The sequence below is a fragment of the Malus domestica genome, chromosome 08 (genome assembly GCF_042453785.1).
Source record: "Malus domestica chromosome 08, GDT2T_hap1".
Classification (NCBI taxonomy): Eukaryota; Viridiplantae; Streptophyta; class Magnoliopsida; order Rosales; family Rosaceae; genus Malus; species Malus domestica.
The window spans coordinates 8,736,424-8,808,512 of record NC_091668.1 but is presented as its reverse complement, the minus strand read 5'-3'; the positions used below and the strand labels follow the sequence as shown (position 1 = coordinate 8,808,512).

The window sequence follows — 72,089 nt, the reverse complement described above, 5'->3', positions numbered from 1 at the left end:
GAACGAGAACTTAACTGTAAGGTAGGAACTGCATAACAACTGGATAGTCCTCAGCTTATGAGGTGGTGCCCGTCGAGCTGTTTGAGTCTTCAGGCTTTGATGTAGCAGGAGGTCACACATGGTACTTCCTCAGATTGTAGGCGTTCCACTGCTTTTCGATCTTTTTGTCGTTTCATGGTGGCGAAGGTGTAATTACTCTTGCCGCCTACTTTGTTGATCTTGTACCGGCCTTCCCATATGGGATCCATCTTTTTTGAGTCCTTTCCGCGGGCAGTGATGAAGACTTTTCTTAGGACTAGATCTCCGGGCTAGAACTGCCGAATCTTAGCTCTTTTGTTGTAACTGGAGAAAAGCTGCTGCTGGTAGGCTGCAATGCGGGTATTTGTATGCTCGCGTTTCTCCTCTGCCAGATCTTGTGGCTATCTTTTTACTGTTCTGCTCAATGCTTGGTAGTAGATCGGTGATACTTGGCTTGATGACATTGGGATGAATGATTGCTTCTTAGCCAAATGCCAAAGAGAAATGAGTCTCACCGGTTGCTCGTCTTTTGGTGGTGCGATATGCCCATAGACATCCGGGGAGTTTGTCTGGCCATTTTCCCTTCTTGTTGGTGAAGGATTTCTTGAGGCAGTTGAGGATCATCTTTTTGGATGTTTCGGCCCGCCTATTGCCTTTAGGATATCTCGGCGTGGACATATGCTGCTTTATGCCATATTTTTGGAAGAACTTCACCAAATCTTTGCCCATGAATTGCGGGCCGTCGTTGGTGACGATGGATTAAGGGATGCCAAATCAGTAAATGATGTTCCTCCATATGAAGCGCTCTATGTCCGTCTGAATCGTGGTCGTCATGGGCTCTACTTCTACCGCCAAGTCTCTTTTCATTCGAAGGCATGCTAGTGGAGCTTCGTATTCTGCTTCGTTGTTAGATGCTTTGAAACTTAGAGTGATCGCCTGCTCGAGCATTGAACCATGCGAGCCTTTGTAGTTGGATGCGCCGTTGACATGCAAATGCCAGAAATCTCCATTGAGGGAGTAGGTACGGCTAAAGTGTGCTCGACTGCCTTCGGGGCGTCATTAGGCTGCTCTGTTGCGTTGTCAAGGCTAGGCGTGAAGGCTCGGCAGGGAGCCGTGGAGCTAGGGCCATGCTACATGTAGCAGGAGATGCTTAACTTTCGATATTGGGCCACTCTAGAGCTGAATAATGGAGTAAGGGTCGGCTAGGGCCGTGTGACGCACGGCAGAAGGTAGTGCTCAACTGCTGGTACATGTTGCTCTTATGTAGAATCTTCTGGGACGACGAGGACAAAACTTGCTTCTAAGTGTTCCTTCCAATGTTCTTCTGCCCTTGGCGTGTCTTTTAAGTTGAGTTGTTGTGTTCGTCAGAAAGCTTTGCATCCACTAAGGTCTACTCATTTATCGTCGCACGTCTGGATTCAGCTGAATGGTGCATCATGATGGTGACTGCGTGCGTTTGAAGGTAAAACTTGAGCTTTTAGGTTACAACAACTATTGCCAAAGTTAGCTTTTGAATTTCTGATAACATCAATAAGAGCTTTTAAACTGTGGAATACAACTAATAACATCGATGAGAGCTTTTAAATTGTGGAATATATGTAGTCGGGCCCCTAGCTCTTCTCGTATGATGGTAGAGCTTATTTCTGCTTCAGATGTGACTACTCGTCCAGTCAGATTTTGAATCTCTTTCAGAGTAGTGGGGAACTTCATATTCAAGATCGTCGAACACTACCTGAACGGGAGTGCACACTACCTGAACGCTCGGTTCGTGGCTGGTCGAGTGGCTGCTTACCGAGACGCTGCTAAAGAGGTTCTTTGTCTGTCCTTGTCCTACTTCGGGACACCTCGTTTGGGGCACGTTGCATCTCGGTGCGCTGCAAGAGTCGATTCACCAAGGTCGTCTGCTGTGCGAGGACGCTTGTCAACTCTATGACTTGTCGAGACAAGTGTTGTTCTCCATTTGGGTTGGAAGAGCTTGGAATGAATGTGCTTTCTTGGGCAATGGAAGAGTGGTACACTCCGGGCACGAGATTTGAGTTGGGAAATGTCAAATTCGAGAAACAATGTGGTGAGAATGCCCCCGGCTTGATGGTAGGTCTGGATGGTTGAGATAGTCTTGGGCCGACTTGGGCTGCTTGGAAAGCCATGGGAGCAGACTGGGCCACATGAGCAGGCTGGGCCTCGAGAGCAAGCTGGGCTGCGAGAGTAGGCTGCTCGGCAGGAGCAGGCTGGGCCACGGGAGTGGGCTGCTCGGCTGGAACAGGCTGGACCACTGGAGTAGGCTGCTCGGCGGGAGCAGGATGGGCTGTGAGAGCAGGTTGGGCCACGAGAGTGGGCTGCTCGATTGGAGCAAGCTGCTTGGAGTATGATGCACATGGGTGCGAGGTTTGAGTTTGGCTTGGCAACACGTTAAATTCACGTTGGGCTTGGAGTGACATGGCTTGGGTCGTGGCCTTGGTGCCGTGAGCCTTGGATGGCACGGCTCGGGCCGTGGTGAAAGCACCATGGACCTCGCCACGAGTGACTACCGAGGTAGCCACCACGGTGGTTCCCGTGGTGGAAACTCGTAGTGGTGGTGCCGCTCCACTTATTGTCGCATTTAGCCTCACGGATCTCCGCAATCCCATTTCTTGAATATTAGAATTTTCACTTGTGGAATTTTCTAAATTTCTAGCCATTATATTTTTCTTATACGTTTTATCAAAGAAACTTTGCAAGTAAAAAATTCTAATAATAAGAACGTATGAAAAATATTCAAATGGACTAGAAAATAAAGAAAAAACCTTTTTATGCGAGAGTCTTCTACGAGTATGGATTTCAACTCTCAATGAAAGCACTAATTTGTGGATGCAAATTTTCTCCTCCTCGATCTTGGACGATTTTGCACCTACAAAACAACTAGCACCTTAGGTTAAGGCCAAAAGCCTCACGCGCCCACGATGAATGGGGGGGGCTTTGGCCGAAGAACCTCCGATGCCAAAGTTAGAATTTTAGAGAGAAATAGTGTTTAGAGTATTTGGGATTTTTTTGCAAGAGGTTTGGAATGAGTGTTTGGTGAAAATGGGTCCCTATTTATAGGACTAGGTTGGTCCACTTTTCAAAGGAAGTGGCCGGCCACTTTGTCCATTTTTTGGTAAATTTGTGGTTTAATTAGCCACTTTATTGGCTAATAAAATATGATAGAAATAAATGGGGGGTTATCAAATTGAATGATTAGCTTTATTTGGGTAATAAAGTGGGAAAAGATAGGGAAGGTAGAAAGCTAAGGGGATGGCCGGCCATGTAGTGTTTTAGGGTTGAATTGGATGTATTTTGTGGTTATTTGGATATAATGGATGGTTTAATTGACAATTAATGGGTTAATTAGGCAATTAACCCGTTAATTAGCCAATTAACATAATTTTAAAAGGAATGTGTTTGGGAATTACCTTGTAGAAAGGATTTGATGAGATGGACTTTGAATTGTTACCTATTTTGGGCACTTCTGTCTTGGTTGAAAGAGGGTTGCCCGCTGCTTGCGCGTAGGAACCTCGTTGTACTGCAAGGGTATTTTTGTCTTTTTTGTCCAAAAATCCACGTGTCGCCTTGTGAATATTTTTGGCTCCACAAGTACTCACTAAATGAGAGCTTGAACCTATGTACTTGTGTAAACCCTTCACAATTAATGAGAACTCCTTTCCTCCGTGGACGTAGCCAATCTGGGTGAACCACGTACATCTTGTGTTTGCTTCCCTCTCTCTATCCATTTGCATACTTATCCGCACTAGTGACCGGAACAATCTAGCGAAGGTCATAAACTTAACATTTTCTGTTGTACTAAAGTCCTCGCTGATTTTGTGCATCAACATTTGGCGTCGTCTATGGGAAACGACACTTATTCCCACTCTCTTAAGCTTTGTTAAGCTGGTTTCCACCATTCGTACACTCTCGTTTGACCAGGCATCCCTTTCCAACATGGGGAGCAAAGGAAGCCACAACACACAGAATGACACCCTTCTTGCACCTGGTGCGAAACAACAAAGGAAGGAACTCATCTTCATGCCACCAACCAGGTGATGAAATGTACAACCCGTACTTTCATTCATGCCACCAACCAGGTGATGAAATGTGATGAAAGGTGATGAAGGAACTCACATTTGTACCACCAACCAAGTGATGAAAGCAACTTACCATTCATTCCGCCTACCAGAAGACGAGTGGTACAACTTTTACATGTGAACTCCTAGCATTCACAAATAATAAAAAACCCTCAAGCTTAACAACTCAACTAGGGGAGCACTTATGCCCAACAAAAGTTATAGTCACCAACAAAGTTTTATTGCAAGCCAACAACAACTTCAGTGCATGGTATACGAAGATCAAGCTATTCAGCCCTCTTACATCTGCTTCAGACATTTCTCCTCTATACCAATGTAAACATCACAATTCTCAAAAGCTTCACACACTCTTGATCAAGACAGTGTGAAGCAAAACCAATTTATGGTGCCAACAAGAGCTTCATCAATGGAAGGCAACCACAATTCTCAAAAGCTTCACACACTCTTGATCAAGACAGTGTGAAGCAAAACCAATTTATGGTGCCAACAAGAGCTTCATCAATGGAAGGCAACCACAATTCTCAAAAGCTTCACACACTCTTGATCAAGACAGTGTGACGCAAAACCAATTCATGGTGCCAACAAAAGCTTCATCAATGGAGTTTAACCACAATTCTCAAAAGCTTCATGCACTCTTAATCAAGACAGTGTGAAGCAAAACCAATTTATGGTGCCAACAAGAGCTTCATCAATGGAGTTTAAACATAATTCTCAAAAGCTTCACACACTCTTGATCAAGACAGTGTGAAGCAAACCCAATTTATGGTGCCAACAAGAGCTTCATTAATGGAGAGCAACCACAATTCTCAAAAGCTTCACACATTCTTGATTAAGACATTGTGAAGCAAAACCAATTTATGGTGCCAACAAGAGCTTCATCAAAGGAGTTCAACCACAATCCTCAAAAGCTTCACACACTCTTGATCAAGACAGTTCGAAGCAAATTCAATGTATATGGTTCATCCAAACCTTCGACTACTACAAGGTGTGGCTTGTATCACAATCTCTTGCTCAACAGTGTGGAAGCAAAATTTGTATATGTTGTCTCTCCCACATTTTCAAATTTCTAGTTTCCCAACAAAAAAAAAGGAAATTGGGAAATTCAACAAATTTCTAGTTTTCCAAAAAAAAAAAAAAAGGGAAATTCAACAAAGCTTCATCAATGGAGGACAACTACAAATTCTCAAAAGCTTCACACTATCTTGATCAAGATAGGGAGAATGTGAACAATCAGCCGGAACTCGAAATCAAACTTCTGATCTGGGACTGATTGCTTGGAGCTCTAATTGCTTACCTTGTCTGTCACCTCTTTCGGCAGATCTCCTAGCTCGGCGACTTGGGGGACTCCTACTACATGATTTGTATCGCGCTTGATCAAGCCTGAAACTACAAGTAAGCTTCAAGTGAAATTGATACATTACCTTATGCATCTCCACCGGTTAAAGATACCACATCTGGATGGAGAAACAGTACTTCCATAGAAGATGCCACATCTACCTATAAGACAGATAAGGCAAGTGAAAACGATACCACACTTTGGTACTTAGAAGTTTCGTGATTACTCAGCAGCTTGGATCTTGCAAGTCCCCAACCGAGGAGCTTCTCTCACTCGGGAACTTAGGGGAGCACTGTTTGTACCATACTTGACCAATCCCGAAACTACCGAGCACCAGTCAACGTTATACCATCAAAGACCCATAAGAGTTTCCCTCCAACCAGGAGGTCAATCACGGCACGACACGTTTCGACATCAGAAGCCAATCATAGCGCAACACGTGTCAACATCAGAAGCCAATCACAACACGACACTTGTCAATGTCAGAATGAAACTAGAAACTCTCTTCTATAAATAGAGATCATTCTCTCACAATATTTCCTAATGTTATTTGTACTAAATCATTCACTAGTACTCACTAAAGGAGAGCTTGAACCTATGTACTTATGTAAACCCTTCACAATTAATGAGAACTCCTCTACTCCGTGGACGTAGCCCATCTGGGTGAACCACGTACATCTTGTGTTTGTTTTCCTATCTCTATCCACTTGCATACTTATCCACACTAATGACCCGAGCAATCTAGTGAAGGTCACAAACTTTACACTTTCTGTTGTACCAAAGTCCTCGCTGATTTTGTGCATAAACATATTGTAAATTTTGGCTATATAAGATAAATTCTCCATGTTGAGCCCCACACAAAATTTTCTTGTGAGTAAGAGATTTCCTTAGGGGGGGTTTTGATACAGATGCCTAGGTTTTAAAATTTTGAGATTAAACATTTGTGCCTTTTAGAGTTTTGATTAAACATCTTCCTACAATTTAGGTGCCACATGGATTAGAAGTAGCCTTTTCTATAATTTAAATTACCCAACTTGCCATGATATAAATATACCTTTTAATTCCTAAATAATACATCAAAACTCCTAAATTCTTGTTGATAAATATTGTAGAATTTAATTCCAATAAAAAGTCTTTCAAAATACACATAAATGTGACTTGCCATTATATTTAATATACCTTTCAATTTTCTTAGATAATATCTCAAAACTCCTTAGATCTTGTTGATAAATATTGTAGTATTCAATTTTAATAAAAAGTCTTTCAAATTACACATGAAACGTTGATTTTTTCTTGGTATATATTTGATACGTTACTTAATATATCTTCTTGGTACATATTTGGTATGTTTGTTTTCTTTTTTGTATGTATTTGGTACGTTTATAGTTATTTAAAAAAAAAACATATTTGGTACATATATTTCCTCTTGATTAAACATATATTTCTCCTTGGTACATATTTGGTACGTTACTTTATATATCTTATTGGTACGTATTTGGTACATTCATATTTCTTTTTTGTATGTATTTGGTACATTTATATATTATTTTGGTACGTTTATATTTATTTAAAGAAACATATTTGGTACGTTACTTTATATATCTTCTTGGCACGTATTCGGTACATTTAAATATATTATCTGAACGTACCAGCTTAAAGCCTTCGAAAATAGAGAATACGTCTAATTATCTCACATGATATCAATATAAAATAGCAAAAACAACCACTAATTGAAATGGATAAGTCCATTCAAAATTCAAAAACGAGGATCATAAAATTCTAACGTGGGAGAAGAAACTGGCTTCCTAAAAAAAAAGGCCACGTATAGAAATATATCAACCTAAAAGGATATATATTGAATTTAATAATTAACATTTTAAATTAAAAAAAACACAATAATTACATGTAATCTAAATAAATATAAAAATGCTGACATGGATATTGTTTAGGCGTCCTAATCAAATTTCAAAAGGAAAACTAATGAAAAGGGCTTTAAAACTTTGAGTTTTAACCAAAAACCACCTACTAACTTTATTTAATGATAAGGACAAGAAAATAAAAAATTAAAAAATACATAACAAAAGTTTGGTGCTTCAGCCTCCTCTATTCGAAGCTCACTTCCTCCACACCAACTCTTTCACTGCCGGCATCCCAACGCTCCCCGATCTCTACCTCCGATTACCGGCCAGCAACCACCATGGCAACAAGGAACGAGAGGATCAAAGCCAGCGACGTCGTCAGAAACAGGTCCTGAACGAGCTCCATGGTGATTAATTACTATAGTCCAAAATTTTTCAAACATTGAATTGAAATCGAAGGATGAAAACAAAGGGAGATTAAAAGTGATTGGGAGATGAGTTTAAAAAAGTTAATTAATAGTAATAAGTCATAGGTGAGCAAAGGGAAAGGGATATATGCAGAGCAGAGCAAAGCATATTCTGATGTTTTATTATTGCTTTTTTCGCTACTTTGCCCCTGCGTCACTTTTTCTGACGGACAAGGTGAGCCCTTGAAGTCTTCAATGGTGCCCTCTTCTCCATTGGGCATGAATTCGCTGCAGCCATCTGTAGCAATCCCTCCTATGGCTGCTACATGGTTCTTGAGGCACTCATTGTATGTCGTAAGTTTCATAAACAGTGTCGTAAGTTTTCATAAACAATTTAGTAAGTTTCATAAATAGTGTCCTAAATTTCATAAATAGTGTAGTAAGTTTCATAAACAATGTACCGTGAGTCCGCGCGTCAGATTTTTGGTCATTTTTATTAAAATTATGCTTTTTTCATTAAAATTTAAGTTCTTTTGTCCTTTTTCTTAAAATTTAAGGGTTTTTCATTAAATTTTAAGTCTTTTTAATTAAATAAAGTTATAACATGATTTTTTTTTATTAAAATAAACTTAGTCCAAACCCTTCTCATAAAAGTTCCCAATTTCAAAATAGAACCAATGTTTAATCTAAAGAGTATTAGAAAAGTGCAGGGGATTCTAATTTTCTTTTCCTTATTATAGTTATTATTGTAATTTCTTTATTAGTTGAGATTTCCTTGTTGTTAGGGATTCCTTGTAACCCTAGTCAACTAATATGTAATTCGTGTATATACACACACACACACACACAACAATTCAAACCCTAATATAGTACAATTTTATCTTGGCATCAAAGTAGGTTTCGGCCTGTCTGAATCCACAGAAAACCTATCTCCAGCAACTGCTATTTGCCTGCACCAATTCTTGCACGATTTCAGTATTTTGAGATCCTCATCAAACCGAAACCTTATCTTGCTACTATACTAGCCAGCCCTAATCCTTGTCGTGTAATTTGTTCTCGGTTGCCAAACCCGATTTTTGTTGGTTGTCTTGTGTTTTAGACAATCAATCCTACCCAAATCCTAAACCATAATCTATATATCAACCCGATGCGACTATAGGAGAAGAACAGAAACATGAGGCCATGATTCTAGTCTCTACCTCAAGTGATTCACCCGATGTTAATATCCTGCCGACGCTGCCGTTTGGGTAAACTCTCTGTACCAATTTTTAAATTTGGTTCAGATGATGGAAGACCATGCAGCAGCGTTGGGAAAGCTTGCCTATTTGACTGGAGAATCAACTCAGCCGGATAAAACAGATCTCGGATTCTCAAAGAGGAGAATTGAAGATGCAATTGTGAAGGGGTGATTGCTGAAAACCACGGAGCTCCACCTACTTGGGTTGTTCATTGGTCTTCCAACTGCTAAGAATATTTGTCTCATATGTTCTATTATGGATCTAATGCGGCTAAGTTGGCTCTTGATAAGGAGTCAATCTTGCCCCTTAATAATCAAATATCTCTCTCGGATGATTGGGATGATTCAGAAAAGTCAATAAAAGGCTTAATTACCTTTGAAAATTGTGACTCCCGTTGGATTATTGATTATGGTGCTACTAATCACATGATGTATGACAAGTCTCTCTTTCAGTCCATGACTCGTCCTGCAAAAGAGAACTTTCGTCACTGCAAATGAAGAGGTTATTCTAGTAACAGATGCTGGTTCTATTTCTCTCATACCATCTTTATCGATACATAACACTCTACTTATTCCGATTTTATCAAACAATCTTTTATCTGTTGGTCAAGTTACTGAACAGTTGGATGGTATTGTATAAATGTTTCATATGTTTTTCCTCCTTGAGGATATTCAGATTCATGCAATTTTGGGCGTGATACTAAGAGAAGAGAGTTGTACTACGTTGACAACGTAACACCAGGCAAAGTTAATCATGCTCGTATTAGAACAATGACCAACTAAGAAAATTATGTTGTGGCATCGGCAGCTTGGACATGCATCTTTTGGGTATTTGAGGAAATTGCTTTGTCCTTTCAGTGGTGTTTTGGACTGATTTAAAGTATAATGTTTGTACTCGAGCAAAAAGCATCTTGCTTCCTATCCAATAAGCTTTACTAAAAGAACTATTCCATTTGAGTTAATACATTTTGATGTGTGGGGTTCTTCCCCTATTTCAACTCAACATGAAATTCATTGGTTTGTGTTATTCATGGAATATTGTACTCGAATGACTTGGCTCTTGTTAATATAAGGTCATTTTCGGCCCACAAAATAATGCGGACCAAGAAAAAGACCACAAAAGGCCTAATTAAAGGTGAAGCCCATAGAAGATTAAGAAGCCCAAAGTCCAATGGAGTTAAAAGAGGATATGTTCGAGTGCTAAGGCCGACTGCCAATCAACTTAATATGAGTAGGCTACGCAAAGTACCTTTCGACTGCTAGGGACACATGGGAAGGCTGACAACTTTATGACACAAGGTTTTAGGAGCATGCCTACTCAAATACTAATCAAGCCATGTGTCAATCAATAATCAAAAGTAAGAGTCTAGGATGAGACATAAAGGTGTTCGGGCCGATGCTTGCAGTGACATGGTTAATTAATTAAGGTCGAGGAGGTTGCTTGTCACACATTGACCTAAAGGGGCATGCAATCTCGACTGAGCAAACACCACTTCACCACCTAATATTGACCGATGGTTAAAAACTTTGTTAGCATGTTGGTTGATGGAAATGGTGCATTAAATGCTAGAAATGTAAGAAAAAAGCTTTATGGGTTTATTGAAGGTCTATATAAAGGGGTAGGAACCTCTGAAATCAATATAATCCAAGCAACACAATGGATGTAGCCCAGTTTTGAGTGGAGTTCATTTCATTTCAGTTTTGAGTCCAAGCCCACCAAGGGCTAATTATTTCAAGTTTGACAACTTACAAATTTGATCGTTAATAGCTATATACCATGAAACACAAGTCTGATGTTGCTAAGATTGTCAAAAATTTCCACCAAGTGGTTTTGGAATTAATTTTCACTCCCTATTAAGGTGTTTTGCTTGGATAATGGAGGTGAGTATGTCAATGCCAAATTGTCTCAATACTTTCTAGAGCAAGACATCCTGCATGAGACCATGTGTCCCCAAACACCAGCAAAAAAGAAGGTGGCTGAACGAAAAAAACTGTCATTTTCTTGAGATCGCAATGACACTTCTTTTGGAAGCATCGGCACCATAATCTTATACGGTTATTGCATTTACTATGCGATTGACTTGATTAATTCGATGCTTCCAAGGTGCTCAATTTTTGTACTCATATGGCTGCACTTGCCGATCATGTGTCATTGCATCAGTTTGTATGTTATCACATCATTTTCCGGTGCTGATGCCGTCGCATGGAGCTATTCAGTCGGTCAAATAGTTGCAGTCTTAAATTAGATAGGAATGTGATTGTGTAAATCCTGATGGGATTCTGTAGTATCTTTTAGATAGTTTCCTAAATGTAATGTATTACTTAAAAGGCAAGGATTCTCCCTTTCTTACCACCATAAATAAAGACACAATGGGATGAGAAATCATCACCACAGAATTTACTAAATTCTCACTCTTCTCTCTCTTGCCGCTGACCTCCCTCTCTCTATAATCCATTAGTAAAATAGGCCTACCTTATCAGCATGCTCTTATCGGTGCACTAAAGAGTTTGATCTTCTTCAATTTAGGGGAGTATTATGTTTTAATAATTCTTATTATGATTCACTTATTAATTTATTGAATTAACCGACTTGCTATTAGTTCAGTTGCTCTTTATTTCAATGTCTATGTTAGACGTGATACAACGCATTCAGAGATGAAAATTCAGATTTTGGAGAAGGTTCTTTCTACAACCAACATTCAAAGGCTTTCTTCATTTGCATCAAATCCAGATTCTTCTAAAACAGGGAATCCATATTTTATAAGCCATGAAACAAACATTCATCACGATGCATGAACCCCCAATTTATCTATTCTTTATAAACATTCACCATGATGCATGAATTCCCAAACTAGGTTCTCAAGGGCAAATGTTGCAGTCCAAAATTAGTTAGGAAATGATAGTGTAAATCCTTATGGGATTCCGTCAGTGGTGAAGCCAAGACTTATTGAGGGGAGGGGTGAAATTTGAAAAGGCAAATATTGTTGCCGGCAAGGTTTCTTGTCATGAAAACATTCGATAATATGCTTATTCATTGCATAACGAAACGTTATTAGCAAGGATAAAATGGTGTTAGAAAAGGAAAACATTCTGGAGGGAAAAAGTTCGTCATTGGTCGTCACAAGTTCTTCCATTGGAAATATTTTTTTCTTACTAGTCGTCAAAAAAACACATTTTCGATAACAATCACCCTTCAGTTTCAATTAAATCCTCGTCGAAGTCGAATTTTAAAAAGGTTTAGTTATCCATTAAATTAAAGAGGTTTTTTTTTGTCAATTCGGTGCAAATATAGTTTACAAGTATAAGGGTCTCAAGCTTACAATGTCATCAATGTACAATTAGGCCAAAGATAAAAATTAATACACTTTATAATATATTTTATGATGCATTATAAGAATTTTAAAACTTTGTGGCCCATTTTAAAAATCATTCCAAATGTCAAGAGTGTAAATTGTAGTTGAGCTTTTTTTTAAGGTAAACTCCAAATATATACGTTCTTCATTTTATTACTCATTAAAAAATTATCTAATATTTATATATAAGTAAGACACTGAATTATGTGCTTCATATTAATCTATATTAAGTGATTGCAAACTAAAATTTATATTCATATATACAAAATTAAATACATTGCCAATATATAATTTAACATTCAAAACTAGAGGGTATGGTGAATTGTGAGTTTTTTGGGGCATACTTTGCTGCTCTCTTAAAAGGGATGGGGTGTGACCGTGTGAGTGTGAAGAGGAAACAGGGGACCAAAGGTCCCCCCTGCAATCATTTATTTTAACTCAATAAAGCAAAACAACGTCGTTCCGTCTAGGAATTTTTCAAAAAAAAAATATAACTCTTCACAGTTGTTGTGTGCAGCAGCAAAGAAACCAGAGCAGCAACCCGTACTTTATTACTTCCGACAAGACTAGAGGGGTTGAACCACCACTCATGGGCTTGATTTTCTAGGAGGGGAGGGCGGCCGCCCCTCCTTGCGCCTTTGTAGCATCGCCCTTGGATTCTATAGTATCTTTTAGATAGTTACTTAGTTGTATTGTATTACTTGACAAGTAAGGATTTTCCCTTCCACACTACTATAAATAAATACACAATGAGGTGAGAAATCATTTTCACTAAATTCTCTCCCCTTTCTCTCTCTTACAGCCAGCCTCCCTCTCTTTATAATCCCTCAGTAAAATAGGCCTACAATAGACTTAGAATCTAGTGATATTAATTTTACTTTTCCGGAGTTCTAGGTTTCACATGCTTTATGGATACATGGCAGTTTCTTGTGTCTTTCATTTAGAAAATAATACAAGCTAGCTTCATACTTTTACTCCATAATATGAAGTTGATTGTGTTCTATATTTTTATTACTGAATCATATTGAAAGTTAAAAAACAATTAGAAGAGGGGTTGAAGAGAAGAGCAATATGTTAACTTCACATATGTATCTACGTGGAATAGAAGGTAATGATTTTCGTACACTATTTTTTTCATTGTATATTATTATTTATTTTTTGTCATTTGGTTCTTCTTTGATTTATTTTTTGTTCTTTGATTATTTTTTAATTTTTTTTTCTGTTGTATATTAAACAACTTTTCCAATATGATTGTCACACCATCATGAGCTATTATCAATATACTCATATTATAACATTTTGATATATTTATTAATTGTTGGGGAACTTTTAGGCCAAGATGGACTTTGGGCTTTGAGAACCTCCTCTTGTCTCCCTTCGTTCAGATTCATACCAAGTCCTAGAATATCTCGAAAGAATTAGCACGTCTTAGGAAATATCACAGTTGGATCAATGACTCGAAGATAGAATGATTAAGCAAATAATGTCTTCCTCAAGTGAAGCATGATGTGGAAGCTAAAGGTTCATCAGTTTGGCATGAGAGAGAAAAAAAGTTGGCATGGTTGCATGGTGTTCTAGGTTGGATAATCTGAGCTTTCTGGGTTCTAAAGGGGCTTTCCCTGACTGAAAGGGTTGAAGGAAGTCTAGGGGAAAACTCTAAGTTGCAGAAAGATGGTTCTGTGTTTCTCTCCCTAATGTTTGAATTATCCTTCCTATGTTATGTTCTCTAATGGCTTATGATACCTCTTTTGTAGGTAAATGATTCCTTTCTAGGGTTCCTACAGAATCTCTAATTGTTGCTTGGCCTTTTCTCCCCTTTCTCCCTAGTTCTTCTACCACTTTCATTTTGGTGCAAGGTACTACCTCGTGAAACCTGAATCACTCATTCTTCCCAAGGTGCGGCATTCCCGGGTCAGTCTTCCATAGGCGTTACTATAAGTAATGCGTCTTCTGGCCTTCAGGCTTTGATCTTCTGTGTGAGCTAGGAAAGGAAGTCCGCATCTTTCTTCATTAAATGCATGCCTTGCTGGGCTTTCACGTGACTCTAAGGCTTAGGATTTGGTTCATTCCAAGCTAAGTTGGTTAGCTTACTAGGGAAATGAGGAAACTACGTTGGTTCTCTCTCAAACTTACCTACGCGGAATAAAAGGGTTATTGGCTTGGATTTTTAGGCTCCCAAACAACCCAAAATCTTCCACAATCTTGACTGCCCAATGAACTTCCATAACCATGCAAACCACAATTCACTTGACAAGCCCCGAGCATGTTTATCATGACCCGGGCATGTTTATCATGATTAACATGATAAAGCTTGGTGTGACGAATATGCATGAGTTTGCACAAGCATGGCTTGATTTACACGAATGTGTGGCTTGATTAACGTAGCATGGCATAATTATGAACATAACTCCTTCTCGATTATGCACTTTTGCATGTATTTGGGCTCGACTTGAGGCTTGTATAACAATTGGGCTCTAAGACTTGATTGGGCTTGCATGTGTCATTTTTTAGCCTCAACATTAATATTATAATCTTGGAACGATGACATATAAACCTTGTCGCTCATCTATATTACAACACATAAGATAATAGACCAAATGACTATGTAACAGTCACAGTAAAAATTTATCCTTATATTGTCAGTTTTAATTAATAGAAACATCCAAACTTGCTAAACTAATTATCCAATCAAGGGACTGGAATCTGCGGCATTCAAAGCACAAGTACCCTTGTTCTAGGAAATTTTAATAATTGGACACGAAAATCGTAGCTTAGAATCTTTAGATGTGGCATATTAATTAGGGAACTATTATTAGTACTTCAAAAATCTCATTATACACTTCTCACACGTGTTATTTTCTTTCTAATTATAGAAAGTGTGGAGTGTGAAATGAGATTTTTAAAGTGCCAATAACAATTCTCACTAATTAATATGAATTAAAAATGAATGAACAACTGTGTTCTCATTTCGCACAAACAAATAAGAATCTAACTAGCGAGTGATTTTGGAGGTGAGAGGGTGCGTAGTACCGATACACGATATAACAAATTAAATTCATCTATCTTATAACATATAAATTAGTAATACTATCACGCAGTGACGAAGTCAAGATTTTATAATAATAGGGTCATAATAAATAAGCTTTCAATAAGAACAAAAAGAAAACTAATTGAATGAATTAACCTTATAAGTATAAATACGTGGTCAGTGTATGAATCTTAGAAGATGAAGAAGATAGCCTTACTAGAAGCCTAGATGAATTTCACAAGGTTAACACTATAGAATTTACATTACCTATGTCCAATTACCAGTTCAATTCAATAAATTGAAAAGAACACTAAAACTTCATCATTAATGGAGAAAAAAATGTATGGTTTTATAAATTGTCACGAAAGTACCAAGACACAAACGCATTTTTGATAAGAAGATAGTTGCCTAAAACTATTTATAAGAGAGGTAATTAAGATACAAATTCTGAAATATTATATCATTGGGCAAGTGAGAGATGTTTGTAGTGCACAAAGGGACCAAACAAATACCAACCCACATGAAACAAATGCCAACCAACGTGAATGAGAAAGTAAAATTTGTAAGCCCAGTCCAAATGAAAATTGATAAAGCCAAAATTTCAATTGGATGATCTCAAATATATGCAAAACTATCTGCCACCGCTCCAACTACACCATCAAATTATATATATACTAAAAGAGAAAAATGCCTGAATCACTATTTATAGTACAGTAGATTTCCGATTTTGCCCTTGCTTATTTGTCTATTATTACAACCTTACCCCTATTGCTTTGCTGTCAAATGCTTAACAGTTTCGCGAAGCGTGGAAATTCTGGAGACTTCTTTGTTATTCTTCCCTCACCATTTGGTTGTTTCCTCCCCCACCGCATAATTCTTCTTCTGCTGCCAATCCATAAACCACAACACGAATCCGACCGCCTCTTCTTTCCCCTTCACTTTCATGGTTCCACCCCAACATCATCGATAAGCTTTGAAACGTTTTTATGGGTGTGAATTTCTGAATGCATGTCTAAACTTTGATTGGAATTTGGTTGTTTCCTCAATTCCCATCAACCCTTCTCACAACTTCATCTAAAATGCTCTGCATGTAAGATCTGTGTTCGTGTAGGTCATTTCAAAGGGATTTCAAGCTGGGTTGCAAAGATTTGATTCAAGTTTGTGGATTTGGGTAAGAAATTAAGAACCCCTAATCTTTTCTTAAGGTTTTAAATGCCACATGCATCACAGTAATCCATTCAAAATCACAATTTTCCTCCGTGCTTCCTCCGTTATTTCTTCACCATCAACCTTGCGGCAACTTCCTTGCCGATTCGAGCTGCTCGACCATGACATGAACGCCGCCTCCACACGTTTGACTCGCTGTACGTCCTTGGCTTGCCGCTCTCCTTATCTCCCGGTGATTCATTCTCCTCATTGGATTCTATTTGGGTGAGTTCTTAGTTGATACTCACCTCCATGATTTTTCAATTTGGTTTTTTTGGGTGTCTTTAGTCGTTGTGTTGATAAATTTTTTCTGTGTTTTTTTTGCTTTTTGTTTGTGGTTTTTTTTTAAAATTTTTTTGGCGGTTTGATGAATGAATTTGTGTGGGAGTTTTTGAAGTTTTATTAATTATGTTGTATTTGGGCCCCTGGGTAAGCTTAGAAACCTTTGTAGATGTCGCATGCATGTAGATTTTTCTTCAAACATATGAAGAATTGTTAGTCTGCCATACAATTTCCTCTGCCACCCTTGGAAAATCAACATGCACAGACATTTTAGAATTCGTCATTTAAATTTGCAGGGTTCAGGACAGTTTTTCTTTTAAAGTTATGGGTTCTTTTGATATGATTTTTTTTATTTGAATTATTCATTTAATTTTTGAGATCTTTTAGCAAATCTCCAAATTGACTCATAATGATTAGGGTTGAAACAGATGCTACAAATCAGTTTTGGTGGAGGAGTTGTTCCGCAGCCTCAGGAAAAACAGAGGAATGTTTTTGAAATAAGGTCTGATCGAAACTTTTGTATAAAATTTCACAATTTTTGAGTTTTAAGCCATTCATATTCACATTTGCCTACATTAATATATTAAGTAGGTTACTTATTGATTTTTTATTTGGGATTTTCTGTTTTTCATGGTTTCCTAATCCTTTGTCCGACTTGAATGTGTAGCTAAGCATACCAGCAAATCAAAAGGTTTTTTGAGACCGAGGGGTGCTCTGGCTATTCCAATAGTTTCGGTACTGCTAGCATGGGTATTAATCATTGTGTTTGCCTACTAGCGGCATAAGAAAAAGAGTAAAACAAAAGGTATGAGAAGTAGTCATCCCCTCTGAATTGTTTAACGGTTTGATCTAAATAAAAGCAATGCAATTTCATCTTAATGAATGTCTACAATTGGTTCATGTGATAGCACAGACTATACGGAGAGAGATGAACTTGAAGAAGCGAGGAGACACCCCGAGTTGCAATATTTCGATCTGAGCACCATAATAGCAGCCACAAATAACTTCTCACCCATTAACAAACTCGGCCAAGGGGGTTTTGGCATTGTTTATTACGTGAATCCCAATTCAGAAGTCATACACATTTTACAATTGAATGATTTCTTCTAAGCATTATACAGTAATTTTGTTCTGTTTCTTCAAGTCTACTGTTTTTTTTTTTTTTTTTTTTTTGGTTTTAAAGCATGAAAGCCTAATAGTAATACTGATTCATTACTTCAGGGCCACTTGCCAAATGGTCAGATTATTGCTGTAAAATATGTAGATTGCACTTGAACAAGGTTTCTTTCTCAAATCACATTCATTAGATAGATTATTAATGTGCTTCGATAGGGGTTTTCAATATGATTTTGTAATTTCCCTTGAGAACTGTTTACACATTTCCATATGGGTTTTTTGAACTACAGAAAATTTTGTCATTCCTAAGATTTAATTGTTGTTATTGTATAGTTTAATTATTTTCCCCTAATATGATTGAATGGTAATTAGTTGTATAAATTTGGCCTTGACCGTTCTTTCTCCTCCTTGGGTTCTATTTCCGTCTCTGACCCCATTGAGCTTCAGTTGAGCTCAAGTAAGCAGTCCTAGTGGCCAACCTTCTTTTAGGTCACTCAAGGATAATTGGGATCAAATATTCGCATTTTCATTGTTTGAAGTAGGAAGCACCACTTTTTCCTCTAATTTTGTTTCGTCTGAAATTTAATGGTTCTGATTTGAATCTTCTGCAGAAACAGAAGGTTGGAGGACTAGATGATCAAGCACTGACTTATTTTTAAAGAAAATGTAAACCACGAAAATCCCAAAGTGATATCCCATGACCTACAACTATTTTTGTATTTGATTAATTTAATTCTTAATATTTTTCCGCGTTGATTTATGTTGAACTATGTCTGAAGGGTGGCCTTTGTTCAGATTGAAATACAAAATTAAATCACATTTGATCAGTTAAATCACATCTATATTAATGTGCAAATTTGCAGGATATTGACTATAATATTTACTTAGTCAGTTCTCTGTATTATCCTTTCTTCAACAGGGGTTGAGAACAATATTTAATATGTAGGTTGAATTGATTGAATATTTGGTTTTGTTGGTTGAAAAGTTTAATATCGTTTATTTGTATGCTCCGATATTTGGTTGACGCTGTTATGTGGAAAAGACCCCTTATAAAAGATTTGAGATGTAATTGGTACTTTGTCTATATTCCTGTAATTTGATTGTATATTGTTTTATTTATTTTTGTAGGTTAGAGTTTTTAATTTTTATGGGTTTATTGAATGAGTAATTCTCTAAGCATTTGACAAAGTAAGATTTGGGAGAGTGAGAATTTGTAATTACCTTGAGAGGAATTCTTTTTATTGCATCTACAAAATATTTAACATCATCTACTAACAACGCTTGGCTTTCCCGTAGACAAATAACAGAAGGACCTCCATACATTCCTGAGCATCACTTTTATTTAGTGGATTACAGTGAATTGTTATCCCGTGTAGATAAAGTTGAAATTCTCATAGGTAATTAAACACATTTATAAACCTACATCTATATGCCATTTTTGTTTGCCAACATTTTTTCATCCTATAATCTTATGATATTGGATTGCCAAATTGCAAGATGTTGTGGGACGCATCAAAGCAGTGCAACCAGACAGTTTTGAATCCCGCAGCATCGCGCGGGCTTCACTGCTTGTTAGGTACTATTTGCATTGGTTAAGGGGTCAATAAAAAAAATACAAAAGAAAAAACACTAGGTTATTGGGATCGTGAACACCCATTGCCCCAGTGTAGCTCCGCTACTACCATCACATGACAGTGTTGAGTATTATGCCACACAATGACTCTTAAACACCCTTTTTCTCCAATTCTAAGCTAGATGCATATGGTTTCGATCCGCGTATATATGTCCGAAGAAAAAGCCTTCTAGAATCTTTTGACAATGATAGGATTTGGATGGCCACAGGTCATGGTATATATGCTGTATGTTGTCCCAAAGATAAGGCCTTAGTATTCTCCTCCCGAACTTTCAGTTCTTGACTTTATTCCTATAAATACTAAAAGCTAGCGTTTGATACTCTACTAGTCCACCAGCATATTCAAGTAACCAAAATACTGGATAATCATGAATCTTTCACTCCTTACATGTTTGCTTCTCCTCTCCAGCTACCAGTTAACCTTTCTCCTCATATCATGCAACGCGAACCAAATCGACAACCTCAACAAGTTGATTAAGTCTCGCAAATCTGCGAATCCTCCTCGGGCAGACTTATGGGATGGCTCAAATGTTGCAGATGACCAATTTTCACCAGTTTATGTTGGATTCCAAAATGGTTTGAAGGAAGCTGATAAGATTGGTTCTTTGCCAGGACAACCTCAAGGCGTAAACTTTGACCAATATGCAGGGTATGTTACTGTGGACCAGAAAGCCGGGAGAGCATTGTTCTACTACTTTGTAGAGTCGCCCCAGGATTCATCAACTAAACCTTTGGTGCTATGGTTAAATGGAGGTAAATATTGCTTAGAAGTCTTACTATACAATTATTCTATCCTTGAAGTGTTAGAGAATAGGATCTCACATTAGTCATACGACAATTAATGTACATTTAATATGTGGGAGTTCCCACCCCTAATATCACCGACACATTTTGTAATAAAACTCAACACCTTATAATAAGTGGTAAATTAGGATATATCACTGATGTTGGTGGTGGATCATGTTTGGACTTATAAAGGTTACCATTAAGTTTCTTACCTTTTTAATTTAAAGTGACATGAGTATATAACTTAAACATATCCGGCTGACGTCTAATAAAAGATGTATGTATTACCATACTGTATCAGTTTCTATGGCACTTGTAACTTGTAAGACATCATTCCAGTAAAAAAACTAGGAACGACCATATGCCACATATCTGAAATCACAGTGAAAATCTCCTATAATATATATAATGCCAACTTCAGCAAATATATTATTAGGCTATACATAAAATATTTTATTTATACATTTATTCGTAACAAACTATAGACCCACTCTTTTTGTTCTTTGGTCAAAAGGTATATAACCACTCGGAGTAAGTTTTAGTTAATTTCAATAAGAAAACAACAAATCCATGGATAACGTGATAACATCATCATTTGTGACAGCAGTCTTATTTTAAGGGAAAAGAACATTGGAAAACAGCTAGAACCACTATAATAATGGACTTAAGACGATATCGATCGGTTTGTTGTTTAGCTATATATCATCATAAAATTTGATGTAAGCAACCACGATATATACAACTAGTGCTTAAAGTAAAAAAGAATGATATGCATATGGGGTTTACATCCCATGTATTTCCTGGCCAGCTAAGTAGCTAGCTAGGTGGACAACACTAGCTTGCAAGAATTCCCACTAATCTTGTGCTCTTGAACACCAACTGTCCCCGTATGTATGTAGTGCGTTTTCTAATACATATAAATATAACACGTATTGAGTGGTATAATTCTTGAGGAAATCATGAGGGTGTCATCTTTTCTATGATACTTCGGAGTATCGGATATTTCGAATTTTTTAATCTTTAGACCTTTGATTAGAAGTATAAAATTAAAATCTAATAGTTAAAAAATCTGATGTATTTGATATTCTAGAGGACTATTAAATAGTTTACTCGTGAAAACTGAAAAGAGTTAAGGTCCACCACTAAATGAAGATGTTTTATGCCCATGCCACTATGCTAGAAGATTCTACTGGTATGAAAATAACTGTTACCAAGTAGTTTGAATGGTTTTGAGCCATGTAATGTGTTGTATATTCTCATTCCCACTTGGTGGTGGGCATACCATTTCCTCTCTTCATGAAAGGAAAACACATGGAAGACACGCACGAAAGTACTTTTGGCAATTCACATTGTTCTTGCCACAACTACTTGGGACGGGCTAATGTAGTATGAAGTTATGAAGTCTAATTACAGTTTAACCATGAACTTGTGGTTAACTCCCATTACATGACACAAATCCCAAAATTTGGAAATTGTTTGGATTGTGACGTGAAGTTTACGTTATTCCTTGATTAATTTTAGGGATGTGATATCCACACACCTCTTTTTACTTCTCTCACACCTTTTTAATTTTCGGCCGTTGGATCGAATGAATTGAAGAAGATCAAATGATAGAAATTAACAAGGAATGTGAGATAAGTAAAAAGAGGTGTGTGGATAGCACACCCCTAATTTTATATACGTGGTATGATAACAAGCTAGCAGAGCCAAAAGTTGCTCCAATCATACATTATTTGACACTGCAAATTCTACATGCTATGAAAACCACACTGAGGAAAGAAGAAACCTTGCATGTCATACTAAAACGAATTTCATGCTACAACACTGCCACCTCCAACTGTTCACAGTTCTTGGATAGCTTAAAAATCAGAGCTAACAAACTTCCTTTAGCTCCAAGTAATCACTATAACCACCAGCCAGCTACACCATCTTCTAACAACTTTTTCTAAGAACTCAATGCTTTTTCTCGAAAGAAAAAAAAAAAAAAAAAGGAGCTCAATGCTGACATGGCAATTTCTCATTTGTCATAGACACAATATTTATGTTAATCCACGTAAGATTGACATATCAATTGAAGCATCTATCTACCTTCAAATTTTATTACGGGACAATCCACTTAAAATTTAAAATTTCCTTGGTGATACACGACCTCAATGCTAACTTGTCATTTAATATCAGCCAACAGTTTCATGCTACACCGATGCCACGCACCTCCAATATTCTTGTGCATGATTTCTGTTGTGTACATGCAGGACCAGGATGCTCATCTTTTGGATATGGAGCCATGGAAGAACTTGGACCCTTCAGAGTCAACAATGATAGAAAAACACTATTCAGAAATGACTATGCTTGGAACAACGGTAATTACTAATTAATCAAGCAACTAAATAATGATCACTACATGTCCATTCTCTACCCAAATAGTTACAAAAATTCTGTCAAGTTTAGCAATTTTTTTTTTCATAGGACATAACACTGGTACGGAAAATGAAAAGCTGAGATTGAAAATAGAAAATTTAACAATTGTAGAAATCAAACAACGATTAAAACACCCGTAGTATTGAAGCAACACGCTAACTTTAGACTCATTATAATAATAAGCACCATAAAAATGTGTGGCAGTGGCAAACGTGATCTTCTTGGAGTCACCAGCAGGAGTTGGGTTCTCATATTCAAACACAACATCCGACTATGGAGACGTGGGTGACAAGAGAACAGCAGAGGACTCCTACAAATTTCTTGTAAACTGGCTGGAGAGATTTCCCCAATATAAAACCAGAGACTTCTTCATCACCGGAGAGAGCTACGCCGGTCATTACGTGCCTCAACTTGCCTCCACCATTCTCTTAAACAACAAAGTCACAAATCAAACAAAAATCAATCTCAAAGGAATTGCAGTGAGTAATTATTCATTAATTCTACTCTACGTAGAGTTTATATAATAATATCTTGTTGTTTGATTAATGTTTGTCTGCCAAATCACCATGTTGTGTTACTAATCCATTCAGGTTATGAAAAGTGTATATGTTTAATATCATATCATAACCTATTATATCAATTTCATTGTTCATCCATGTCATAACGCAAATTATTATCAGTACCGAGTGCCGATGTGATCATCACACTAAAAAATTTCACGTATTATTCATACAGATTGGAAATGCTTGGATCGATGATAGTACTGGTGAACTGGGGATTTACGATTATGTGTGGACACATTCTATGAATTCCGACGAGACGAATGCAGGGATACACAAATATTGTGATTTTTCTTCGGGCAATTTCTCCAGCGCATGTGACAAATATCGAAGTCAAGTTGGGGAGGAGCTTGGAAATGTTGATATTTACAACATTTATGCTCCCCTTTGCAAAACATCAGAACCCACTAAATCTCTCTCAAAATCTTCTGTAAGTCTATCTGTAGCTAGAGCTTAATATTAAAGGAATAGTATGCATTTGACTGAATTAAGCCTTCAAATAATGATTAATTGGGATGGTATGTTATATATCCTGATACAGATTGATGATTTTGATCCATGCTCTGACAAGTATGTGGGAACCTATCTAAATCTTAAGGAGGTTCAAGCGGCTCTTCATGCAAAACCTACAGAGTGGTCAGCTTGCGGGTATATGATATGCTTTCGGACAAACTTTCTTTATTGCTTAATTGTACATGAATTATGCACTATAACAAGGGTCGGTTTTAGGTGCTATTGGCATCCTAAAAATGTCATTCTGCATATATGTAATAAAAGAGTGCAGAATGACTTTAGTGATGATGCTTAATTTGCTAAAATGCTTCATAAATTGGTAATGAAAAAAAAATGAAGGGAATACCTCGGTCCTGAGTTGCTTTCCCACTAATAAATTATGTTATATTGTTAGACCGTTATTTTTTTGGTTTTTTTTTTTTTTTTTTTTTGGTTTGTTTGTTAACGATATTGTTAGACGGTTTTACGAGAGAAACGTGTTTTATATAACTAACACTCATTTTTTATCGTTGCCTCTAGTGGAGTTGGATGGACAGACAGCCCAACCACCATTCTACCCACCATAAAGCAGCTTATAGCAAGCGGGATAAGTTTATGGATATACAGGTGAAACCCTTGATCATTGATGTAAGATAGTGTAGTGATCCCAATGTTCCCCTTCTTCTTCAGAAGATTAATTTCATTAAACAATTGATTAAGGATAATTAATTATATCAGCATGTTACATAGATATAAACATATGCATATGTACTGCAATTACATTTTACTAATCTATATATAGCAGCTGAGATTTCATGTTAAATGCAACCTGCAGTGGAGATACTGATGGGAGAGTACCAGTCACATCTTCAAGATACGCCATAAAGACTTTCAAATTGCCTCTACAAACTCCATGGCGAGCCTGGTATTCAAATGGACAGGTACTCAACATCCACATCCTTGTGAATATACTTTACCACAATCATTCGGAAATAAATAAGTAATTGGGAGGTGGATGTTATTAGTGAAGAAAGTTAAAAGTTTCACTGTAAAACTAAATGACAATATGTGGGGAGTTTTCATTCTCAACACACCTCCTCATGCAATGTCCCTCTTCCCATTAATGTGAGATTCATTCTCAACACACCCCCTCATGTGTGGGGAATTTTCAAGCTAAACACGTGAACAATACAAACAGGGTGATGTGTGATAACAATATAAGATGAATGGTTAGATAGGATGCCATGTGTTAATAGATTAGTATGGTTGTTATAAGGTAGTTAAAGGTTGTTGAGATTGTTGTGATTTAGTGTGCAAGCAAGCCTTATTAGTTAGAAGAATATATAACAGTTCATGTAAGCATTGTATCTCTAATAAAAAAAGTATACAAGAATTCATTCCTCTCTCTCTCTACATTTCTCTCTCTCTCTAAAACCTCCATTGTTATTCTGCATTACTGTAACACAATCTATTACTTTACATTGTATCATTCGCCTGTCAAGCTCTTCTTGCTTGAAAGGATACTTCAATCTTGGATTTCTTGCTTCTACCGCTCAAGATCTTCTTCTCTACTTCTTGATCTTGAAACTAAAGTTTATGAGTTCTTTCTTCGTCTAGGTCGTGCACTCCAGATGTTTGATCATATCTCATTCACAATTCTTCAATGAAAGGTTACAATGGTGATGGCCAATCAACAACAAATTGTTCAATCACCCATCACATCTCTTATCTCTACTGTTTCTACGTCTGTGACTGTCAAGCTCGATGATTCCAACTATCTTACTTGGAATTTTCATATTCAGTTATGGAATTATGGAGTTCTTAGATGGGTCTAACCCTTGTCCTAAAAGATTTGTTTCATCTAGTTTAGGGGAATTTGAAGTAGATTATGGGGATTCATCATCAAGAACTGAAACTAATGCCTATAAGATTTTGGAAAATGCATGATCATGCCTTGATGCAACTCATTACTGTTACACTATCTCCATCGGCTGTGTCATGTGCTTTTGGAAGCACAAGTTCTCAAGATGTATGGAATCGGCTCAAAGAACAGTTTTCCATTGTCACTCGTGCAACTATTTTCCAAGTGAAATATGAGTTGCAAAATATCAAGAAAGGCACTAATTCAATATCCCAGTATTTGTAGAGAATCAAGGAAGCTTGAGAATATTTGGCAGTTGCAGGAGTATACTTCGAAAATGATGATATTGCCATATTAACACTTAATGGCTTAACATGGGAGTAAAATATTGTAAGGTCTATCATTAGAGGTAGAGAAAGTGTTATCTCTATCAAAGATTTGAGATCCCAATTGCTTGTTGAAAGAAGCAATGGTTGAAAACACTATTGTTACACCATTTCTCTCTGCAATGGTTGCCAAGAATTCTGAGTCTAGTTCCAAGAACTCATCTTTTTCATCCCAAGAGTACTCTAATAATCACAATCAAGGGTTTTCTGGCAATTCGAATAAAGGGTATTCAAGTACTCAATCTCCTGGTTTTTATGATAGGGGCACTCAGGCTACCTACTTCAAGAATAACTATAACAAGAATAAGGGCATAGGTAAAGTCAACTACAATTCCAACTACAATTCTAATTTTCAATTTGGGAATTCAAGAAACAACTACAATAATTCTTCTTCTGGCATTCTTGGTGCACCTCTAACACATTCAGTACGTATGTCAAATCTGTGAAAAATTTGGACATCTTGCTAATACATGCAGATTCAGAAATACTGATAATGTAGTACTTGAAGGGTGTCAAATATGTGGCAAGAAGAACCATACTGCTCAATTTTGTCACTTCAGAAATGCAAATGTATTTGGAAATGCTCCTCAGATGACTGCAATGCATGTGGCTTCCTCACAACCTCCTCCAAACACTAATGCTTCTTCTCAACAATTCTGGTTTATAGACTTAGGAGCAACAAACCATTTAACTGCTGATTTTGATAATCTATCCTTAGCTACTCCTTTCCCATCCATAGAGACAATTCAAACTGCAAATGGTGCAGGTCTACTAATATCACATTATTGAATCTTCTCTCATTCATACACCTATACAACCATTAAAGTTGAATTCAATCTTATATGTTCCAAGAATTACTCAGAATTTGTTATCTGTACATAGGATTTGTCTGGATAATAATTGCTGGCTAATCTTTGATGCTTTTAATTTCTGGATTCAAGACAAAGCCACAGTGAGAAGTCTATACAAGGGGCAATGTAGTAATGGATGATATTTAATATCAATATCAAGACCAACTATAATTCAGCATCAAGCATTCAAAGCTGCATTTCTTGGACAACAAGTGACTTTCCAGTTTCTGGCATAACAAGCTAGGTCACACCTCTAATTCCATTGTTTCAACTACACTTAGAAAGTCTAATATTTCAGTACCCTCTGATGTATCACCTTCACTGTATCATTCATGTTTACTAGGAAAATTTAGCAAATTACCTTTCTCTTCTTTTGTCTCTAAGTCTGTGATTCTATTTGAAGTTGTTCATAGTGACGTAAGAGGTCTTGCTCCCTGTAATTCCTGCGATGGATATAGATACTATGTGACATTCATTGATGAATGCACTAGATATTGTTGGTTATTTCCTTTGCATAATAAAAGTGATGTGTGTTCTGTATTCATTGGCTTATATCAATTCATTTTCAATCACTTTGTAGTTTCAATTAAAACTTTACAAGTGATGGGGGAAGGGAATATATAAGTAAAACATTTCAATCTTTCTTGTTAGACAAAGGAATCACTCATCAAATATCATGTCTTCATACTTCAGAAAAAAAAAAAATAGGTTGGCAGAAAGAAAGCATAGACATATTGTTGAAACCTCAATCACACTGTTACAAAATGCATCTTTACCTGCCATTTTCTGGTCTTTTGCATGTCAAACTGCAATATACCTTATTAATAGGGTGCCATCATCAACCTTACATAATCAATCACCATTTGAGGTCTTATTTCAATCTGTTCCAGAAGTTAAACACCTTAGGATATTTGGTTGTGCATGCTCGCCATTATTGAAGCCTTATACCAGTAACAAGTTACAACCTAAAACCAAAAAAATGCACCTTTCTAGGATATGTATCTAAATCCAACAGATACATATGCTTTGAAGTTAGTTCAAAGAGGATTTACATTTCTAGACATGTCATATTTGATGAGTGTGAATTTCCATATCCTTCTTTCACAAAAATCATTTGTACTTCCAACAAGTTCCTTTTCTGAAGCTTATTTAAAACTAGTGTCTATCACAAGTGAAAACATTGTTGTTGTAGCATCACCACATCTATTTGTGTCTAGTCATAGCACAACACCTTGACCTTTGAGTGCAGTGATCTATTTCAAACACCATCTCATGCCAGCGACTTATTTCAAACACCATTTGGTAATGCCACAACAACAGAAGACACTAGACAACCTATTACTGGCACTTCACTGTAGTTTATCCCCTTTACAATCGCTATGGCTCCTGAATTCCAACCAAAAAACTTACAAGTTGTTCTGCCTATAACTCTATTAAACTTGCATCCTATGAAAACAAGGTCAAATGATGGAATTATAAAGAAGAAAGCTTTTCTAGCCATGACATCTGAGAATGCAGAAGTTGATTTATCTCAGATTGAACCAGTTTCATATAAGTCTGCTCTTAAATCTTCAGTGTGGTTCAAAGCTATGGAAGAGGAAATACAAGCTTTACACTCTCAGAACACTTGGTCTTTGGTTCCTTTACCATCAACTAGAAACCTTGTGGGGTGTAAGTGGGTATTTAAGATCAAAAGACATGCAGATGGAACCATTTCAAGATACAAGGCTAGACTTGTGGCAAAGGGATTCAATCAAGAAGCAGGTATAGACTATGGTGAAACATTCAGACCTGTGGTTAAGCCTACTACAATAAGGCTTGTTCTTCCATTAGCTGCACATTTTGGATGGTCTGTGAGACAGCTCGATGTACAAAATGCAAATTTGCATGGAATCTTGCAAGAAGAGGTGTATACAGCATAACCTTATGGCTTTGTGAATTCCCTACACCCTTACCTCAGTTTGTAAACTTGACAAGTCCTTATATGGTTTAAAATAGGCTCCAAGGGCATGGAATGAGAGATTTACAAGTTTCTTGCCTTCTCTGGGTTTTCAAAACACTTATGCAGACACATCACTGTTTGTTAAACATGGGGGTTCTGAGGTGGTGATTCTCCTACTTTATGTGGATGATATAATCATCACATGGAGTGCAATTGATGCCATAAAAGAAATTATTTCTGCATTAGCAACAGAGTTTGATATCAAGGATCTAGGACCTCTACACTACTTCCTTGGCATTCAAATTACACAGACTGCAGAAGGATTGTTTTTGTCTCAGCATAAATATGTCAATTATTTGTTACCAAAAATAGAAATGCCTCAATCAAAACTCTGTGCTACCCTTGTTTGCCTTATAACAGACTTCTTAAGGATGATGGAGTACCCTTTAACAATCCTGAGCTATACAGAAGCATAATGGGAGCTTTGCAGTATCTCACATTAACAAGACCTAACATTGCATTCTCTGTGCACCAGGTGTGTCAATTCATGCATTGCCCTATGAAGTCACATTATTTGGCTGTGAAAAGGATACTTAGATACCTTAAAGGTACACTGAATTATGGCATTCAATATGTTAAAGGAGCACTGGAGTTAAATGCATTATGTGATGTTGACTGGGCTGGGGATCACAATGGTAGAAGATCCACAACTGGATTGGTTGTTTTCATGGGATACAATCCAATATCTTGGTCTTTAAAGAAACAAAACACAGTGTCTCGTTAATCTACTGAAGCTGAGTATAAAGCAATTGCTACAACAGCTGCTAAGATTGATTAGATAAGACAGCTATTTGCCTTCTTGCAAATTTCAATCCCAACTCCATCTACAATGTTAGCTTCTTGCCAAACAACCAATTCAAATGTAGTTTGTCTCTTCTAATGAACAATTTGCTGATATTCTGACTAAAGGGTTATTTGCACCATTATTCCATACTCACTGCAGCAATCTCAGGCTTCGTGATCCTTCTCTTAAGCTTGAGGGAGGATGAAAACAATATAAGATGAATGGTTAGATAGGATGCCATGTGTCAATAGATTAGTATGGTTGTTATAAGGTAGTTAAAGGTTATTGAGATTGTTGTGACAGAGTGTGCAAGCAAGCCTTATTAGTTAGAAGAATATGTAATAGTTCATGTAAGCATTGTATCTCTAACAAGAAAATATACAAGAATTCATTCCTCTCTCTCTCTGAAACCTCCATTGTTATTCTACATTGCTGCAACACAATCTGTTGCTTTACAATGTGGAGCACGTGGGCCGTTAGGCTTTACACGCAGGACAACCTGCTCTGATACCGTGAAGAAAGTTGGGTATCACCATAAAAACAATTGACAATATGAAAAGTAGCCTAATTACTTATAAGCTCATGTAAGATCCCTCCTCTTATCAATGTGCAATTCACTGTCAACAATTAGTCCACATCTATAATATGGGTAGATGATGAGTTTGTTTATATTTTAGAATATACTTAGTATTAACAGATAAAGCATATGTTGTAACATGTAGATATGGTACAAAAGCGTAACCCCGTACATTAATTATACATGCAAGATGGGAAGACACATTTTCCTTAATTATGGTACAATTGGCTGGCAGGTTGGAGGATATGTGGCTGGGTACAAAGGATTGACATTTACCACAATAAGAGGAGCAGGTCATATGGTTCCCAGCTATCAACCACAGCGATCACTTACCTTCATCTCATCTTTTCTTCAGGGGAAACTTCCACCTTCCTCCTAATTAATCATATCAATTTCCCAACCGCACTACTGCTATTGATTAATCCTACGTTAATTATCTGAATATCCAGATATATACAATCTAAATTTAAAAGGTATTATGATTTGTAACCATATATATTTTGTTTAATAATTAAAACAATGACCAAGGTGATCGTGTAATATTATCTATTGGGTTTTTTGTTGTTTGAAGTTTTGGTTGGATGAAAATGTTTCATATATTATCAATTTTTCTGTTACAAGCACTGTTCTAAAAATCCCCGCTTAGCACCTAAGCGGCGCTAGGCAACTAGCCACCACCCGATTAATGCATAGGCGTTTGAAAATTAAGAAAGAACACCTAGACATGCTAAGGCGCCCTCCTAGACTGCCTAGGCACCCGCCAGCTTGCCCAAACTAGCCTAGGTACTCGCCTAGGTTGCTACTCACTTAAACAGAAAATAGATAATTTTCATTTTGCATCTTATTTTTTTCAATAAATTGTAAGAGACTTGTTACATACTTAAATGAACACACATTATGTTTTTATTATGTTCTAACACTTCATAATCTATATATCATTCTATTTTGTAGTTTATGATGAAATTATATATATATTTAAAGTATATGCAAACAATTATTTATACGAAATATAATAGATTTACTTAAAACCGTATGGGCTCTAGCACCAGCTCGCCGACCGACTAGCACTTAGCTTCTTTTAGAACTTATGGATAAGAGGAAGATTTGTCTCATTTAAAAGTACAGAAAAATTATAGAAAAAACATAAAACTAGCACGCGTGCAAAATTGTCTTCATCATTTGTTAAATTTCTTTTTTACTAGGTGGTGCTACATAAATCAAATTCATGTACTAAATGTGTGCACCAAATGATATGGTGCTTCAAATTCATATATAGTGTTTTTTATTATAACTATTAATTAAATTCCAACTTGAATCAATGAACAAATTTGATTGGTAGCACATCATTTGGTGCACCAATTTGGCCCAAAAATTTAGTGTGTCTAGCATTATAATGTAGGTTCTTTTTATTCAAACACTCCAAATGTACGTTCGTTGCATGCATAAATGCACTCGTCAATTATTCACAAATTCTACAGATTTTATACATTAATACTTCATAATCTAGCAATAAATCTACTCGTCAAAATTCTCATATTCTTTCAATCAGTAAATGTACTCGTCAAGTTTCAACTCAACCCACAATATAAATATTAAAAATTGTGAATGCCAATTGGTAATTTGGTATCCTTGAACTGATCATTGGTCAAGATGAAGCTTTCACTACTTGCATGTAATTTGCTGCTCCTCTCCGGCTACCAAGTCGCCTTTTTGATCATATAATACAATGCTAATCACCAAATTAAGCCTTTTTGATCATATCACGCAATGCTAATCACCAAATTAACAACCTCAAAAACTCAATTAATTCTCAAAGATCTGTGAATCCTCCTCGTTTCAAATCGTGGGTTCACTTAGATGAGTCTTCTTGATCTCCAGTTTACTGGACCTCAGCATGGATTGAAGAAAGCTAATAAAATTACAGCCTTGGCAGGACAACCTCAAGGAGTAAATTTTAATCACCATGTAGGATATGTTACTGTGGAACCCGAAGCTGGGAGAGCATTGTTCTACTACGTATACTTGTAGAGTCACCCTATGATTCTTCAACCAATCCGCTAATGTTGTGGTTAAATGGAGGTAAGTGTAGACATCGAAATTTCGGTAAATAAATGTTGACCGATAAATCAAAGTTTCAATGCTCATGTATTACATAAATTTTACACATAGCATGTGTCTAAACAAAAATCGAAATAAGTTGGAAAAGTCATCAAACAGGACACGTGTCAACACCTGGCAGAAACGACTTATTTCATCTGGAATATTATATTCAAAATTAGGCCTTGGAAATTTCTATAAATAGAAGGCTAATTCATTCATTTGGAGGAACCAAAATCATTAGGCAAAATTCTTGAAGCTCTGAAGCTCTGAAACTCCGAAGCTCTCAAGCATCCAAGTTCCCGAAGAATCAAGAAAGCGTTCTTCGTTCTTCGTTCATCATTCTTCCAAGATCAAGCCCTGACGGCCCTTGGATTAACAACCACCAATTCAAGATCAAGCCCCGACGGCCCTTGAAGAAAGTGTTCTTCGTTCTTCGTTCATCGTTCTTCCAAGATCAAGCCCCAACGGCCCTTTGGATCAACAATCAGGATACCAATTCAAGATCAAGCCCCGACGGCCCTTGAAGAAAGTGTTCTTCGTTCTTCGTTCATCGTTCTTCCAAGATCAAGCCCCAACGGCCCTTTGGATCAACAATCAGGATACCAATTCAAGATCAAGCCCCGACGGCCCTTGAAGAAAGTGTTCTTCGTTCTTCATTCATCGTTCCTCCAAGATCAAGCCCCAACGGCCCTTTGGATCAACAATCAGGATACCAATTCAAGATCAAGCCCCAACGGCCCTTTGGATCAACAATCAGGATACCAATTCAAGATCAAGCCCCGACGGCCCCTGAAGAAAGTGTTCTTCGTTCTTCGTTCTTCGTTCTTCGTTCATCGTTCTTCCAAGATCAAGCCCCAACGGCCCTTTGGATCAACAATCATCCACCAATTCAAGATCAAGCCCCGACGGCCCTTGAAGAAAGTGTTCTTCGTTCTTCGTTCATCGTTCTTCGAAGATCAAACCCCGACGGCCCTTGGATCAACAAGCCACCGTTCTTCAAGATCAAGCCCAAAAGCCCTTGAAAGATCCGTTCATTACTGTTATTCAAGATCAAGCCCAAAAGCCCTTGAAGATCCGCTCATCACCGTTATTCAAGATCAAGCCTCAACGGCCCTTGAAGAAACACTCATCCTCAAGATCAAGCCCCAACGGCTCCTTGAAGATTCGCTCAAATCCACCTTCAAAGATCAAGCCCACGGCCCTTGAAGAAACTTCCAAGAGTTCATCCAAAATCAAACCTCGACGGCCCTTGGATCAACGAAACATCCACAAATCAACACCTTACGGTGATCGAATCAGATGATCAAAACAGAGAAAGATTGTAACCCAAAATCATCAAATATAAATATTTGTTTGTGCACGTTGTTCTTGTCTCTTTCCTTTCAGGAATTTTCCGTGTTCACAATTTGGCACGCCCAGTGGGACAATCTCTACCTCTCATCTCTTTCTCCGTTCAAGAAATTCAAGCACACTTCAAAATCAATGGCATCAAGCAAAGGACAAGCCGTTCTCATAAAGGGAAGAAGCCTGAGCACTTCCGCCATGAACGGAGCATCCATTGACGCCACAACCGCTCCTCAACATGCCACTTCAAAGTTGGTGCCGCTAAAGGAGCAAGGGGAGCATCAAAGATGCGAGTTCGTCATCAACTTGACCTCGCTGAGGGCATCGAAGCATGATGCTGAGGCACACAAGATGACATCCCAAAGCAGCCAACGACGTTCTTCGTCAGCACCCTGGATGTCTAAAGGAAAGTCACGTCTATTGGTTGTACAAGTCATGACCATCGGCGTTACCTCCATCGAAGAACAACTGGCTCAAATGAATGAAGCGATTGTGAGGCTAACACAGATTGTGAAAGGAAAAGACTTGCAAATTGCTGCACTCGTCAGCCGACTGGAGCCACAGGACGACGAGAACCCTAACCCAGAAGATGATCCACTAAAAATAGGAGCTGGCGAAGAAGATGAGCCTCCGGTAGAGAGAATCAATGTGAAGCCGGAGCCAAACCAAGCAGCGGCACTCATGGGATCTCTTTCTATCCAGCAGCTGCAGGAGATGATCACCAACACCATCAAGGCACAGTATGAAAGGAGCTCAAATACCTCCGGGTTGTACTCGAAGCCGTATTCAAAGAAGATTGACGCCTTAAGGATGCCGATGGGTTATCAACCGCCAAAGTTCATGCAATTTGATGGAAAGGGAAACCCAAAACAGCATGTTGCCCACTTTGTTGAAACTTGCAACAACGCAGGAACCGAAGTGGACTACCTTGCCAAGCAGTTTGTGCGCTCGCTGAAAGGAAACGCCTTTGAGTGGTACACGGACCTAGAGCCTGAGTCCATCAACAGCTGGGAGCAATTGGAGCGGGAATTCCTCAACCGCTTCTACAGCACCCGCCGTACTGTGAGCATGCTAGAGCTAACGAGCACAAAGTAGTGGAAGGACGAGCCAGTCATTGACTACATCAACAGATAGCGCACTCTAAGCCTCGACTGTAAAGACAGGCTCTCGGAAACCTCTTCAATCGAGATATGCATCCAAGGCATGCAATGGGGTTTGCAATACATCATTCAAGGCATCAAACCACAGACCTTCGAAGAGCTAGCCACCTGCGCCCATGACATGGAGTTAAGCATCGCCCATCATGGGAAGAAGGAACCGATCGCCGACTACAAGAACGACAAAGTTCTTGAGACAAAGATGGAGAAGGCTGCGTGGAAACCCACCAAGGAAGCAATGACGGTCAACAAAGCTCCTATCAAAATCCCTACACGAGGTAAGGTGATTCAAGTCAAAGCTTTTCGTGATCAAGAGATGCGTAGACGCACTTTGAATGAGCTTGAGAAGAAGACTTATCCATTCCCCGACTCTGATGTGGTTGCCATGCTGGATGACCTGTTGGACAAGAAGGTGATCGGTTTGCCTGAGTGCAGATGGCCATAAGAGATGAATCGTACCGACAGTCCAAGATACTGTAAATTCCACCGCTTCATCAGTCATCCGACAGAAAAGTGCTTCGTGCTGAAAGATCTCATCATGAAGCTGGCTCATAAAGGAATCATCGAGCTAGATCTTGACGATGTGGTGAAGTCAAACTATACCACCATCACTTCTGGCTCTTCCTACTCAAAGTTTTTACCTCCACATCCGGGGGCATCCTCCAAGACAAGCAAAGTTGAAGGATGGACTCAAGTCACTCCTAAGAAATTGCACAAGAAGCATACGTATCCTCCACAAATCCGCTAATCGGAAAGGGGGCAAAACAGCTCTTGTCAACCTTCAAAGCAACGTGAACGTGTTGAAGATGATGAAATTGCGACACAAAGATCGTCAATTGCCATCAATGCGCGATTTCTTTCTTGAAGACTTCTTCAACTACTCAGTCAAGGCTCCTTGCTATGAAGATTGCGAGGAACAACTCTCCCGGATCGCTTAACGAACCACAAAGCTCCTTGTCCACAAGAGCCTAAACTGCAGGACACAAAGCTCCTCGCCTGCATGAGCCTAAACTGTACATGGCACCAACGCTCCTTGTTCGCACGAGCATAAAAGGCGATAACAAATTCTCCTCGCCAGCACAAGTCTAAACTGCATGGCACAAAGCTCCTGGTCTGCACGAGCATAAAAGGCAACATCAACACTCCTGGTTTGCACGAGTTTAAGAAGCGACACAACATGCTCCTTGCCTGCACGAGTTGAAACTGCAAACGGCACCAAATTCTCCTTGCCTGCATGAGTTGAAACTGCAAATGGCACCAAAAGAAAATACCAAGAAAAAAAAATGTATTTTGAACTACGTTATGACTTGATCTCTTCTTTGGAAGGGTACGTAGGCAACTCGAACGTTCAACTTTGAGTACAGTCACGTTAAAATAAAAAATAAGGTTTTATTAAATGTTTGACTATTGAGAGTCAATTTTATTACCAAAAAAAAAATGTATACATGTTAAAGTGGGTATTTTTACACTTAAGACCCGTTCCAAATCAAAGAAACACAAGTTAAAGTACACAGAAATGAGCAGCCAAAATCCAGGCCCGTCTCCATTTCTCCTTGGCCCACAGCGCGGCCCAGCAGCTCATGCTCTCTATCCTTCTGACCCGAGTCTATTATGTGCAAATTCAAGGCCAAATATGGGCCCTTCATCTCCCTTGCCCACCAGGCCTTAATCCCACTCGGCACCTCTTCCGCCGCACCGGCTTTCTTTCTCCCTCTCAAAAAATGCATTATCCTTCTGTTTTTGCCTGAAGAGGGAAACTGCTATAGCTCTGCAGCTGCATGTCAAAACGGGCGACGACAACATAGCTGACGTGGCCGAGAAGCTCAAAGCGGCTCGAGATGGTCATGGGGATGGCTCAGGAAGATGGGATTTCTCAACCCTTTGACACCGTCCACTACAACCCGTCTGATCTCTCCGCATGGGTCCAAAGCATGCTTTCTGAGCTCAACACCGGCGACGAGGCTCTGCAAACCTTCTTAAATCTGAGCAGCCCATATCTGCTGCTCTGCTATCGTACCTCCGTCCGGTACGCCATGGAGAATCCTCACTCTTACATCTACAAGCAACTTCACTCGATAGTCGCTGCCTCATCGATACGCACACCGTCATTAGAAGCCAAGACAAAAGGCAACTCTAATTGTGGAGAGCTACGACAATGAGAGGTTGAAGCAGAATCTGCTTGTGTTTAACTGCGTGCACCAGGGACCTCATTCATTTGTCTTCATCTCTGAGTCCATCTGCAGCTCCCCAAGTCACCATCTCCTCAATTAAAACCCTTACTCTGCTCAGGAATTCTCTCGCTGCATCACAGAGCTCTTCCTCCCTCTCCTTGCGGCTTCATAGTGTTGACGTTGCTGCTATTTCCTCTGGTCCAAACCATCCAGTGGAGCGGCCTCCATAACGCTCCTGCTCTCCGACTGCACAGCCGCCATCTGTTGAGCTCGACAAGGTACTGAAAAATGGCATCCTCAAGCGAGTGTTCAGCTCGTACGGCTCAGCCGCTTACAGCTTCATCACCATGGGAGCTATAGCAATGGCATAGATTGCGTCACTCTCCAAACAGCAGCTCCTTCCTCCACACCTACCTCCTCCGTGCTCCTCCTTCTTCCTCCTCCAAACTCCTATCTTGCACCCTATATATATATATATATATATATATATATATATATATATATATATATATATATATATATATATATATATATATATATATATATATGTATGTATGTATATGTATGTACGTATGTATGTATGTGTGCATATAAAAATTACAATATAAAAAAAGGAAAATAAGAGACATGGTGCACCAGGCACCGAAAGCAAAGAAAAATAAAATAAAAAAATGAATGGTGGTGCACCCAGCACTGAAAGCAAAGAAAAATAAAATAAAAAAATGAATGGTGGTGCACCCAGCACCGAAAGCGGAAAAGAAGGAAAAAATATATATAAAAAATAATAAATAAATAATAAATAAAAATAAATAAATAAATAAAATAATAATAATAAATAAAATAAAATAAAGAAGAAAGTGGATCCTTGGTGGCTAGCACCATGCAAAAAAAAAAAAAAGAGGGGGAAAGGGTTTTGGAATGGTGGATCAGTCCACGTGAAAAATTAATATGTATGTATGTGTGTGTGCATAATATATGTATGTTTACAGCAAAAAAAAAAACAAAAAAACAAAACAAATGCATTGAGAGAAATAAAGTTCGTTTTTATTTATTTTTTTCTAGAAATTTTACATAAATTTGCATTATACATACCTTAAAAAAAGTCAAATCAAATCAAATCAAATTTACAAGAGGGGATCTTCAAGGACGATCAGGTGGCGCCTCACCACTCGGCAGAGCTCCAGAAATGAGAGGCGCCGAAGGTTGACTGTTTGAAGCCACACCACTCGGCGGAACTCCAGGAAGAAGAGGAGCCAAAGGTTGATCATTTGGAGCTTCATTACGCGGTGCAGCCCCAGAAGACGAAGGCAAATGCTGCTGGAACAAACCCACAAACCTCTGATGATCAAGTAAAATCTGACCATCAGATTCCTGCATCTGGTCAATTTTCCTCTTCATGTTTGTCGCATAGCTATGTGCGAGCTTATGCAACTGTTTATTCTCCTGCTTGAGCCCTCTAATCTCCTGTTTGAGACTCATCACTTCAGCTGCTAATGATTCAACTTGACGGGTTCGAGCAAATAGGCGTTGGGCCATATTAGACACAGAACCTGCACACTGCAGGCTAAGAGCCAGAGAATCCTTAACAGCCAACTCATCAGACCGTTTGGAAAGTAGTCTGTTATCTTTGGGAGTGACAAGGTTCCGGGCTACCACCGCAGCGGTCATATCATTCTTCATCACCGAATCCCCAACGGTAAGAGGACCAGTAGAGGATATGAAGGATGGGCGCCATATGTTGTCTGGAGAAGGCGGGACTGCCTCTTCACCAAGGTTCAAGTCAAAACGACGGTCGGAGGGTCCAGACATTTTCAAAGTGTTGAAGAAAGAAGAGGTCGAACGAACCAAGATCTTAGAAGTGCAAGAAGGGAGTTTCTACAAGCAAAAAAAAATTCAAGTGTGCTTTGAAACGAACTGCGTGCCTCTATAAAAAATCAGCACTCGACGGGATTTCAGAGATCGAAGAGGCGAGCTCAGAATTCGAAGAGGCCAATTCAAAAATCGAAGAGGTGCTAGCTTTCTCAAAAGCTAGGCTTGCTCGGAAACCACGGGCGATTTTCCTTTCCAGACTTGTCCGCACTTGTCACATGCAACCTCTACACTCGACGAAGCTCAGAAATCGAAGAGGCCAATTCAAAAATCGAAGAGGCAAGCTCAGAAATCGGAAAGGCATCTTCTTTTCCAGATGCATCAGCACCCATCACACGCAAACTCAGCTTTGCGAAAATCACGGGTAATTTGTCGAAACGCTGATCCCAGATATCGAAGAGGCGCCATTCTTTTTCAACCACGTCAACACCTGTCACATGCACACTCAGCTTGGCAGAAATTACGGACAATTTGTCGAAGATTTCTGATGAAGAAGAAAAGGGCGTGAAGCCATACTGATCAATCACTCAATAGTTGCCTACACGAGTGAAAGAATAGTACCTCTACAGGTATTAAAGAACTTCCTATAACTGTTCACCTTCACCTTCCATAGCAAGGCAGACATACAGAACCTTTCTTCATCTCTAAAAATGCTTTCCCAACGAAGCCTTTCAAGTCACTCAGTGTTCCTTATTCTTTGGGGTACCTCTGCAAGCAAATGACTCCAAAGCAAAAGTATCTCATATCACCAGGGTAGAAAGCAAGAGTATCTCATATCATGTTTTTTCCCTGTCCTTTCCTTTATCCTTGTTCTTACCTACAAAGACAAGGATAAAGAAAACAATATGCTGGAACCTCCACTCAAACTCGGGTAAGGAACCGACTGCTTGGAACCCTTCCCTGATTGCCCACCTAGCACTGCTCTCGAGTACTCGTTTCCCACTGCTGTTGTACTTCCAAAGAAACTGCCACATCTGCCTGAATAACAAATAAGGCAAGTCAAAATGATACCTTGCAGCACGTGGAGACAACGTGCAGAAGAAACAAGCAAAGAAGAATGCAGCTTGCACAGTCAACTCAGCAGAAGGAGTCTGAGCTGAAGAACTCGAGAAGATGCCACATTCTGCCAGAAGAATAGATAAGACAAGGGAAAATGATACATTGAAGCATGTGGAGACAAGCACAACAAAGCACGTGCCGATTCATCCGCTACTTCTTCAAAATCAAAAGTATCTCATATCATCAGGGTTGCAATCACTCTGGGTGGAGGACTCGTTTTGACCCTCAAATTCTTGGGTCGACTCGCTAGGCGTTGTGGGCTGCACGTGCCGATTCACCACCCTTGAATCAAATCCTTAAAGATCAAGTCACCAACTGGAAGAAGAGCCCATCAATCTTGAAGATCATACCGTTGACCAAACTGCTCAGGTGTGAATTAGAAAGATTGAACAAGGCAACAAGTCGTCACCTTCACCTCGTGCCTGCTTGCCATGTGTTCGAGTCAACCTTCAAGAATCAAGCCTCGATGGCCCTTGAAGAAGCTTCCAGCCAAATTCAAGATCAAGCCTCGACGGCCCTGGAAGAAATCACAAGACCGATTCAAGATCAAGTGTCCACCACCCTTGAATCAAACCCAGTTCAAGATCAAAGCTGTGGAAAGTCAACAAGCGCAAAAAAACAAATATGTGCCAATTCATCCACTATCAAAGTCAAAGATCATCTACCATATGAAGCTCCTTGTGGTCCAATTTCAACCTTCAAGATCAAGCCTCGATGACCCTTGAAGAAATTTCAAACAAAGTTCAAGAACAAGCCTCAATGGCCCTTGAAGAAACTTTCAGCCCAATTCAAGATCAAGCCTCAACGACCCTTGAAGAAATCCCCAGCCCAATTCAAGATCAAGCCTCGATGGCCCTTGTATCGACATCTACATTAAGGGACTTCAAAACGCATCTCCTACACGTGACAAGCACATGTATACGACGCGCCTTGAAGTGGGGGCATTTGTAGACATCGAAATTTCGGTAAATAAATGTTGACCGATAAATCAAAGTTTCAACGCTCATGTATTACATAAATTTTACACGTAGCATGTGTCTAAACAAAAATCGAAATAAGTTGGAAAAGTCATCAAACAGGACACGTGTCAACACCTGGCAGAAACGACTTATTTCATCTGGAATATTATATTCAAAATTAGGCCTTGGAAATTTCTATAAATAGAAGGCTAATTCATTCATTTGGAGGAACCAAAATCATTAGGCAAAATTCTTGAAGCTCTGAAGCTCTGAAACTCCGAAGCTCTCAAGCATCCAGGTTCCCGAAGAATCAAGAAAGCGTTCTTCGTTCTTCGTTCATCATTCTTCCAAGATCAAGCCCCGACGGCCCTTGGATTAACAACCACCAATTCAAGATCAAGCCCCGACGGCCCTTGAAGAAAGTGTTCTTCGTTCTTCGTTCATCGTTCTTCCAAGATCAAGCCCCAACGACCCTTTGGATCAACAATCAGGATACCAATTCAAGATCAAGCCCCAACGGCCATTTGGATCAACAATCAAGATACCAATTCAAGATCAAGCCCCGACGGCCCTTGAAGAAAGTGTTCTTCGTTCTTCGTTCTTCGTTCATCGTTCTTCCAAGATCAAGCCCCAACGGCCCTTTGGATCAACAATCATCCACCAATTCAAGATCAAGCCCCGACGGCCCTTGAAGAAAGTGTTCTTCGTTCTTCGTTCATCGTTCTTCCAAGATCAAACCCCGACGGCCCTTGGATCAACAAGCCACTGTTTTTCAAGATCAAGCCCAAAAGCCCTTGAAAGATCCGTTCATCACTGTTATTCAAGATCAAGCCCAAAAGCCCTTGAAGATCCGCTCATCACCGTTATTCAAGATCAAGCCTCAACGGCCCTTGAAGAAACACTCATCCTCAAGATCAAGCCCCAACGGCTCCTTGAAGATTCGCTCAAATCCACCTTCAAAGATCAAGCCCACGGCCCTTGAAGAAACTTCCAAGAGTTCATCCAAAATCAAGCCTCGACAGCCCTTGGATCAACGAAACATCCACAAATCAACACCTTACGGTGATCGAATCAGAGGATCAAAATAGAGAGAGATTGTAACCCAAAATCATCAAATACAAATATTTGTTTGTGCACGTTGTTCTTGTCTCTTTCCTTTCAGGAATTTTCCGTGTTCACAATAAGTACTAGTGTTAAATTGAGGATCCGTTTTTCTGCTGTTAAAACATAAGATCGAATAGCAGTAAAGCGGATGTCATTTTCTAACCCTTTTTCTTATTATCTCCAGTGATATTGGATGGACGGACTCCCCAGTATCCGTTCTACCCACGATAAAGCGGCTCATGGCAAGTGGGATAAGTGTATGGATGTACAAGTGAGAGAGCCTTGAATTGATCAAGCTTCTATGAATCAAACACTTTTAGCATATATGTTGCTAATAGAAGATAATGGAACCTTACATGCGAGATTTTATGTTGAATGCAATTTGCAGTGGAGACAATGAGCGCGAGTACCAGTCACGTCTTCCAAATGCTCCAAACTTAAGTTTCCTGTTAAGACTGCATGGTGGCTGTGGTACTCTGACGGCGAGGTACTGCACAATTTATACTCATAGTCATTAGTACATCTAATCCGAAAACAAGAAAACAACGTTGCTCATTTTTTCTCATGATCCGTGTTGGTTTGGACGTAGGTTGAGGTTATATGGTTGGGTACAAACGGTTGACATTTGCTACGGTGAGAGGAGCTGCGCATATGGTTCCGACTTCCGAGTGATCAATCTAAGAGAGCACTCACCTTGTTCTTATCTTTCCTTCATGCGAAGCTTCCTCAGAGGAGGAGCCAGGCATATGTATTAATACCCAAGGGTTCCACAGTACTTGATCTGTAAACCCTATTTTACATTTCTAGTGAACAATCAAAGTTGGATGGGAAAAAAAAAAAGAGTTAAAAACTTTCTTAGGCGACAGAAATTTCAGCACTTACAAGTTAATGTACTCGATGTCCATAAAACAGCAGAATTCATTAGTGAAAAACAGGAACAATCAAAAGAACTCTCGAAAATGAGCTTTGATTATAAGAATAAAATGTACAAAGAATTATAATCGTGTCCTCGCTACTACACATGAACTGCAGTCAAACAAGCAGCAAAACTGATGTTGCATAGCGTAATTGAGTAAACGAAGTTTACATATACAAAAGTAAGCTTTCTTTCCACATATGATCCAATCGCCTATTCACGGGCCAGAAAGAAGCTTTGCCTAATGAATATGGTCCCCTCGGGGTGTTGAATATCTTGACATCTTCCATTCCTGCTCTTTGCAAATATTACATCCTCGTTTTGCAGCTAGTTTATGCGGAAACTAGGGAATTCAACTTTCCATTGTGAGTTCTTGCTGCCTCAATTTCTGCTCCGGCTATCTCCTGGTCAGCCTGCCTGGGCCTGGGAGAGAATTGAAGACACGAGGCTTATTTAATTTATACAACCACAGGAAAAAAGAGGATGCAAGTTACTAAACCGTAGCGCAGGAGGAAAATTCTACCTTAAAAAACAGACCGCCTACAAATTTATGAACGTACATTTGCTTGCAACGCTTCAAGTATGCTACCCACCCACCTGTTGTCCAAAACAAAATGGTTAAGAAAGAAAAATGTAAAAAAAAGTATATAAGAAGGCATCTCATAGTAGCCTACTACAACAATCATCAGGGGAAAATCCAAACAATGAAAACTATGAGGCATATTTGAATTCACCATCTCATCATACCAGATGAAAAGGATATAATATACATTAACGAAAAGTCAATATTACCCTTCAAGACCTGGGTTTGCTGGGTAGTAAACATTTGTGAGGCCTAATTTCTTAGCAGCCTTAGCAGTTGTCTCACCAATACAGGCAACTGAATTGCTCCATTGCTCTGACTCTGGAATAAGACCGACCCAGGCACTGTTGGAGAAAACAGATAGTGAAAAACAAAATTAATGATTGGGACTATAGTCTCTGGTGAAATACCTCTAAGTAGTTTCGGGAAAGAATCTACATGCCTCATAAGACCAAAAAGCAACTGGTTACTTACCGAATAGCTGATGGAGAAGCAACTGCTATGACAGGGGCGGAGAGTGCCTGCTTTAAAACTGTTTGGTCGACATGATGAACAGGTCCCTAAAAGTAAGTATCCCAAGATTCCAAGAAACATGTTAAGTTATGACTGAAATAAGTCATTAGCTATAACCAGTAATCCTACTCAATTAGTGCTAATATCACATTCAACTGCCAACCTGCAACTATAACAAAAAGGTTCAGACAAACATATAAAACTCCAAATGTCCACATTAGACTAGAGCAAAGCAATGATTAAGAAGAGGAGCAGGGATGCCTATTGATCCTGAATGATGTAGTAAATTTACTAACTTTTATGGTGGATGACTATAATTTGCAAAACCAAAGACTTGGAAAGAGAAATTATGTTTTATCATATCCAACAGAAACACATAGAAAGGATGATCAATTGATGACAGTAAGTATAGAAAATAGAAGTGTAAATATCTTGTCATTAATCTATGTGAAATTTTTCATGGAACCATTAAATAAAAAGTAAAAATGACAGATCACTTAAAAAAATTCATAGAAAATTTCCATGGAACCAATATAAGGAGACCACACTTGCATGCCAAAGTTGAGTAAGCATACCGTTGTGTATGTATTTAACCTTGTGACCTCAAACCCACGATTGGACAGGCCTTCCTCTGAAACAAATATAACAAGATGAAAAGGGTGAATCAAAGACAAGTGACAGCGCACATAATCTTATAAGCCGCTATCAGCACAACATTGACCAAAGTCTTGGCTTCATCACGTGATGTACTCTACAAATGCCAAAATTGTATATGTATTGTTGCACAACCAAAAACGTAAAGGAACGAATATAACTATCCATTTATGGAAAAGGAAAAAAAGACTCGTAAAAGATCACAATCATGAACATGCCCAATCATAAAAGATTGCAATCATGAACACGCACAATCCTAAAATGGCGAAAGCAATAAAAACTCTATCCAAAAGAAGCAGGCATCGAAATTGAAGCATTCTACATACCAATCTCATTGCTGGCCTTTGCAGAAGCAGGATATAAAACGGTACATTTTTCATTCCCATTCTTAGGAAGCTCTGAAGCCAAGACCTTGCCGGTTGCTGAACAGCGATTATTAAACAAAAAAGACCAATAATCAAAATCAACAGTGGCATAGAGATCATACCCAATATTGAGTCATAAATTAAACAAAAGAAAAGGATAATAAAATCATGCTCAGGAATCCAGAAAACTTTTGCTTCACATTTAAAAACTTTTGTTTAGACATTCATTATTCAATGCCTCTCATTCTTCAATGCATCTATGTTTGGAGAGTTTCTAATTTAATAGGTATTCTCCAGTGCTTTCATAATGTTTTTAAGATGAAGTTCATCTTTCTGGGACCTTCACATTAATTGTAGGAAGCATAACAGGCAATAATATACTTTGTACGAAACTACATCATTGCCTACAATAATTCATACGCACCTTTGGATGGCACAAAAGCAATGTTGAGGGATCGCTTCGATGACTGTACTACTTCCTCAAATATGCTTGCTGTACCAGCCCCCACGACCCCTACCATAACATTTGGAGTTCCAGCAGCCCTAAAGGTCAATAACAAGACAGAGTCTAAAATTTAGACAAAATTAAATTACCAATTTGTATGAATAAGTTTTAAATGCAAAATGTGCCAGGGTTTTATTTATTGAGTTTTCTCCCTTACTTCCAGGCCTCTAAGAAGACTGAACCCGCTTCAGGGGATGTTATGACAATCCAATCAAATGTAGTATCTGCAGCCAAAAAGGATCATTAAATGAAGAAAGTTGGTTAGAAGATAGTCGTACATTTGTTTAGACTACGCTAGGTGAGCATGTAATCAAATTAAGAGATTTCGTCCACAAATTTTTTTTCATACACGCAGGAAATAACATAAACTTTATAAAAAGAAATTTGGAAACATGGAGCTGAAGTTTGAGGCCCAAAGGACAAAATGGGGCTAACTAGAATGTGAGGCGGTCAACTTAGTGGCATTATCTGTGAAATTACTCAACAACAAATTGGAGAAGAAAGGTGAAGAATTTACCACTTAATAGTGTAGAAAGCCTATCCAGATCTGGCCCCCGTGTATGCTCAATGAGCGGAAGCTCCAAACAGCTGATTCCCTGCTTGACCTGCACTCAAAATTCTCGAAGATTCTGTCACAACGCCACCAGAGCGACCTATTCTACAAGTACATATAAATACACCTATACATACATAAACACATGTAAACATCAGACATACACACACATATACATATTGACTAATAAGGGCAATGATATCAGATTTGGCGTTTAGATGCCGAAAATGACTGATTATGTTATTGTCGAAAGTCAAGCACCACTACTGACACTATTACTGATTATTATTTTCAAAATTGAATGTGTTGGAGAATATCAAAGAATTAAACTTTGGAAAAACGGTGGAAATGGAAAATAAAAAATAAAAATTGATGATTTACAAATGCTGAAGAACAAAATGCCGCAAACAGCCAATCACTTTCGCATTTCATCGAACACCTAGCTGGTAATTCAAAGTTAAACCGCAGCCCGAAAAAAATTCCAAATTCTTTCACAATTTTGACAACTACCACTGAAACAGTAAATGCAGAGTAATTCACATTTCACGAGATCAAATTCGAAATGCAAGAAAGAGGGCGGCAACAGAGTACCTTTACGAAATGTAGAACCCAGAAATCCAACGCAGCAAAAACAGCTAAATTTCCAGTCTTTCAGCAAAATCACAGGAAAAAATGGCAGATACAGAGGTAGAGAGAGAGGAGGAGAGAATTGCCTACCAGGGAGGCGATGAGCTTGCCGTTCTTGCCTCGCTCTCTGGTGACGACGACCTTCGGCTGCGCGTGTGAAATGGAGGTGGAAGTTGCGGAGGCTGCGTGGATCCTGGAAGCAACGACGAAGATTCGCCGGTGAAATGGCGGACAAGAAGGTGAGTAGGAAATAGGAGGAGAGAGGGAGGAAAGACAAAGGTGTGCCATTCGAAACGTGTTGGAGAGAGAGGATTGCCCCTCGACAGCCAATTACCATATTAAGTAATAGAAGATCTTACGTAATTAATTTTGTTTAATTATTCTTAATCTTCTGATAAGTCCGAGAGATTTGTCAGGTACACAATCCGGTACAACAATTGGAATAATGCATTCGATGAGTTAGCCATTGTAAGATTTAGTTACTTTCACACCCCCTTAGTATAGATAATATCGTCTGAGAAAAAATATTAAGGGTTCGTTTGGATGTGCTTTTAAAATGACTGAAAGTGCTTTTAGAGAAATTATTTTTGAGTTCCAAAAGCACTTTAAGTGCTTTCTACAAGAAGCACCAGTTATGTGATTCTCCCAGAAAGCACTTTAAGTGTTTTTCCAAGATTTACTAACATTTTTACCAAGGATAGTTTTCAAAAGTATTTTCATCAAAAGCGCTTTCAGTTATTTTGAAAGCATATTCAAACGAGATTTAATTCGTTGGAAACTAAAAAGAAATTCATTGAATTGTATTATGATATTTTGTGTTCCGTTTGCCGTATTCCCATCACACTTCAAAAATGCCTCTTACTAACCAAAGGGCTGCCGGGGAGAATTCTCAATATGTCTGTAACACAAGGTAATATACACATGTCATTATATAAGTGGTAAAATACTTGTGTTAAAAAATTAACAGTTAAAAAAAAAACTTTCCATCATTTATATAATAACACGTGATATATCATCTGTATTCTAACTACAAACTACAAAGAAAATTTCCTTGCCACTAGGGAGGGTCGTATGACTCGTGGCAATTCTTGGTGGTATGTGTCACATGGCTGTGGAATTCCTCCGGGCATCGGCCAATCAGCTTCCTGCCATGTGCTTGTCTTTGGAGCTATAAGCTGCACGAAGGATATGATTTATTTTGGAATGTGCTATTCACACACCTCTTTTTACTTCTCACATACCATATCTTAATTTATATCCGTTGATTTTTTTCAATTCATCTAATCCGACGACCGAAAATTAGAAGAGTGTGTGAGAAGTAAAAAAAAAATGTGTGGATATCATACCCCTTTATTTTTAACCTCTACTTTTAGGGCATACAAATGCAAGGGAAAAGTTGTATGTGGTAAGGTGTTTAAACTTTGTGATAGTAGAGAAAATAATTTACACTCTCACACATCTTCTAACGTTTAATAGTCAAACTTCAGACGTGGACGAACATGCTCCGATTCTATAAAAAAATTAAACTTCAAACCCTAAAATTAATTAAGCAAAATTTCCTAATTTTCTATACGAGACAACACTCGAAATCCTCACGCCAAAAACCATTATGACAAATTCTGAGTATCCTCACGCCAAAAACCATTATGACAAATTCTGAGTATCATCACAATTATATTGACAAACCCAAGTTCAACAGCTCTTTGAGGTGATCAAAACAACATTTAGTCACATTTTACTGCAAGGATTAAGTAGAGATCTACATAATTCATTTTTCAATTTGTGCAAAATTTTGGTTCCCCATGTGTCCCGAATGCCCAACCCAACTGAAGGGTGTTGTGCGCCCCAAGATTCCAACACCTGCCACCTCAATTTGTTATTGTGTGCTTTTTCACTACGCCTCATGATACTTAGAATTGAGTCTGTTTATGGCTTGATCGTACGTCGATGTGAGCAGTAAAATATAAAACTGGTCCTGCACAATGATGATGATGATGATGGTTGTTGACAATTATTATTAACACTAACTATAGAATTAAATATCAATATTATCGGTGAAATATCGCCGATAATATCGTTTTTTTCCAACAGCGATATTTTCAGAGTATTCCAATTGATTATCGTGATAATATCGCGATATTATCGATAATATCGATAATATCGCTCTCTCTCTCTGTCTTCGGAACGGCAGCCGAGCTCCGTCGTCGCAGCTGCCAAGATCTGTGCCTCTCTCTACCAAGATCTGCGCCTCTCACAGGTGGTGATGGTGCTCGCCGGAGTGTGCGCCACGGTGGAGGTCACGGTGTCGTCCGCCATTCTCGCAAAGGCGGGAGAGAGAAGACTGATGATGTGTGATGATGGTGGTGTCGTCCTCGAGCTGCTCGAGTCGAGCAGATGGTGCTGCTGCTGTGTGTGTGTGTGGTCACGGCAAGAGAGGGAGAGAGGTAAGAGGATTTTGAGAGAGAGAGAGAGAGAGTACAGAGAAGAGAGAGAGAGAGAGTCGAAGTGAGTGAGAGAAGGAAATGGCTTGGTCCCTGGTGTGGATTTGCACTTTGAAGTGTGTCTGTGCGTGTGTGTGTGTAGAAGTGGGGTGTGTGTGTGTGTGTGTGTGTGTTATCCGAGAGAAATCCACACTTTGAAGTGTGTGTCTGTGCGTGTGTGTGTGTGTAGAAGTGGGATGTGTGTGTGTGTGTTATTGAAGTGTGTGTCTGTGCGTGTGTGTGTGTAGAAGTGGGATATGTGTGTGTGTTATTGAAGTGTGTATCGTGGGGTGTGTGTGTGTTATCCGAGAGAAGAAAAAAAAATCCAAACCTGCTTTCAAAATATCTAGCCCATGTGTCAGTCCGTGTGTGTTATCCGAGAGAAAAAAAAATGCAATGTATAAAGTGTAAAATATTGGACTAATTCATTATATATAAATGATTATGGTGTGTTTAAATTTCTTTCATTAATTACAACATATTTTATACACTCACAATGTTTGCCATCTCGCTATATAATCAACTTGATAATGTTAAATTCATCATGCAATGCATTTCCTTCCAATTTTTTGTGATAAACTAATAGATAATTGACTAAATAAACATCCTGCAAAGTTTCAATAAAAATTTCCAAGTTTTTCTTACAATTTCCGTGGTTTTCATGTAATTTTTATCGATATCGATATTATCCTCATATTTCCATCGATATTTCCGTGTTTTCGGACTACCGATATTTTCTTCCTTGACACTAACACATGCCACACATATTATTCCATTTGAAAATGTTTCTCCAAAAAGCACTTAAGTGTCAGAAGTACTTTTATTGGATGCGCTTTGCCGTAAGCACATTGGAACGTTTAACAAAAACAAAGCGCATTCTAAAAAATTTCTGTTAAACTCTATAGAAACACTTTTGGTTATTTATAAAATATGTATTGGTTTGTCATGTTTACTGCATGTAGTTAGTTCAGTGATAGATAATCCAACTCATACAACTCATGTTCGAGCGAAAAACAATTGGGTCCTCCAATCTTTGCTTGCCACCAAGGAGAGAACGAGTGGAGTGTTTGTGGAAAAGATAGTGCGAGGCTCAAGTTAGTAAGTGCTTGAGATGATTGCAGTAAAATTTGGAGAGATCGTGTTGTTTTCCTCCCTTTGGAGGTGACTTAATTGAAGTCTTTGGGATCCAAGTTACCATTTCTCAAATTTTCCATAGCCCACAAGCTATTCCCGTTGGAAAATAAAAAGGATTTTTGTGGTTCAAATTTGGTTTTGGTGAGAATCGAACTTAATACCTGTCACTTACCAATGAAGAGGAATACCACTAAACCGTAGTACTAAATGGCAAAATGAAAGTATTTTAGGGATATGATTTAATTAGTGATTTTATATGATTTAATTAGGTTTGATATGATTTGATTTGATCTAGGTTTCCATGTCTTGTTGACAAAGGATTGTTTTGATTTATTTCCTAGTATTGCTCCCTTGTAATCTTATAAATACCTCCTTATTGAGAAGAATAAAGAATTGAAGTAGTATATTGAGAATTGTGGGATTGTAGAGAATTCTACATTTACCATAAACCTTTTATTTTCAACCATCCCATCATGGCAGGGTAGTGGAATACCGCAACAAGTTTAATTGAGGAGTAAGTGCTCATAAGCGTGTTTAAAATTAGTGAAAGCATTTTTGGTAAAATACTTTTGGAACGAATTGGTAGAAAAAACGCAAGTGAATCCAAGAAAATAACTTATAGTGTGGCAACAAAACATGCAACCTTAGACAAGCATGCTAAAAAATACTCTCTCAAATTTGCCTTCCATTTGTGGCAAGGCCTTCTGCAGTACTTGTTCAGGCCTTCACCCTAAAATCGCGACCGCAGCCCGGTGTAGAACATAACACAAGTGCAACTTTGCACTAGCATGCTAAAGATTATCTCGCACACTTTCAATTCACGGAGGCCCTGTACTTATCGAATAATAGTTTCCCTAAAAATTACATAAATCTAAAGAAATGATCAATGAAATCCTTGCATAACTACCTCAAGTTATCAAAATTCAGTTACACTCCAGAATTAGAGGGATTTATAAGAATTCTAGAGAACCGAGCAAATTACAGATCCATTGAGTCTGATTTCTAAACTACTTATGCAGCTTACTCGGTTCCTTCGCTGTTGGTAGGTTGCTACCGTGCACAGGAGCTGCTGTCTCAGCTTACTTGTTGTTGGTGGGTGCCATAAACCGGATAAGCTCCATATGTAGCCGAAGCTGCAGCATACATGCTAGGGTCATGATGTGGTGGTAGAGCATAGCCGTAACCTTCATGTTGTGGAGAATAATACACGTCATCATGATGGATCGAAGAGCCTCGACGTCAAACATTCTAGCTGCAGCCCTGACAATCACCCAACGAGCTTGCAGGATGCCAAAACAACGTTCTACATCCTTCCTACACCCCTCTTGACTTTTTGCGAAGTGTTTTTCTCTTTCAGTCTGTGGATGTGGCACTATTTTGACAAATGTAGCCCACCTTGGGTAAATACCGTCTGCAAGGTAGTATGATCCGTCGTATTTAGTGTCATTAACTCAATATGTGCATTTGGGCGATTTTCCTTACAGCAGATCGTCGAACACTGGAGATTGAGCAAGGACATTTAGGTCATTTTGAGCTCTGGAACACCAAAAAAAGCATGTCAAATCCATGTATCAAATGAAGCCACCGCTTCCAAAATGATACTTTTGGCTCCTTTTCTGTCGCCATAAGTTCCTTGCCACGCACTTGGACAGTTTTTCCAAGTCCAGTGCATGCAGTCGATGCTTCCAATCATGCTAGGGAAGCCTCGCATCTCACCCTTCCTCAGAAGCCTTCGCATGTCCCTTGGCATGGGTGTTCGGAGGTACTCATTGGTGTACAGGGCTTTAAGTGCAGAGCAAAACCGCATCAAAGACTCCAGAACAGTTGTTTTTCCATCCTCACGATCTCACCCACTTGATCTGTAGATGCTCCATATGCAAGCATTTGCAAGGCAGCTGTAATTTTTTGCTCTGGAAGAAGACCTAGAACACGAAAAGCATCATCTTTTTGCACAAAATATGGATCATGGTTGCAAATAGCACTCATGATTTTGTTGAACAAACTTCGTTGCATTCTAAAACGACATCTAAAAACATGATCAGGGAATACGCTGTTGGGAATAAAATAATCTTCCAAGAGATCTTTACCTCGTTTTTCCCTTTTTCTATTGAAATTTGCAGCACGTCTAGGTTTGGCTATCTGACCTACAACTTCCATGACACGGCGGGAATGTAAGGCCCTCTGCCTTCTATGGTCATCATCCGAGTCCTCGTCCATTGCGAAAGCCTCATCTCCATCTCCACCTTCCTCGAGATTAATCAATTCTTATTGTGCCAACAATCTTTTCTGTTGCTCCACAACTTGTTTATGCACTCTCCTTGAAGAAAACATTGTAAAAAAAACTCAAGATTTGAAAACGATGAAGATTGAGGTAGGGATGTATGGTTTATATGGACAAAAAAAAAATTAAGGATGAGCTTTTTGGTATTTTTTTTTTCACACAAAAAGTATATGAAAGCTTTGGTAGAAAGTGTAGAAAATATTGAAATGTGGTGTAAGGTGGAAGATGAGGGTTAGGTATTTATAGAAAATAAAAATAACTTTTTTAAAAATTTTCTATATATATATATATTTTTTAAATTTCTGTATTTTTTAATAATTTTTCTGTATTTTATCATAATTTTTAATAAATTTTAATATAGTTAATTAATCTAGACCGTTGGATTTGAAAAATATTCAAATCCAAGAGCCAAGGCTTTGCCACGTGGCCAACGGTCATAATTCTGACCGTTGGGCCTTTTTTTTATTATTTTTATTTTTATTTTTTGTGAAAAAACATGGACCGTTGATCTGTGATCGGACATCCAATTTTAAAAGTCAAATTTAAATTTTTTTTACTGTTGGAAATCCAATGGCACTGAGGAGGGCCACGCAGCTCTAATTCGGGTGAACACAAGTGGGTTAACAAGCGGGCCCCGCCGCTTGCACCCTTGTCTCATACTCACGCCTAATTGCGAGTGTGCTGCACGCGCCAGCCAAATAGGCAGGCCACTGGGTCTGTCCAAAATAGGCTGGTTTGTTGCCTGGTTTGGGCTGGGTGCCAGGCCGTTTTGCAGGCTAGAGCACATTGACAGGGTGCTGGGCTGATTTTTTGACAGGGTGTTGGGCAATTTTGTGTCTGGTGGAACTGCTCTAAATGCACTCGTCAATTATTCACAAATTCTACAGATTTTATACATTAATACTTCATAATCTAGCAATAAATCTACTAGTCAAAATTCTCATATTCTTTCAATCAGTAAATGTACTCGTCAAGTTTCAACTCAACCCACAACATAAATATTAAAAATTGTGAATACCAATTGGTAATTTAGTATCCTTGAACTGATCATTGGTCAAGATGAAGCTTTCACTACTTGCATGTAATTTGCTGCTCCTCTCCAGCTACCAATTTGCCTTTTTGATCATATAATGCAATGCTAATCACCAAATTAAGCCTTTTTGATCATATCATGCAATGCTAATCACCAAATTAACAACCTCAAAAACTCAATTACTTCTCGAAGATCTGTGAATCCTTCTCGTTCCAAATCGTGGGTTCGCTTAGATGAGTCTTCTTGTTCTCCAGTTTAAACTGGACCTCAGCATGGATTGAATGAAGCTAATAAAATTACAGCCTTGGCAGGACAACCTCAAGGAGTAAATTTTAATCACTATGCAGGATATGTTACTGTGGACCCTGAAGCTGGGAGAGCATTGTTCTACTACGTATACTTGTAGAGTCACCCTATGATTCTTCAACCAATCTCTAATGTTGTGGTTAAATGGACGTAAGTACTAGTGTTAAATTGAGGATCCATTTTTCTGCTATTAAAACATAAGATCGAACAGCAGTAAAGCGGATGCCATTTTCTAACCCTTTTTCTTATTATCTCCAGTGATATTGGATGGACGGACTCCTCAGTATCCGTTCTACCCACGATAAAGCGGCTCATGGTGAGTGGGATAAGTGTATAGATGTACATGTGAGATAGCCTTGAATTGATCAAGCTTCTATGAATCTGTTCATACCATACTTAGAGCCTCTGTATTTTGACCTCGTATAAATACTCGGGGGACTTAAATGTAATTATGTAATAAAGGAAGGGGCAAATATGTAATAAGTGAGGAGCCCTTATTCTATAAAAGGACCCCTCACCCTCACAATTAAGAGGAGCTTCACATCCCTTCTGATATTCAGAAAAGCTCATCCTCACATAAGGAAGCTCTCTCTCCCTCTCTCCCTCTTCAACATCTCAGAGAAATATAATAATCAGTGTGGACGTAACCCAAACATTGGGGTGAACCACGATACATCTTGTGTTATTTACCTTTGTTTATACCATACTTAGGGCCTCCGTATTTAGACCTCGTATAAATACTCGGGGGACTTAAATGTAATTATGTAATAAAGGAAAGGGCAAATATGTAATAAGTGAGGAGCTCTTATTCTATAAAAGAACTCCTTACTCTCCTCATTAAGGGAGGCCAATTCTTAGGCCATACCCTCACCTTCTCAAAGCTCTCACATCATAGAGAAGCTCTCTCTCTCCCTTTTCAACATCTCAGAGAAATACAATATCAGTGTGGACGTAGCCCAAACCTTGGGGTGAACCACGATACATCTTGTGTTATTTACTTTCTTGCAGATTCACGGTCGGATTTACGTTATTCCAAGACCCCTCCGATTTGTGCATTAACATTTGGCGCCGTCTGTGGGAAACGACATGAAAAGCTGTGTCGGTTCTCTTTCAGTTTTTCACTTCCATCGTGAATCTGAGAAAACACCAAATCCAAATCCAAACCAGAAATCAATGGCAGCAGCAACACCTTTGCCCTAAGACTCAACTGAGAGAAAGAGAGGAAGAGAAGGAGAGAGGCATATGCGCATTAACATTTCCCCATTTGATTTTATTTTGCTGGTGAGAAATGGATCCATGCCCATTTATGCGGGTCATAGTGGGCAATCTCGCTCTCAAGATCCCTGTCGTCTCCAAGCCCGCTCGCTCCATCGTTCACCCTTCCTCCTCCCCATGCCTCTGCAAGATCAAGCTCAACATCCTCAACCTCCCTATTCAAAACGCCATTGTCCCCTGCCTCTCTTCCGACACCCAAACCCTCGACAACCCCGCCACTGCCTTCACCTTCCACCTCAGCAAGTCTGATCTCGACTGCCTCTCCTCCAAGTCCATCTTCTCATCCAAACTCTACCTTAAAATCTCCATATACACCGGCCGCAAGGGCACCACTTACGGCGTCTACTCCCAGAAGCTTTTGGGCCGGGTCTCGGTGCCGTTGAATCTGGCAGGAACGGAGTCCAAGCCCATCGTTTTCCACAATAGATGGGTCTCCGTGGGGAAAGGCCTCAACAAGGATGGGTCGGCGGCCCAGACCCAGTTCCACTTGAATATGAAGGCCAAACCCAACCCGAGATTTGTTTTCCAGTTTGACGGCAAACCTAAGTGCAGCCTGCAAGTGTTTCAGATCCGAGGCAACATCTGGCAGCCAGTCTTCACCTACAAGTTCATCATCCGAACCTCGGCCGACCGCACTCAGAGATCCAGGTCTTTATAGGCGGAACAAGGCAGTTCTCGAACCCTGACTCCTAGCTCATTCTCCAACTGGGCAACAACACCTGGAAGCCTTGGGGTCGTCTCAAGGCCTAGCGCGAACGAGATGGCGCTGACGGCCTTGAATACCGATTTGAACTCATCCCCGACACCAGCGGCGCCGGTATTGTGTTGGTCGAGTCCATAATCAGCTTAAACAAGGGTGAAAAATTCATCCTGGATCTAGGGTCAGGGTCCAGTAACCGACTCAGCCTAATTTTTCCAGGTTGTAGCCCGATGGGAAGTGAGGACTTCAGATACGGGTTGTGGCCTTACTGCAGGTACAGAGGGTTTGTGATATCGGTGAATGTGGATGATGAAGAGAGGTGCAGCAAACCTGCGGTGAAGGTGAGCGTGCAGCACGTGAACTGCACGGAAGATGCAGCGATGCGAAAAAGATCCCTTGGCTGATCAACCTCAAATATGTCATCATCTAAAATAGAATATCCAGCTTTATAGGATTTTGATAACAAACAAAGAAGAAGAAACTCTGGATGCAAAGAAGTCAAATGTTCCAATGGATCTTTTTCTCTATTGCTATTATGGATGGAAGCAATGCGAAGTTGGATTTGTCCAAGGGAATGTATGATGCTGGGGATCACATGAAGTTTGGTTTTCCAATGGCGTATATCGCTACAGTGTTGTCATGGGTGATTCTTGAGTATGGTGATCAGATAGATACGGTAAGATCTGCGGTGGAAAAGAGCAAAGCAGAAAGCGAACCTACTGAGATAATTGCAGAAAGCAAAAACAAAAAAAGGAGAAAAGAAAAGCACTAAGAACAGAAAAGCAAAAACAAAAAGGGAAAAAGAGAAGTGAGAATGGATGGGCACGACCAAAGCAAGTGGGTTTGCAAGCAAAAGATACCTTACAAAATAAGGTGGACAGAAAATGAGCGGGGAGATCAAGAAAAGCAGAAAGCAAAAGCAAGGAATAAACACCCCACCAGAATGATGTGGTTTACTTTCCTTATTTTTGAATGATGTAATTTATTTTTCGTATCTTTCAGAGATATCTGTATAACCCCATCAGAGGGTAATTAAAAAAAAAAACAAAGCCCAAAATAAATAGGCTGGAATATTGTGTGGAGGGCGAAGGTCCATAAGCCCAAAATAGCACCAACCAGGTGATCAAAAGTACGCCCAGTACTCCAAAATTATTCTGCAACTTGCCGCTATTACCACCAACCAGGTGATCAAAAGTACGCCCAGTACTCCAAAATTATTCGGCAACCTGCTGCTATTACCACTAACCAAGTGATCAAAAGTACGCCCAGTACTTCAGATTATACATGAGCATTACTCATGTTAATCATACATAAACATTCATGAGCATCACTCATTCAATCATACATAAACATTCATGAGCATCACTTATGTCAACATCCATGAGCATCACTCATGTCAATCAACATAAACATTCATGAGCATCACTCATGCCAGCTTTAAAAGCTTCATTTACAAAAGCTCTAGCTTCAAAAGCTTCATTTACAGAGCTCCAGCTTCAAAAGCTTCATTTACAAAAGCTCTAACTTCAAAAGCTTCATTTACAGAGCTCGAGCTTCAAAAGCTTCATTTACAAAAGCTCGAGCTTCAAAAGCTTCATTTACAAAGCTCTAGCTTCAAAAGCTTCATTTACAAAGCTTTAGCTTCAAAAAGCTTCATTTACAAAAGCTCTAGCTTCAAAAGCTTCATTTACAGAGCTCCAGCTTCAAAGCTTCACTGGCAAAGCTTCACCTACAAAGCTTCAATGCATGGTATACAAATACCACCTCTGAACAAACCGCCACTTCTGCCCATACATGGATTCAATTTGAAGTCTCCAGCCAATAGACTCTATTGACCGAAGACTTGAGGAAATACACTATACACAATATATTAGGCCTTAACTGGGCCTCATAAAAAACATACTTGGGAAACTCTAGCCCATTATTTATGTATTGAGGAGCGAGCCTTTATTTTATAAAAGGGACTCCCTTACCATCATTAGAGAGCATCAACTCTAGCCCATTATTCATGTATTAAGGAGCGAGCCTTTATTCTATAAAAGGAACTCCCTCACCATCATTAGAGAGCATCGCCGCTTGCTGAGCAACCGCCAAGCCGCGAGCATCAACTCTCTCACTTTCATTAGAAAGCACCTATCACTTATGTATTGATGAGCGAGCTCTTATTATATAAAAGGGACTCCCTCACCATCATTAGAGAGCATCCCTGCCTACTGAGCAACCGCCTCGCCATGAGCATCAACTTTAGCCCATATTTATGTATTAAGGAGCGAGCCCTTATTCTATAAAAGGGACTCCCTCACCTTCAAACGCCACAAGCCGAGCCAACCAATGCAACATAAGCCACAAGTAGAGCAGCCTCGCAACATGTGCTATTTCTAGTTGAGCATCATTTCATATTGGGCACCGGCTCATATCGAGTATCAGTTCTAGACGACATCTAGTTACTTCGGCCCACATATGGACTTAATTTCAAGTCTCCAGCCAAAAGACTCTCTTGACTGAAGACTTGGGGGACTACTGTTTATACCATACTTAGGGCCTCCGTATTTAGACCTCATATAAATACTCGGGGGACTTAAATGTAATTATGTAATAAAGGAATGGGCAAATATGTAATAAGTGAGGAGCCCTTATTCTAAAAGGACTCATCACTATCCTCATTAAGGGATGCCAATTCTTAGGCCATACCCTCACCCTCTCAGAGCCCTCACATCACAGAGAAGCTCTTTCTCTCTCCCTCTTCAACATCTCAGATAAATACAATATCAGTGTGGACGTAGCCTAAACCTTAGGGTGAACCACGATACATCTTGTGTTATTTACTTTCTTGTAGATTTACGGTCGGATTTACGTTGTTCCAAGACCCCTCCGGTTTTGTGCATCGACAACATTCTTGCAAATTCACGGTCGGATTTACGTTGTTCTAAGACCCCTCTAGTTTTGTGCATCAACATTTGGCCCCATTGCGAAAGAATTTTATGGATCCATCTGCGTGCTATCTACGTAATGGTTACACATATTCTGCCTATTACTATGGAGGGTCTCTCGCCGGAATTGAAATCGGGTCGGGTTGGCTGGGCTCCTCCCCTTCTTCCTCTGCTGTTTCTTTTGGTGTCGACCTCAACACACCTCCATCTTCGTCCCCCAAACTCACCTTAAAGCCTCAAATCCGAATTAGGCTTGGTGGGTCGGATAGACCCTCATCGGATCTTGTCCCCGGTCGAGTCTCCCTAATTTCTTAATGAATACCAAATAATATTCTTTGGCTCGTAGATCACCTCTTCCACTTCCTTTTGCTCATCGACTAACACTTCAGAGGTTGAAATCCTCATCTTTAATTATGTTTGCATCAACAAATTAGATCCTGGCTTTCAGAATTGGGTTCGGGTTTAGTTTCTGATACAGCAGCATTAACATTTGCTTGTTTAAGCAAGGCGATAGTAAGCATAATTTCCGTCTGTGTATCAACATTCTTACGAGTCGCCGGAGTGGACGCCGGCGGCTGACAAGGTCAGAGGCTTGCAGCAGCGGCAAGTTCATAAGGAGGCTCAGGCTGCCGGAGAACGCAAAGATTGATCAGGTGAAGGTAGCGATGGAGAATGGGGTGTTGATTGTGACTGTGTGTAAAGAGGAAAAGAGAAGAAAGACAAGTCCATGTCTCCGCCATCTGTAATCTGCAAAGTAAAGCAAAGTAAAGAGAACTTTACTTTACTTTTGTCTGCCATCTGCAAAGTAAAGCAAAGGCTAATGCACCTAGACCTTAGCAACAGAATAATAAATGCAGTAAAAGAGAGAGGTGCGGTGGAAAAGAGAACGATAACAGCAAAATAGGGAGGTGCAAGCTGTCACCAATGAGTCCTATTCATCGGTTCAAGCGAGGCAAGCTTCAAAGTTGCAAGAAAGGTCTGGTGGAAAATAGAAAACAAAAGTAAGGAATAAACACCCCACCAGAATGATGTGATTTACTTTTCTTGTTTTTGTATGATGTGATTTATTTTTCTTATCTTTCAGAGACATCTATATAAACCCCATCAGAGGGTAAAATAAAAAAAAAATTAAAAAAAAAAAGGGCAAAGCCCAAAATAAATGGGCTGGAATGTTTTGTGGAGGGCGAAGGTCCATAAGCCCAAAATAGCACCAACCAGGTGACCAAAAGTACGCCCAGTACTACAAAAATTATTCGGCACCCCGCCGCTATTATCGCCAACCAAGTGAACAAAAGTACGCCCAGTACTCTAAATTATTCGGCACCCTGCCGCTATTATCGCCAACCAGGTGATCAAAAGTACGCCCAGTACTCTAAATTATTTGACAACCTGCCGCTATTATCACCAACCAGGTGATCAAAAGTACGCCCAGTACTTCAAATTATACATGAGCATTACTCATGTCAATCATACATAAACATTCATGAGCATTACTCATATCAATCATACATAAACATTCATAAGCATCACTCATGTCAATCAGCTTCAAAAGTTTCATTTACAAAGCTCTAGCTTCAAAACCTTCATTTACAAAAGCTCTAGCTTCAAAAGCTTCATTTACAGAGCTCTAGCTTCAAAAGCTTCATTTACAGAGCTCCAGCTTCAAAGTTTCACTTGCAAAGCTTCACCTACAAAGCTTCAGTGCAGGGTATACAAATATCGCCTCCGAACAACCGCCATTTCGGCCCATACATGGATTCAATTTAAAGTCTCCAGCCAACATACTCTATTGACCAAAGACTTGGGGGACTACATTATGTATCATATATTGGGCCTCAATTGGGCCTCATGAAAAATACTTGGGGAACTCTAGCCCATTATTCATGTATTGAGGAGCGAGCCCTTATTCTATAAAGGGACTCCCTCACCATCATTAGAGAGCATTAACTCTAGCCCATTATTCATGTATTGAGGAGCGAGCCCTTATTCTATAAAAGAGACTCCAACACCATCATTAGAACTCTAGCCTGTTATTCATGTATTGAGGAGCGAGAAAGAAACTCCCTCACCATCATTAGAGAGCATCGCCGCCTACTGAGCAACCGGCTTGCCGTGAGCATTAACTCTAGCCCATATTTATGTATTGAGGAGCGAGCCCTTATTCTATAAAAGGGACTCCCTCACCTTCAAACGCCATAACCGAGCCAACCAAGGCAACATAAGCCACACAAGCAGAGCACCCTCGCAACATATGTTACTTCTAGTTGAGCATCATTTCAGATTGGGCACCGCCTTATATTGAGTATCAGTTCTAGATAACATCTAGTTACTTCGGCCCACACATGGACTGAATTTCAAGTCTCCAGCCAAAAGACTCTTTTGACTGAAGACTTGGGGGACTACTGTTTATAACATACTTAGGGCCTCCGTATTTAGATCTCGTATAAATACTTGGGGGACTTAAATGTAATTATGTAATAAAGGAATAGGCAAATATGTAATAAGTGAGGAGCCCTTATTCTATAAAATAACCCCTTACCCTCACAATTAGCAGGAGCCTCACATCCATTCTGATATTCAGAGAATCTCATCCTCACATAAGGAAGCTCTCTCTCCCTCTCTCCCTCTTCAACATCTCAGAGAAATACAATAATCAGCGTGGACGTAGCCTAAACATTAGGGTGAACCACGATACATCTTGTGTTATTTACATTCTTGCAAATTCACGATCGGATTTACGTTGTTCAAGACCCATCCGGTTTTGTGCATTAACATAATCAAACACTTTTAGCATATATGTTGCTAATAGAAGATAACGGAACTTTACCTGAGAGATTTTATGTTGAATGCAATATGCAGTGGAGACAATGATGCGCGAGTACCAGTTACGTCTTCCAAATGCTCCAAACTTAAGTTTCCAGTTAGGACTACATGGTGGCTGTGGTACTCTGACGGCGAGGTACTGCATAATTTATACTCCATGATCAAGTCATCAGTACATCTAATCCGAAAAGAAAACTACGTTGCACATTTTTTTCTCATGATCCGTGTTGGTTTGGACGTAGGTTGAGGGTATATTGTTGGGTACAAACGGTTGACGTTTGCTACGGTGAGAGGAGCTGCGCATATGGTTCCGAGTGATCAATCTAAGATAGCACTCACCTTGTTCTTATCTTTCCTTCATGCAAAGCTTCCTCAGAGGAGGAGCTAGGCATATGGTTCCGAGCGATCAACAACCCTACTTTACATGTATTAATACCCAAGGGTTCCACAGTACTTGATCTGTAAACCTTATTTTACATTTCTAGTGAATGATCAAAGTTGGTACAACAACAACAACAACAACAAAGCCTTTTTCCATTAAGTGGGGTCAGCTATATGAATCCTAGAACGCTATTGCACTCGGTTTTGTGTCATGTCCTCCGTTAGATCCAAGTACGCTAAGTCTTTTCTTAGGGTCTCTTCCAAAGTTTTCCTAGGTCTTCCTCTACCCCTTCGGCCCCGAACCTCTATCCCGTAGTCACATCTTCGAACCGGAGCGTCAGTAGGCCTTCTTTGCACATGTCCAAACCCATTTTGTGTACGTGTTAATGCTTCACCGCCCAACATTCTGTGCCATACAGCATCGCCGACCTTATTGTCGTCCTATAAAATTTTCCCTTGAGCTTGAGTGGCCTACGATGGTCACACAACACGCCGGATGCACTCTTCCACTTCATCCATCCAGCTTGTATTCTATGGTTGAGATCTCCATCTAATTCTCCGTTCTTTTGCAAGATAGATCCTAGATAGCGAAAACAGTCGCTCTTTGGTATTTCCTGATCTCCGATCCTCACCCCTAACTCATTTTGGCCTCCATTTGTACTGAACTTGCACTCCATATATTCTGTCTTTGATCGGCTTAGGCGAAGACCTTTAGATTCCAACACTTCTCTCCAAAGGTTAAGCTTCGCATTTACCCCTCCTGAGTTTCATCTATCAACACTATATCGTTTGCGAAAAACACACACCAAGGAATATCGTCTTGAATCTGTCCTGTTAACTCATCCATTACCAATGCAACAAGGTAAGGACTTAATGATTGTTGATGCACAAAATCAGTGAGGACTTTGGTACAACAGAAAGTATTAAGTTTGTGATCTTCGCTAGATTGCTCTGGTCATTAGTGTGGATAAGTATGTAAATGGATAGAGACAGGAAAGCAAACACAAGATGTACATGGTTCACCCAGATTGGCTACGTCCACGGAGTAGAAGAGTTCTCATTAATTGTGAAGGGTTACACAAGTACATAGGTTCAAGCTTTCCTTTAGTGAGTACAAGTGAATGATTTAGTACAAATGACATTAGGAAATATTGTGGGAGAATGATCTCGTAATCACGAAACTTCTAAGTACCGAAGTGTGGTATCGTCTTCACTTGCCTTATCTGTCTCATAGGTAGATGTGGCATCTTCTCTGGAAGTACTCTTCCTCCATCCATGGGTGATCTTTAACTGGTGGAGATGCACAAGGTAATGTATCAATTTCACTTGAAGCTTACTTGTAGTTTCAGGCTTGGTCAAACGCAATACAAACCATGTAGTAGGAGTCCTCCAAGTAGCCGAGCTAGGGGATCTGCTGAAAGAGGTGATAGACAAGGTAAGCAATTAGAGCTCTAAGCAATCAGTCACATATTAGAAGTTTGATTTCGAGTTCCGGCTGATTGTTCTTATTTTCCCTATCTTGCAGGCAGCATGAAGGATAAAGAGAAGAAAAAGAAGAATAGATGATATGAGATACTTTTGCTTTTGAAGAAGTAACTTTCCACAGGCTTATTGAACTAGGCTGGAGGGTTTTCTGGTTTCCTCTAGAGTATAAGGCCGACTGAAGAATTTGAGGTTCAAAACAAGTCCATCAAATCTAGAGTACGTTCGACCCTGCTGATATGAGATACTTTTGTTGTTGACAAAGTAGTGGATGTATCGGCACGTGTTCTGTTACGCTTGTCTCCACATGCTTCATTGTATCCTTCTCACTTTCCCTATCTGTTCCTCAGGCAGATGTGGTATCTTATCTGGAAGCATAAGATGTTGAAGATGAGTACTCGAGAGCAATGGTAGGTAAGTAATCAGGTAAGGGGTTCCAGGCAGTCAGTTCCTGACTAGAAGCTTGATTCCAAGTGTTGACTGATTACTCTCTTTCTCATTGTCTTGCAGGTAAGAACAAGGCCAAAGGAAAAGACAGGGAAAAAGCATGATATGGGATACTCTTACTTTTAACCCTGATGATATGAGATATTCTTGCTCTGGTGTAGCTTGTTTGCAGAGGTATTATCGGGGGGAAAGAAAGCTGAGTATTTCGAGAGGCTTCGTTGGGAGTGCCCTCTCAGATATGAGGAAGGGTTGAGCATTTTTGCAGGTCTGCCTGTCTGTTGAGAATGGAGGTCGACATATATAGGAGTCTCCCTAACAACAAGTAGTAATGCTATTCCTTTACCCTGCTTGGTCATAGCACGGTAGTGGGAGCTGCCAGCTTCACGTGTGTCAGAGCACTTTGAAAAAGTGGTCTGTGGTATCTGGAAAGCTGATGTTGCGTGTGAAGATTACAGACAAGCCTTATCCAATGAGATCTGGCTTTCGAAGTTGAGAAAGCGGCACCTCTTCAGTTTTTGAACAAGCAATCCTATCGGGGATATGGCTCTCGAGATTCGAAGAACGGTGCCTTTTCGATTTTTGAGAAAGCAATCATGTTGGGAGTCTGGCTCTCGAGATTCGGATAGCGGTGTCTCTTCGATTTTTGAGAAAGTAATCATGTTGGGAGTCTGGCTTTCGAGATTCGGAGGGTGGTGCCTCTTTGATTTTGGAGCAAGCAATCTTGTTGGGAGTGTTTTCTCGAATATGAGTAAAGGTTGGGCATGTTTGCTAGTCTACCTTGCCACGGAACACAGAGGTTGACACACAGGGACTTTCCAATTATCTAGCAGTGGTGCTGTTCCTTTACCCTTGTGGGTAATAATATGGTAGCTAGACCTTCAAAATTTATGTGTCTAAACTTTGTTAGTGATGTTTCTTTGCTATTCTTTTACCCTTCTTGGTCATAGCGATGTAATGGGAGTTGCAAGCTTCACATGTCTAAACTTTGTCAGATATCTTTGGCAAAGTTATTTGTGGTACCCATGAGCTGATGGTGGGTGTGGAAAGTGGATGATTGAACAATAAGATTCACGTGCTTTCTACTTCACCAGAAATCTTCAGCAGAATGCCCACAATTTCAGCAAAGCTGAGTGTGCATGTGACAGGTGCTGACAAAGCTGAAAAAAAACAGGTGCCTCTTTGATTTCTGAGATCTGCCCTCGTGGTCTCTTAGCAGCCCAGCTTTTGAGAAAGCAAGCGCCTCTTCGATTTCTGAGATCGGCCTTCGTGGTCTTTAAGCAGCCCAGCTTTTGAGAAAGTAAACGCCTCTTCGATTTCTAAGATCGGTCCTTGTGGTCTCTGAGCAGCCCAGCTTTTGAGAAAGTAAACGCCTATTCGATTTCTGGGCAGACGCCTCTTCGATTTCTGAAGCTTCGTCGAGTGCAGATTTTTATAGAGGTTGGCATTAAGTTCCAAAGCACACTTGAATCTCCACCAGTAGAAACTCCTTTCTTGCACTTCTAAGATCTTGATTTGTCCGACCTCTTCTCTCTTCAACACCTTTGAAAATGTCTGGCCCCTCCGATCGTCATTTTGACTTGAACCTTGTTGAAGAGGCAGCTACGCCTTCTCCAGACAACATATGGCACCCATCCTTCTTATCCCTTACTGGTCCTCCTACCGTTGGGGATTCCGTGATGAAGAATGATATGACCGCTGCGGTGGTTGCCAAGAACCTTCTCACTCCCAAAGATAACAGACTACTTTCCAAACGGTCTGATGAGTTGTTTGTTAAGGATTATCTGGCTCTGAGTGTTCAGTGTACAGGTTCTGTGTCTAATATAGCCCAACACCTATTTGCTCGAACCCGCCAAGTTGAATCATTGGCGACTGAAGTGATGAGTCTCAAACAGGAGATTAGAGGGCTCAAGCATGAGAATAAACAGTTGCACCGGCTCGCACATGACTATGCTACAAACATGAAGAGGAAGCTTGACCAGATGAAGGAATCTGATGGTCAGGTTTTACTTGATCATCAGCGGTTTGTGGGTTTGTTCCAAAGGCATTTATTGCCTTCGTCTTCTGGGGCTGTACCGCATAATGAAGCTCCAAATGATCAACTTCCGATGCCTCCTCCTTCTAGGGTTCTGTCCAGTACTGAGGCTCCGAATGATCCCCCTCTGATGCCTTCTCTTTCTGGGGCTCTACCGACTGTTGAGACTTCTCCTAAGCAACCTTTGTGAAGGCTCCATCTTGTTTGTTTATTTTGACTTATGCATATGTACATATTTGTAACTTATCGGAGATATCAATAAATAAACTTTGCTTCATTTCAACGTATTGTGTTAAATACACCAAAGCCTTCTTCACTGAGTGAGGTCGGCTATATGAATCTTAAAACGCCATTGTGCTCGGTCCTGTGTCATGTCCTCCGTTAGATCCAAGTACTCTAAGTCTTTTCTTAGAGTCTCTTCCAAAGTTTTCCTAGGTCTTCCTCTACCCTTTTGGCCCTGAACCTCTGTCCCGTAGTCGCATCTTCTAACCGGAGCGTCAGTAGGCCTTCTTTGCACATGTTCAAACCACTGTAACCGATTTTCTCTCAGCTTTCCTACAATTTCGGCTACTCCTACTTTACCTCGGATATCCTCATTCCTAATCTTATCCTTTCTCGTGTGCCCACACATCCAACGAAGCATCCTCATCTCTGCTACACCCATTTTGTGTACGTGTTGATGCTTCACCGCCCAACATTTTGTGCCATACAACATCGCCGGCCTTATTGCCGTCCTATAAAATTTTCCCTTGAGCTTCAGTGGCATACGGCGGTCACACAACACGCCAGATGCACTCTTCCACTTCATCCATCCAGCTTGTATTCTATGGTTGAGATCTCTATCTAATTCTCCGTTCTTTTGCAAGATAGATCCTAAGTAGCGAAAATGATCACTCTTTGGTATTTCCTGATCTCCGATCCTCACCCTTAACTCATTTTGGCCTCCATTTGCACTGAACTTGCACTCCATATATTCTATCTTTGATCGGTTTAAGCGAAGACCTTTAGATTCCAACACTTCTCTCCAAAGGTTAAGCTTTGCATTTACCCCTTCCTGAGTTTCATCTATCAACACTATATCGTCTGCAAAAAGCATATACCAAGGAATATCATCTTTAATATGTCCTGTTAACTCATCCATTACCAACGCAAAAAGGTAAGGACTTAAGGATGAGCCTTGATGTAATTCTACAATTATAGGGAAGCTTTCGGTTTGTCCTTTATGAGTTCTTACGGTAGTCTTTGCTCCTTCATACATATCCTTTATAGTTTGGATATATGCTACTCGTACTCCTTTCTTCTTTAAAATCCTTCAAAGAATGTCTCTTGGGACCCTATCATACACTTTTTCCAAATCTATAAAGACCATTTGTAAATCCTTTTTCCCATCTCTATATCTTTCCATCAATCTTCGTAAGAGATAGATTGCCTCCATGGTTGAACGCCCTGACATGAACCCGAATTGGTTGTCCGAAACCCGTGTCTCTTGCCTTAATCTATGCTCAATGACTCTCTCCCAGAGCTTCATTGTATGTCTCATTAGCTTAATACCCCTATAGTTCATGCAATTTTGTACGTTGCCCTTATTCTTGTAGATAGGCACCAAAGTGCTCTTTCGCCACTCATTTGGCATCTTCTTCGTTTTCAAAATCCTATTGAAAATGTCAGTGAGCCATGCTATACCTGTCTCTCCCAAGACTTTCCACACTTCGATCGGTATATCGTCTGGGCCCACTGCTTTTCTATGCTTCATCTTCTTCAAAGCTACAACCACTTCTTCATTCCTGATTCGACGATAAAAAGAGTAGTTTCTACACTCTTCTGTGTTACTCAACTCCCCTAAAGAAGTACTCATTTCATGTCCTTCGTTGAAAAGATTATGAAAATAACCTCTCCATCTATCTTTGACCGCGTTCTCTGTAGCAAGAACATTTCCATCCTCATCCTTGATGCACCTCACTTGGTTTAGGTTCCTTGTCTTCTTCTCCCTTGCTCTAGCTAGTTTATAGATATCCAACTTTCCTTCTTTGGTATCTAGTCGCTTATACATATCGTCATAAGCCGCTAACTTAGCTTCTCTCACAGCTTTATTCGCCTCTTGCTTTGCTCTTCTATACCTTTCACCATTTTCATCGGTCCTGTCTTTGTATAAGGCTTTACAACATTCCTTCTTAGCCTTCACCTTTGTTTGTACCTCCTCATTCCACCACCAAGATTCCTTTTGGTGTGGAGCAAAGCTATTGGACTCTCATAATACCTCTTTTGCTACTTTTCGGATACAACTAGCCATGGAATCCCACCTTTGGCTAGCTTCCCCCTCTCTATCCCACACACACTGTGTGATTATTTCTCTTTGAAAATGGCTTGTTTTTCTCCTTTTAGATTCCACCATCTAGTCCTTGGGCACTTCCAAGTCTTGTTCTTTTTTCTCACTCTTTTGATATGTACATCCATCACCAACAAGCGATGTTGATTAGCCAAGCTCTCTCCTGGTATAACTTTGCAATCCTTACAAGTTATATGATCCCCTTTCCTCATTAGAAGAAAATCTATTTGTGTTTTTGACGACCCACTCTTGTTGGTTATCACATGTTCTTCTCTCTTCTTAAAGAAGGTGTTGGCTAAGAAGAGATCATATGCCATTGCAAAATCCAAGATAGCTTCCCCATCCTCGTTTCTCTCCCCAAAACCATGGCCACCATGAAAACCTCCATAGTTGCCTGTCTCCCTGCCCACGTGTCCATTTAAATCTCCTCCTATAAATAACTTCTCCGTCTGGGCAATTCCTTGCACCAAGTCTCCAAGGTCTTCCCAAAATTTCTCCTTCGAACTCGTATCTAGCCCTACTTTAGGTGCGTACGCACTAATCACATTGATGAGTTCTTGTCCTATTACAATCTTGATTGCCATGATTCTATCTCCTACCCTCTTGACATCTACAACATCTTGTGTCAAGGTCTTGTCCACGATGATGCCAACACCGTTTCTCGTTCTATTTGTGCCCGAATACCTAAGTTTAAACCCTGAGTTTTCTAGATCCTTTGCATTAAGACCAACCCAGGAAAAAAAAAAGAGTTAAAAACTTTCTTAGGCGCGACACAAATTTCAGCACTTACAAGTTAATGTACTCGATGTCCATAAAACAGCAGAATTCATTAGGGAAAAACACGAACAATCAAAAGAACTCTCGAAAATGAGCTTTGATTATAAGAATAAAATGTACAAAGAATTATAATCGTGCCCTCGCTACAACACATGAACTGCAGTCAAACAAGTAGCAAAACTGATGTTGCATAGCGTAATTGAGTAAACGAAGTTTACATATACAAGAGTAAGCTTTCTTTCCACATATGATCCAATCGCCTATTCACGGGCCAGAAAGAAGCTTTGCCTAATAAATATGATCCCCTCGGGGTGTTGAATATCTTGACATCTTCCATTCCTGCTCTTTACAAATATTACATCCTCGTTTTGCAGCTAGTTTATGCGGAAACTAGGGAATTCAACTTTCCATTGTGAGTTCTTGCTGCCTCAATTTCTGCTCCGGCTATTTCCTGGTCAGCCTGCCTGGGCCTGGGAGAGAATTGAAGACACGAGGCTTATTTAATCTATACAACCACAGGAAAAAGGAGGATGCAAGTTACAAAACCGTAGCGCAGGAGGAAAATTCTACCTTAAAAAACAGACCGCCTACAAATTTACAAACGTACATTTGCTCCCAATGCTTCATAATCATCTCATCTTCCACAATCATGTTGTGGAGGATAATACACGTTATCATGATCGATCGAAGAGCCTCGACATCAAACATTCTAGCTGGAGCTTTGAACTGCAAGAAGGATATGATTTATTTTTAGGGAGTTTTAACGAAAAATCACATTTTTACACTAAAAAGTCAAACATGGTACTATTCATTTTACCCTTTATTTTGTCATTATCATTAAAACTCAAAGTTTTCAAACCTTTTTCATTAGTTTTCCTTTATTTTTAACCTCTACTTTTAGGGCATACAAACGCAAGGGAAAAGTTGTATGTGGTAAGGTGTTTAAACTATGTGATAGTAGAGAAAATAATTTACACTTTCACACATCTTCTGTCGTTTAATAGTCAAACTTCATACGTGGACGAACATGCTCTGATTCTATAAAAAAAAACTAGACTTCAAACCCTAAAATTAATTAAGTAAAATTTCCTAATTTTCTATACGAGACAACACTCGAAATCCTCACGCCAAAAACCATTATGACAAATTGTGAGTATCATCACAATTATATTGACAAACCCAAGTTCAACAGCTCTTTGAGGTGATCAAAACAACATTTAGTCACATTTTACTGCAAGGATTAAGTAGAGATCTGCATAATTCATTTTTCAATTTGTGCCAAATTTTGGTTCCCCATGTGTCCCGAATGCCCAACCCAACTGAAGGGTGTTGTGCGCCCCAAGATTCCAACACCTGCCACCTCAATTTGTTATTGTGTGCTTTTTCACTACGCCTCATGGTACTTAGAATTAAGTCTGTTTATGGCTTGATCGTACATCGATGTGAGCAGTAAAATATAAAACTGGGTCCTGCACAATGATGATGATGATGATGATGATGGTTGTTGACAATTATTATTAACACTAACACATGCCACACATATTATTCCATTTGAAAATGTTTCTCCAAAAAGCACTTATGTGTCAGAAGTACTTTTATTGGATGCGCTTTACCATAAGCACATTGAAACGTTTAACAAAAACAAAGCGCATTGTAAATTTTTTTGTTAAACTCTATAGAAACACTTTTGGTTATTTATAAAATATGTATTGGTTTGTAATGTTTACTGCATGTAGTTAGTTCAATGATAGATAATCCAACTCATAAAACTCATGTTCGAGCGAAAAAAAATTGGGTCCTCCAATCTTCGCTTGCCACCAAGGAGAGAACGAGGGGAGTGTTTGTGGAAAAGATAGTGCGAGGCTCAAGTTAGTAAGTGCTTGAGATGATTGCTCTAAAATTTAGAGAGATTGTGTTGTTTTCCTCCCTTTGGAGGTGACTTAATTGAAGTCTTTGGGATCCAAGTTACCATTTCTCAATTTTTCCATAGCCCACAAGCTATTCCCGTTGAAAATAAAAAGGATTTTTTTTTTGAAATAATTATTTACAATAAGGGAGAGGGGATATAATTAGCCTCATAATGAATTAGCAATAATGTGGTTCAAATTCGGTTTTGGCAAGAATCGAACTTAATACCTCTCACTTACCAGTGAAGAGGAATACCACTAAACCGTAGTATTAAGTGGCAAAAGGAAAATATTTTAGGGATATGATTTAATTAGTGATTTTATATGATTTAATTAGGTTTGATATGATTTGATTTGGTCTAGGTTTCCTTGTCTTGTTGACAAAGGATTGTTTTGATTTATTTCCTAGTATTGCTCCCTTGTAATCTTATAAATACCTCTTTATTGAGAAGAATAAAGAATTGAAGTAGTATATTAAGAATTGTGGGATTGTAGAGAATTCTACATTTACCATAAACCCTTTATTTTCAACTATCCCATCATGGCAGGGTAGTGGAATACCGCAACAAGTTTAATGGAGGAGTAAGTGCTCACAAGTGTGTTTAAAATTACTGAAAGCATTTTTTGGTAAAAATACTTTTGGAACGAATTGATAGACAAAACGCAAGTTAATATCCAAGAAAAGAACTTGTAGTGTGGCAACAAAACATGCAACCTTAGACAAGCATGCTAAAAAATGCTTTCTCAAAATTGTCTTCCATTTGTGGCAAGGCCTTCTGCAGTACTTGTTCAGGTCTTCACCCTAAAATCGCGACTGCAGCCCGGTGTAGAACATAACACAAGTGCAACTTTGCACTAGCATGCTAAAGATTATCTCGCACATTTTCAATTCACGGAGGCCCTGTACTGATCGAATAATAGTTTCCCTAAAAATTACGTAAATCTAAAGAAATGATCAATGAAATCCTTGCATAACTACCTCAAGTTATCAAAATTCAGTTCCACTC

At 39.3% G+C, this 72,089-nt stretch overlaps 3 protein-coding genes, 2 long non-coding RNA genes and 1 pseudogene across 10 annotated transcripts in view; 3 read left to right on the top strand and 3 right to left on the bottom strand.

Moving 5' to 3' along the window:
• The first annotated feature begins 16,287 nt into the window (after nt 1-16,287).
• Nucleotides 16,288-18,250, top strand: LOC139198267 (uncharacterized). Of its 2 annotated transcripts, XR_011583635.1 has the most exons (6): nt 16,288-16,506; nt 16,654-16,766; nt 17,252-17,325; nt 17,491-17,628; nt 17,737-17,879; nt 18,045-18,250. It is a non-coding gene; the product is annotated as an uncharacterized lncRNA (long non-coding RNA). The 2 variants fall into 2 exon arrangements; XR_011583634.1 differs by lacking the exon at nt 16,288-16,506 and having other exon boundaries at nt 16,519-16,766.
• Nucleotides 18,251-19,684: 1,434 nt separating this feature from the next.
• LOC103428808 (serine carboxypeptidase 1-like) lies at nt 19,685-30,859 on the top strand. 3 transcript variants are annotated; one of them, XM_029106908.2, is made up of 8 exons: nt 19,685-20,325; nt 22,611-22,718; nt 22,981-23,255; nt 23,512-23,766; nt 23,878-23,984; nt 24,369-24,455; nt 24,664-24,769; nt 30,525-30,859. In XM_029106908.2, exons 1-8 carry the CDS (start codon nt 19,941-19,943, stop codon nt 30,666-30,668), a joined length of 1,467 nt encoding a protein of 488 aa, XP_028962741.2. In that variant the 5' UTR covers nt 19,685-19,940; the 3' UTR covers nt 30,669-30,859. The 3 variants fall into 3 exon arrangements, with proteins under 3 accessions (XP_028962741.2, XP_070682841.1, XP_028962742.2); XM_070826740.1 differs by lacking the exon at nt 30,525-30,859 and adding an exon at nt 27,017-27,466; XM_029106909.2 differs by lacking the exon at nt 30,525-30,859 and adding an exon at nt 25,446-27,466.
• A 12,144-nt stretch (nt 30,860-43,003) lies between these two features.
• On the bottom strand, nt 43,004-47,096 carry LOC103424694 (uroporphyrinogen-III synthase, chloroplastic-like). 2 transcript variants are annotated; one of them, XM_029106906.2, is made up of 10 exons: nt 46,859-47,095; nt 46,106-46,193; nt 45,746-45,812; nt 45,508-45,626; nt 45,045-45,140; nt 44,640-44,695; nt 44,026-44,111; nt 43,761-43,895; nt 43,492-43,565; nt 43,004-43,391 (listed from the first exon to the last, which is right to left on the bottom strand). In XM_029106906.2, the coding sequence occupies exons 1-9, from the start codon at nt 47,054-47,056 to the stop codon at nt 43,517-43,519; spliced, it is 894 nt and encodes a 297-aa protein (XP_028962739.2). In that variant the 5' UTR covers nt 47,057-47,095; the 3' UTR covers nt 43,004-43,391; nt 43,492-43,516. The 2 variants fall into 2 exon arrangements, with proteins under 2 accessions (XP_028962739.2, XP_028962740.2); XM_029106907.2 differs by having other exon boundaries at nt 43,253-43,426; nt 43,529-43,565; nt 46,859-47,096.
• An 8,182-nt stretch (nt 47,097-55,278) lies between these two features.
• LOC103410781 (uncharacterized) lies at nt 55,279-56,381 on the top strand (annotated as a pseudogene).
• A 12,873-nt stretch (nt 56,382-69,254) lies between these two features.
• On the bottom strand, nt 69,255-69,801 carry LOC139198266 (uncharacterized). Its single transcript, XR_011583633.1, has 2 exons — nt 69,746-69,801; nt 69,255-69,645 (listed from the first exon to the last, which is right to left on the bottom strand). It is a non-coding gene; the product is annotated as an uncharacterized lncRNA (long non-coding RNA).
• Nucleotides 69,802-72,034: 2,233 nt separating this feature from the next.
• LOC103421136 (polyadenylate-binding protein RBP47-like) overlaps nt 72,035-72,089 on the bottom strand; it is a 4,416-nt gene continuing 4,361 nt past the window's right edge. For both annotated transcript variants that reach the window (XM_029106904.2, XM_029106905.2), the window contains exon 6: nt 72,035-72,089. This exon is cut by the window's right edge. The gene's annotated coding sequence lies outside the window, so the exon portion shown is untranslated.

What these genes read in the sequence shown, in the direction of transcription:
- LOC103428808 (XM_029106908.2), top strand. Translation starts at nt 19,941, where the DNA reads ATGAATCTTTCACTCCTTACATGTTTGCTTCTCCTCTCCAGCTACCAG. An exon ending in GGTGCTATGGTTAAATGGAG is followed by an intron (nt 20,326 to 22,610) that starts GTAAATATTGCT and finishes GTGTACATGCAG; the next exon opens with GACCAGGATGCTCATCTTTT. An exon ending in ACAGAGTGGTCAGCTTGCGG is followed by an intron (nt 23,985 to 24,368) that starts GTATATGATATG and finishes CGTTGCCTCTAG; the next exon opens with TGGAGTTGGATGGACAGACA.
- LOC103424694 (XM_029106906.2), bottom strand. Translation starts at nt 47,056, where the DNA reads ATGGCACACCTTTGTCTTTCCTCCCTCTCTCCTCCTATTTCCTACTCA. An exon ending in GTCTTCTTAGAGGCCTGGAA is followed by an intron (nt 45,627 to 45,745) that starts GTAAGGGAGAAA and finishes ATTGACCTTTAG; the next exon opens with GGCTGCTGGAACTCCAAATG. An exon ending in TGCTTTTGTGCCATCCAAAG is followed by an intron (nt 45,141 to 45,507) that starts GTGCGTATGAAT and finishes ATCGCTGTTCAG; the next exon opens with CAACCGGCAAGGTCTTGGCT.